We start from the raw sequence: 72,089 nt of genomic DNA, 5'->3' as shown, positions 1-72,089 counted from the left end.
AGCCGTTGGATCTGAATGTTAATTGAATTTGTAATATTAAGGAATTGACGGTATTTTAGGAGTAATGCTGGCACTGTAGTCATACTGAAATATTGTCATGAAGAAGAGACAGGCTTACAGGTCAGCGAGAACACGCCTGGAAAGCATGGGTGGTCGGAGTGCAAGGGCACAGAGCTGTCAGGAGCTGGAGGCTCGGACGCTGGATGAGGGTCTTGGGGAGATTCCTTTTGCTGGTCTCCGTACTTTCACACGGGTCTCAATATTCTGTAATGAATTTTACTGAATTTTAAATTTTAATGAATTCTATTCAGTGAATGGTGTAAAAATCATGATAGTTTTAATGGACAGCTAAGGAGAAATTTAAAAGGAGAAAACAGTTTGAAAGGGTGCAAAAAAAAAAAAAAAAAAAAAAAGTAAAGAACTAAAACACAGAGTCAGAAAGGCCTCAAATAAAAAACGGAGGAAGCATCCAGAAAGATTCTGAGACAGACTTGTGACATTACATCACCACCTTGTGGTCGGCTAGGGTATTGCCGAGAGTCCTCCTACCAGGCCGTTTTCACCTGTAGGTAGCTGTGTTCATATCCTAGACACCCTGAGCTCAGAGCAGGACCTGAGCTTGAGTCTGGGGAGTTATCTGGGGCATAAGCTCCCTTGACTTTCTCAATCACACTTCACTTCTGTGTCTTGTCATGAGCCTCAATATCTACTAACCTTTATGACCCTGTCTCCACTTCATTAGCTCCTAACTTGGCATGTCAGGATTCCATGAGCAAACCCTTGCTCACTTTGTATAGACCTTGATGACACTTTGCTTTTGGTTTCATCACATCCTGGTCAGTGCAAGCCTGGTTAGCCTTCAGCTCTGTTACCTCCTTGAGCATTCCTCTGGGTACTGAAATTTCAAGAGAAAAAGCTGCACCTGTGCCAGACGTCCTGCAAGACAAGGGTTTAAAGAACTCTGCCAGTTGAAAACACTTGGAATGTTGCAAACCTGCAGCCTGTATGGGACATGAGCTATCTTTAGCCCTTCAACAGGCGTTCACTGGCCACCTCTGCATTTGGTCCAATATCGGGTGGAATCCTTTTGGAATATGAAGCAGGCAAACCGACTTCTAGCAACCAAAGACTGAGAATGTCAGTAGATAGCATCTGAGGCCTGTTACGGAGATGTCCTGTTCTTCTGTTAATCACCTACACCAAGGGCTAGGGATGCACCCCAGGGGCCAAATACCTCCCTAACACGTGAAAGGCGAGAGCGAGAGCCACCATGATTCAAGTTCATCAAATTGCTCACATTAAAACAAAAAGTGAAAACGGCAACGTATATGGAGATTTAGATGCAAGAATGTGTGTCACAATCGCAGTGAGATGATTTGAGGAGGCTAAGCATTGAAACCGCAGAGTAGATGCTCCACTGTGAGGTGCGACAATCCAGAGAGGAAATTGGAAGGTGGGAAGACATGGAGCTCAGTGGCCAAGCACCTGCTTAGGGTGTACACAACCCTCACATTCAGTCCCACTGCAAAAAAGGAGTGAAAAAAAGAGGATGGGGAAGGGAAAGGGTGGAAGTGGGGGGGGGCAGATGGAAGGAAAAAGAAGAGTGAAAGATATCTGTCTAAAAAGGAAAAAAATAAGGGCTGGAGAAACGGCTCAGGTTAGGAGCATGTACTGCTCTTGGGTTGTTGACTATTTATTAATTCTGAAGGGCTCTACTAACCCAGCCAGCTCCCAAACAATTGAGGCAGAGACCTACTGATTTATTTAAACAGCTTCAGTATGATAACTGGGCAGGTTACATTTAATTTTCTAAGCTAGTCTGGCTTCCTCCCAGCAGCACTCCCTGAATTATCCGTCCTGTCTGGGCTGGATCTGCTGTGTCAGGCCACGCCCCTCTCCCTCTCTCCATCTTCCATTCCTTCCCCTCCTCCCACCTTGTGGTCTCGACCTGAGACCCCAAGCCTGGGAACCGAAGCCCCGCCCACTTCCCTTCTGCCCAGTTACAGGCTGTCCACCCTTTTAAATTAACCAATCAGAGACAATTGGGGAGCAAAGTTTACACAACAGAGACCAGTACCGGTAAGAATGCAATCATCTAAACTACAGGTAGATCTTGGGGCCCAGAATTTAGCACTTGTACACATACAACCAGACCAACAACCCCCAACACTCTTGCAAAGGAACCAAGTTCTGCTCCCAGCACCCATGTCAGGCAGTTCTAGGGGTACCCTAAGCCTCTGGCCTCCATGGGCACACACACTCACACACAAACACATTCATTCACATACACTCCCACACACATTCTCTCTCACACACACTTAACTTTAAAAAAAAAAAAAAAACTTTAAACAGAAAGGGCCAGTATGAAATAACTGTGGTCCATTTTCTAGTTTGTGTTTATTTCTATTAACTATTGATATGCAGACACACACTAATAAACAGTGCACAGTGAAAACTTGAACTATACGTGATATTTACATAAGCTGTGGCTGTTAATTTAAAAGTATGGCCTAATAATACCACGCTTATAATTATTATGGTGGTATTGTCTAACCCACTATGACAGTCAATAAAGACACGGACACTGATAGATTTTAGAATAGCCTTATATCATCCTAGGGCATGGTGGACATTACCTTCTGAACTACCTTTGCCCCCCAAGCTCCATATACCATGGCATCTGCTCTAATAAATTCTACCTGGGCTACCTCCTATCCATAGTTCTATAAGCATTTACCGTACTTGCCCTGGACTGCTTTCCTCCATCCATGCCGATACGGCCATGTGCTCCTCTCCATCCTCACCCACCTCAGCTATCTCCTCTCTTTCTCCTCCGATACCTGTCTGCTTCTTCCTAAGACCCTTCTCTCCCCAAGCCTGAGAACCTTTGCCATGCCTACCTTCCTCCTGTCCTGCCCAGGTATCAGCTTTGTATTGGTCACACAGGGATAATTTCTGAGGCAAGGTTTGCACAACAAGGACAGGTGTATGTGAGAATGTGCTTATCTGGGCAGCAACTAGATCTTGGGAGCCAGCAACTAGCGTCCGAATACATAGCACCAGACCAACCCCCAACAACAAGACTACAATTTAACCTCTGATTGCTTTGTAGTCACTTATTTTTCTATAGTGACCAGGTACTGTTTTAATAAGGGAGAAAAAAAAAAAAAAATATATATATATATATATATATATATATATATATATATATTTTTTTTTTTTTTTTTTTTTTTTTTTAAAGAAAAGAGATTAGGTCCTAGAGGCCATAAAAGAGAATACAGGAAGCTGGCCTGGGTTTTAAAAGCCCAGCCTCTTAGTGGAAAGGCCAGTGGAGCTGTACAGAGGTTAAACCAATTGGTCATAAGTGTCTGAGTGTCGAGTAGTCAGATCAATGTGTCTCTGAGATCAATTTCTGCGAATGGAAATTGCTTGGAGAGGGGGAGGGGGAGGAAAAGGTGTTGTCTGTGCATATCTTGGGTCAGGCTATTCACATACCCTTTGTTCCTGTACTGCCCAAGAACAGTTGACTGCAGGGACCTAGAGAATTCGGAAGGACGTCCACGCAAAAGCCCAGGGGAATCCATGCTGTGTCCCCCCCACCCCCACCCCCACCCCATCAGCACTTCTGGCCTTTTACCAGGCAGATTTATTTGTAAGGTTAGGTTTCAGCAAAGAGTTCTACTGATTGGTTCACAAGGAAAACTCCTTAATAAAAAAGAATCTCTGGGGGTTGGGGTAATGGCGCAGTCAGTAAATTGCTTCCTTGGAACCCCAACTGGGAGCCAGTTTGCCCCCTTTCCTGGCCCCTTACCAGGAAAGTGCACATTCTGAAAGGTTCTTCCTGGCAATAAACACATGTGCTTCCGAACAGATTCACTCTTTACTTAGTTTTCGTTTCCTCTTCATTTTAATTAATTATCATCTGATACAGGATCCAGGGACCTCAGCCTGACTCACAGTATGGTCAAGAATGGCCTTGAAGATCTTAGTTTTTTTCAGTTTTTAAATATTTATTCAGCATGGAGGTTGGGGGGGGGGGGTGGCGGGGTGTGCCACGATGTACATGTGTCCATCAAAGGGGCAACCAGTTCCTTCTTGCTAGCACGTGGGTTCCAGGGACTGACCTCAGATCCTCAGGCTTGGCAGCCAGCACCTTCACCTGCTGAATCATCTTGCAGCCCAACCTTGAACTTCTGACCCTCTTGGCTTCACTTCAGAGCCTCTAGGATTATAGACATGTGCCACCATAGCCGACACATTCGGTGCTAGGAACTGGACCCAGGGCTTGGCACATGCTAGACAGGCATTCTCTACCAGTTGAAACATATATATATATTCTATAAAAAAAAAACATATATATATTCTATAAAAATTAATCCTTAAAATATCATGCTTAGTAAAAAGAAAATGAGAATGAAATGAACAATATCAGGGAAACTAAAAGGAAAGCGAGGGGGTGAAGAGATCACTCGATTGTTTAAAGAGCACTGGCTGCTGTTGCAGAGGACCTGGGTTCAGCTCCCAGCACCTACATGGTGGCTTGCAAACATCTGAAACTCCTGTTCCTGGGAGCAAACATCCCCTTCTGGCCTCTGGGGGTGCTGCATGCCTTTGGTGTGCAGGCATGCACGTAGGCAAAATATCTATGCACACTGTTTCAGTATTCTATGACCATAAAGTGATTCTGTGACCAGGCAACTCTTATTAGAGAAAGCATTTAATTGGGTACTTGCTTAGCATTTCAGAGGTTTAATCCATTTTCATCACGGTGGGGAAGATGGCAGCACGCAGGCAGACATGGTGCTGGAGAAGGAGCTGAGAGTTCTACATCTGGATCCACAGGCAGAAGGAAGAGAGAGACACTGGGCCTGGCTTGTGCTTTTAAAGCCGCAAAGCCCACCCCCAGTGACACACTTCCTCCAACAAGACCACACCTCCTAATACAGCCACTCTTGGGGATCAAGCATTCAAATATGAGCCTATGGAGGCCCTTCTTGTTCAAAGCACCACACTCCACTCCCTGACCCCCACAAGTTTATAGTCATATTTGATGCAAAATGCACTTAGTGAAACTTCACAAGCCCCCATAGTTGATCACAGTCTCAACACGGTTTGAAAGTCCAAAGCCTCTTCTGAGACTCATGGCACTCTCTTAGCTGTGACCCCTATAAAAGCAAAAGCAAAAGCAAAAAGCACACCACGTGCCTGGCAGGTGTATTACTGTAAGTTCGAGGCCAGCCTGGTCTACAAAGCAAGTCCAGGACAGCCAAGGCTACACAGGGAAACTCTGTCTTCAAAAGAATAAGGAAAAAAAAAAAAAAAAAAGGCAGATAGCCAGACATGGTGGCCCATGCCTTTAATCCAGCATTCGGGAGGCAGAGGAAGACAGATTCTGTGAGTTTGAGGTCAGCCTGGTCTACAAAGAGTGTTCCAGGATAGATAGCCAGGGCTATAATACAGAGAAACCGTGTCTCAAAAAACTAAGAACAAACAAACAAAAACTAGACTGGGTGTAGCTTTAATAAACAGCCCCACCCCCAATTTGGGAGGCAAAGGCATATTCTGTGAATACCAGCTACCCTGGCCTATAGAGCTAGTTACAGGGCACCCAAGGCTACACAAAGAAACATTATCTAGAGGGAAAGGAAAGAAAGAGAGAAAGAAAAGAAAAGAAAGAAAGAAAGAAAACATACAAAAAGCAGACCACATATTTCCAACATACAGTGGCACAGAATGTACATCACCATTCCAATGGAGAGAAAAGAGCAGAGTAGGGAAACCCTGGACCAAAGCAAGGCCTAACAACAGCTGGGCGAACTCCGAACTCTGCATCTCCACATCTGATGTCAAAGCGCTCTTCAGATCTCCAGCTCCTTTCAGCTGGCTCCCCACCCTTTTACCAGCTTTCTTTGGCAAGTACCCCAGAACTTTGGCATCTCCGACATCTTGAGTCTCCAATACAATCCAGGCTCTACCTTCACCGCTCCATGCAGTGGCCTCTCTGTGCCTCCATGCAGGGAGGCTGGCTTTGAGCACAAGGCACCTCAAGACCAAGAGCTTTTGTTTTTTTAGTTTTGTTTTTATTTTGCCCCAGAGGGGGAAAAAGGGCAAAGAATAAGAGACAAAGGCTGGAGTCAGAGAACAAGGAAGAGTGGGAAGGGTACAAGGGAGGGGAGGGGTAAGGATATTTGTCCTGGAGAGAAAAAGCCCTCCCTCTAGTAGAGAGGAGACAGACCTGGCCCATATGGCTTACAAAACTAAAAGGGGGAACCCCTGTGTTAGGAATGATGTGCTTAATTTTAACTGGGCATGTTAATTAGGTGACCCAAAAGGGCGCTTTTGATTTCTAGATTTCAACACTTCGATAGCTGGACCTTGGTAGTCACCCTCAAGGAGGAGAAGTGGTCAAATAAATTACTAGACCTTGGTAGCTAGCCCTGGGAATTTAATCCAATGGCTTTTAGCAAGGCAGAGGGGGTGGAGGGCCTGCCAGAGCCATGTTTGTCATTCTCCGGCCAGCTACACCCTGCAGACACCTGTGGCACACTCACGGCCACAGAGGGAGATTCCGCAAACCCTTTCTTGTATCCTTGGCTCGAAGCTGCCATGTTCCTCTGCTTGCTGGAACATGGCCCCCTTGTGCAAATACATTTCCACCAGCTTCCTGTTCTTGATGTTTCCTTTACTGCTTCAGCTTTTCTGACCTATTTTTCACAAGGTGGAAGCTGAGCTGAGCCGGATGTGAGGTCACGACTTCCTTTTTATTCCATTTAGCTTCAGGCTTGAGCACAGGACTTAGCTCTTCCTCGTGCTCCTTTTCGCCTCAAACCATACATTTTGTGTTGTTCCATGTCCGTTTACTCCTTTTCATTACAGAACTGCATAAGACTGGCCACACCTACTCCAACAAAAGCCACACCTCCTTCTCCTGTTCAAGTAGTGCCACTCCCTGATGACTAAGCATTCAGATATGGGGAGGGGGCATTCTTCTTCAAAAACACCACGCACATAAAATAAACAAATCTTTAGACTGGGCATGGTGATGCACACCTGTAATCCCAGTAAATCAAGGAGGCAGAGGTGGGTGTGTATCTCTGTGAGTTCAAGGCCAGCCTGGTCCACAAAATGAGTCTAGGACAGCCAAGGCTACACAGAGAAGACCTGTCTCAAAAATAAATAAACAAATAAACAAATAAATAAATAAATAAAATAAATAAGAAGTAAAAATAATTAAAAATCTTTAAAGGAGAGGATAAATAACCAGGTTTCTCAGCTACTCAGTTATAGAGTATATGCCTTCCATGAATAAGGCCTTGGTTTTTTGTGTTGTTTTATTTTAAACAGTCACAAAACTATGCATATTATAAAACCACACCAAACACTGTAAAGTGGTTGTTGATGAAGAAGGGAGGAAAAAAAGAGGATAGGGGTGAAAAAAGAATGAGTTGGAGGCCACAGTGGCGCTCATCTGTAATCCTAGCACTCAGGAGGCAGAGGCAATCATATCTCTGGGACTTCCAGGCCAGCCCCGGTCTATAAAATGAGTCCAGGGAAGCCACGGCTATGCAGAGAAACCCTGTCTTAAAAAAGAAAAGAAAAGAAAAGAAAAAGATTGAGTTGGGCTGAGGATAAAGCTTGATGCAGAGCACTTGTTTACCATGTGCTGGCATGTACATGTCCTGGATTTGATGCCCAGCACTGCTCTAAGAGATGACGGCCAAGTATGGCAGCACATGCCTTTAACCCCAGCACTTGGAAGATAAAAGCAGAAAGACTTGAGGCCAGCCTGGTCTACACAGAGAGCTCCAGGACAGCCAAACCTACATAGTGCAACTTTGTCTCAAGAAAAAGAAAACAAGGATGGAAAGAAGAAGAGGAAGAAGAGGAAGAAGAGGAAGAAGAGGAAGAAGAAGAAGAGAGAGGAGGAGGAGGAGGAGGAGGAGGAGGAGGAAGAAGAAGAAGAAGAAGAAGAAGAAGAAGAAGAAGAAAGAAGAAGAAGAAGAAGAAGAAGAAGAAGAAGAAGAAGAAGAAGAAGAAAGAAGAAGAAGACATGTCATTAACATGCCGGGTGCCTACTCAAGAGCAGATGAGAAGATAGACATTGGGCACATCGAAACCTGTTTTCTAGATGGTGGTGAGAGAGAAACATTAGCGAGAGGTCACTTGTTAAAGATGCTGGCAGGAGAGCCCAAGGTGACACATGGGAGTTCAGGATCCCTAGAAAAGGCCAGAAGAGGGAAAGAGAAATAAAGAGCTTGTCGGCATAATGTTCGTGTGGACTGTGCACAGGTTACCCTGGCACATTCAAATGCTCGTTTCTCTACCCCACTATCTGGTTTCAATCCAGACATTGCATTGTGATGTTTATTCTAAGTATCTCCTCTGACACCATTTGTTCTCAGTATTGCCAATAAAAGTGAACTAGCCAAGGCTGAGCAATAACAGAGAAGAGGGTGGGACATCCTGATGAGTGAGGGGAGGAGAAAGAGCAGGAAGGACAGGAGTGATGCACATGGAGAGGACCAGGAAATACCAGGAGGAATGAGCCAGACCTAAGATATGAATAAAAAACAAGTTTTGATGTGGGAAATCTGAATGGGAAGAAACTATACTAGTTTGAAGGTTTAGGAAAGAATAATTATTGTTCAGCATTGTGTTCTAGGCTAATTAAATAGATCCTAGTCTTTGTGGTTATCTGGGCATAAAGCTGGTTAAGGAGTAACTGCTTATTTATTAAAATAATAAACCAATATTAAATATTAATAACTGACAAGAGCTACCTAGTCTGGAGGTCTTAAAAAGAGTAGACAAAAAGAGAATGTGTAGATAAAAACTCCAATAGTGAAATCTTCATATTTTGGAGATTTATGAAACACCCTGCTCTAGAGTTTCATTTTTATTTCAAAAGATAAATGAAATAGTTCTGTCAACACATGGGGCAACTGAAGACAACAAGATTCTGTTGTTCTGGAAAGGAAGGGAGCACTGGCAAGCACTCAGCATTTTCCTTCTCATTATGTTCCGTTAGATTTCAAAGTGGGAACTCACAAATCTTTGAGTAGGATAGCTTTAGGCTCTTGTTAGGGATGTCAACAAGACAGCCTTTTTCAAGGCACCTACACAGCCTTCTGCCGCCGTGCAAAAAGAAATATGCAAGAAGCACAATAACATCTTAAATTCTCTCCTAGTGCTACAAAATGAGGAAACGAGAGCAGTTTGAATTAGCGTCTTCAGTGTGGTGTGAAGACTGAAATAGCATTCATCATCAACTAACTACTAAATATAGTAGTTTTGTAAAAAGAATTTAACTTTTTCAGCTATTAAGATTCACAGTACAAATAGTTGAGAAAATCAACCAGAGAGATCTTAGGAGAGATGAGTGATTTTGATTCATAGATTTATGCTGAATTTAAATAATTAAAAAAAAAAATACCCAGTGTCAAGTTTTAACAGCCTTGTTAGTTAACCTCAATTGTCTACTTTGTGAGATCTAGAATCACCTTTAGGTGTTATCTATGGGGAATTATCTCAATTAGCTTAAGTTGGGAAGACCCAGTCACTGTGGATGGCACCGTTCCGAGATGGAATCCTGGGTATGAAAAGGAAATGAGCTGATCACAAGTATTTATCTCTGCTTCCTGACTCTAGATACAACATGACCAGCCACCTCAGCTGCTACCACTATGACCCATCACTGCCATGAGCCCTTTAACCGTGAGCCAAAATAAACCCATTCTTAAGTTGCTTTTGTCAGGATCCTTTGTCATAGCAACAGAAATAATGAAAAACAGGCTGGCTCCCCATTTTTCTATCAAAGGTGGTATTCCAATGCAAGTGCCAAGTCTTTGGGGGAAAAAAAAGATTCTTGCTTAGTGACAACTACCATTATCTTTAACAAGTAAGAGTTCTAGTGTACGTCATTAATGTCTTCTTTGGGTTATCCTGAAGTTAAAATATTATGACAAAACTGTAGACTTTAGCTGCAACTCCTCTTGCAGGGTGAGAAAAGGTCGTTTTACTGTTTCTTTCCCTAGGCTGAGCCAGGTATGGTGAAACATGCCTTTAATCTGTGTTGAGAGGCAGAGACCGTGGGTTCTCTGTGAGTTGGATGCCAGCGTGGTCTATATAACAACTTCTAGAACAGCCAGGGCTACATAGAGACCCTGTCACAGGACAGGGCAGGATAGCACAGCAGGTTCAGCAGTATGGTACATCTAGCGACTTGAACTTGATCTCTGTAAAGGAAATGCATTAGTTCATCGCTGTGATGAAACACCATGAGCAGACAGCTCACGGAAGAGAACTTGTTTGTGCTCATGGTGCCAGCAGGGAGGCAGGCATGGCTTCTGAAGCAGCAAGCTGAAGACCATGAGCAAAAGCAGAGCTAGCATGGGAATAGAATCTAAGAGCACTGAATTCTGGTCACCATGGAGAAATTAACTGCAGTTAAATATATATATATATGATTTCTCTCAATTGAGGCTTAAATACCAAACCAAACCGAGAGGCAGAAGGAAAGAATATGGTGGAGTTGATTGAACTTCGACTTTAGTTCTCTCCTTGTAGACATCACTGATTCAGACAAGTTATCCTGAACAATTTGGCTGAGATTTAGACTCCCTGCAGTAACAAATCCTGCCTTCCTACTGATTTCTTGGAAAACGTTTCTGTATTTTTTGATACTCTTGTATGGGAAATGAAAGTTCATCGTGTACCTCAGAGCACTATACTGTTTTTAAGACTAGAAAATAATGTTCACCTTGCGAGGGAGCATGGGGGCCACACCAGGCAACAGATCCTTTAAGCAGGGGGCTGTAATGAGGAGTTAAGTACACTGGCAAGAAGTGTTCCTGGGGCATGCCAGTGAGGCCAGGGAAAGGTGACAGAAGGCACAATTGGCTATGCAAAAATGACTTTCTGAAAGCCAAACTTCCCAAGTAGTTTGGGTAGAATATTTTGAAGGCTTTAGTAGAGTACAAATTAACCTGATAGGGATCATGACAAGCACAGATCTAGAGGCTGGGAGGTGTGGCTCAGCTGAAAGAATGAAGATCTTCAAAATGTTTTCACAGCATACTGTAGAGCCAGAATATAGGTGTGGCAGTTTGAATAAACTATGCTCCCACACAGGATCATGTATCTGAAACTTGGTTAACTTAGAGGCTACTAGAGAGGTTATATTATAGAACACTTGGTTAAGTTTGAGACTACTGGAGGTTATAGAACCTTTAGGAAGCAGAGCTTTGCTGGTAGAAGTATGTCACTAAGTGAACTTTGAGAATGCATAGCCCCGCCCCATTTCCTATGCTTTTTCCTGTAAATGATCAGCCTGCTGGAGTGGAGGACATCTTTATACCCAGCACTGGGGAGGCAGAGGCAGGTGGATCTCTGAGTTCAAGGCCAGCCTGATCTACAGAGCGAGTTTCAGGACAACCAGGACTACACAGAAAAAAATCCTGTAAGGTGATCGATTGTGATCAGCCAACCCTCCTGCTTCTATTGTATTTTCATCTATGAACATCTATCCCACAGGAACTGTAAGACAAAATCAATTCTTAGGTTGCTTCTGGCATTATCATAGAAAGAGAACAGTAACTAACACAATGAGAACCTTAAATCACCCAAATATACATTTACATTCCTTCTTACAAATAAAAAGGAGCTGAGCAGTGGTAGTGCACACCTTTAATCCCAGCACTCTGGAGGCAGATGCAGGTGGATCTCTGTGAGTTCAAGGCCAGTCCATCTACAAAGTAAGTTCCAGGAGAGCCAGAGCTACACAGAAAAACCCTGACTTAAAAGGCAAAAACAAAAACTATATATATATATATATATATATATATATATATATATATATATATATATATATATATACACACACACACACACACACACACACATGCACACGTGGGCACGTGTCTACACATGAGCAAGCCAGCGGTATTCTGTGTCCTACCATGCTTCACCCGCTTCTTTTAGACAGTCTTTTAAACCTGGCTCACATTTTCTTGGCTAGGTTGAAAGCCAGCAAGCCCCCGTGTTTGGTGTCCATGTCCCTGGTGCTGGGGTTGCAGGTGTGTGGGGAGCACCTGGCTTGCTATGTGGATGCTGGGATCAAAACAGCAGTGCTCATGACTGCTGGGTGACTCCCCTAAGCAAACAACTCTCCAGCCCTTGTTACTAACTCTGGGAAACCTGTTTCTTTACTCCTTTTATGGATCAAACCTATGACACTTAACTTGCTGGACAAACAGTCCAACCCTTTCACGCCATGTATTTGCATATGTTCTACAAGAGACAGTCTCCAAATTGAGTACATGGACACATTATAGTTAGAACTCAACTTTATTGTTACAACCAATGTTTATTTACAGAATATAAATCTCTTCAAAAAGATACATTCCTTCATTTAATCAATGGTAGAAAGCCTTATTAAACAGAAATAAATCCTAAGCCGTACTTTATCTTAACAGAAACACGGCTTCATTGCAAGTTCATGAACACAGAACACAAATGTACTTCACGTCAGCAGCTACATGAACGAGGCTGTTGATTTTCACTGGCAATGCCATTTTATCCACGGAACAAATTTTACTTAAATTAACAGTAGTAAAAATTAAATCTCAAACATAAAAATATGTAACAACAAAGGAAAAAGCAGGAAGTATCTCCGCTAGCAAACAGTTAATAAGCAAGTTCTCTGGCACTCAGACACTTGCTGAGGAGTGGGAACCTAGGACAAAGGCTGCATTCATCTGCGAGGTATCGATGATCCGTGTTCAGTGCCGAGACTATCCGTAGCACTTACGACAGGCTATATAGAGCAGCATTAGACTACAATTCACATTTGAGAAACACAAATTTAAGATCCTATGCCACAGCTTCCCAATTCAACAGACAGCTAACGCAACGACAATTACTCACTTCAGTTTTCCCCTTGCATTTGGGTAATACCATGTCTTCTTCCTTCAATTAGGACAGTTGACCCTGCTGTACAAAAGCTCCTAAATACAGAAAAGTTCTTACAGGTTCCCTTAGTTTACAGTTACTTTAGTACAGGTAAATACAGAGGACTTCAGATTACTGACAACGAACACTCAGGATGTCGCTACCTACAACAAACAGCAGCATGCCACAGGGCAGGCGTGGAGGGCAGGAGGCACTCTGTCCCCTCCACAGCTCTGCAGGTGTTACTGGGTTTCAACCTAGCTCTCAGCTTCTGGCTAGGAAGCCTGTATTTCCAACTGGCTAGGTTTTCCTGCTCCACTTGGACCAACTAGTTGAAAGACAATGTGATGTTTTCAGTTCTATAAGCATCTAGTGTTTTATTAAAACTTATTAATGGGATCCAAATTACCACAATGGGTAAGATAACTGAAAGATAAAATTATAACTACTTTCAAGAGAGTATTTTTGCAAGTACATACAATGCACAAGGGACAAAGATGTGTTGTGGTACCATAGTGCACAGTCCAGCAGAGGAGAAGCTGCCAACAAAGGAGTTTAAAGTGCTATGAGTCAAGCATCATTGTTTCTAATCTGAATACTTTGGGGGCTCTTCCTATATCAAATTAAGCCAAAAATAAAAATTTTCAGCATAAAAACTATTAAAACAAATCTAACTCATTTTGTAACATGTCACTATATTTAGCCTTCAAGAATTCAATGCAAAACCTCTAGTATTTTCTTTTACAAAAATATGGACTCAAGTTCCAAAAATGGGGATGTTTTGTCTGGAGCAGCTGATAGCATTTGTTATACCCAGACTGAACAGTGCCGTCACTATGGGGAAAGGCGGCTCACCATCTCTACCCTGCTTCTCAGAACAGAAACAGGCTGACGATGCATCTCAGCATCACAGTAAAGGCCATCTTGAAATGGGACAGAGAGGAAAACCCACAGATGGCTTGAAGCCAGACACTCAGGCTGTCCGTTCACTCTCACCTTCCCTGTGAGGTAGCACGTGCTGCTGCAACCAGGACAACCCCAGGACAAAGCAGCCAACTTTGTCAACAGGTGACGGATTAATAGGAAACTGTTTAAGTCTACAGTACTCTGGAATGCAGTAAAAAATGCTTAAAAGCAAGTTAGAGGGGGGAGAAAAAAAATCAACCTGACACCACTGCCCTTTATATGCCTGCTAGTGAGATCATCAAGAGGTACAGGGGCTTCTGTGTGACACGGAAAACAACTATCTGAGTACTGTTCAAGGTTTCTAACTTTTGAGTGTTTGGGGGAAAATTTTCCTTTATGTCTAAACTTAGTAACACATAAAGTTAAAACAAACACTGGGGGTGGGATATTTGTCATTATAAGACTTTTTGTCTCACAACCCCGCTCTGAAGCACTCCAGAGAAGCAAGCCCCTGACACACTGTGAGACGCCATTTGCTTTATGGATGGGATTTACATTCACAATCAATTTCAAGTTTTTTAAAAAGTGTCAACAAACTCTGAAAATAGAAAAGGGGACCACACTTCAGTTTACAAAATCAAATTACATTTTTAGTTTACTTTAGCTTCAGACTGTGACTCAAAGAATGAACTCTATAAATTCACTGCTTCCCAGAATCTAACCCACAAAAAAGTAACAGCCAAGTAAAAAATGGAGAAGTCTTATTAGGCACTGAGAGGCTAAATAAATAAATACCAACATTAACTAAGCCCAATACATCTTCCTTCCAGTTCTTGCTATCTCACTGCACAGCTAGAAGTGTGCACTGTTCCCAGCCAAACACCAACAGGCTGGATCACTTAGCGACAGAAAGACTTCTACAAAGAAGAATGCAAAACTACACACTCTTGTATGCGAGACACAACTCACACTAATTACAGCTGCTTATTTACACTGTCCTATTTACACTCAAGCAGACCTAGTTGATGAGGTTTGTGCTCATGTTGATCTCAAGCGGATCACGTCAACAGTAAGACATGGCCACCACATCTCATTTTCCAGAAATGGCGGTAGCACAGGACTGGGGGTGGGGGTATCAAATATCATTGGTCAGGTTCAAGATCATACAGTGTGCCAGGGAGACAAGATGGAGGGTAGAGAGCAGAAATGTAGAAATTTGCTTGTTAAAGCATCCAGGCCACTACGGTCTAATGATCACACTGAACATCCATGAATGCCACTTCCAACATCCACTTTCATATTTACAAAATGAACTTACTACCAGTTGAGTGATTAGGTAAGGCATTCAAGTTCCTTAGCTTAAGAAAAGAAGGCAACTGATATCCTAGCAAGCCACAGGACACATTTTAGAGGGATGCTTTTCATGCCCTCCTTAGAATCCCTTACATGCTCAATACAAAGGAAAGACATTTTGATTCCTGTTGCTGGTTTTACACCATGATCCCCAAAAGCTGTATGAGAAACAGGTGCAGAAGAGCACCCAAATCTGGCCAAGGAACGAGGACAAGAGTTTGTTTGCATACGCTAGTCTTTTTCCAAGATTGTTTGCCAACAAGACATCTGGTCACTGCATTCAGTGCCACAGGAGTCTGTGTGGCAGTCACCTCTCAGCTGGCGGCTATGCAGTCCACCACTACCAGCAGCAGCAACAGCACCAGTGACCTCCATTCAAAGCAAACTTGAGCAACAGAAATAGACTAGCAAACACTGTCTTCTCCAGTGTTTCCATGTGACACACTCTTGGAATTTAAGAAGCAAAGCAAGAATCAGGAGGCTGGCTCACATCTCTATCATCCTACGACAACGTTCCAACCATAAACGAAAATTCCACTAAGCCAGTTTTTGTAGGTTTGCTTTAGCATTGTAAAGAGATAGTCATTATTTGTTTCCATTCAAGAAAGTCAGCAGAATTGTAATGATCTTACAGTAATGTGGTTCATAAAAACAAAAGTGAACATTACAGCACTGGGGAGGTAGAACCCAAATCCAGGTCTAACACTGTTAGAGACACATACTTACGAGTCTATTTATGTGGCTAGAATTTACCATCTCAAATGGCCTGTAAGTATTTCTACTTACTTTTATTAGGTTTCAATACCTTGAGACAATCCACATTTTTAAAGCACTTGTCTGAGAACATAAGTCATGTGGAACAACACCAGACAGTGTCTTAGGATAGGTCTGCATTGCGTACTTTAAGTATGCAGAGCCATGGAGCCAACTTTGTACATAAGCACTTATGTGACCAAAGTGCAAAGCCTGTCTGACTAATCTAAGTTAGCTGCGACTGTGCAAGCTCACAGAACAGTCTTCGAAGATTAAAGCCTTCTTGTCTACCTCAAAGACCTAACTTCCTTCCATATAGTTGCCTCCCTCTTACATCCACACAAAATAAACTAAACTAACTAAAAACAAGATAAATCAAAACAAGTCCTCCTACCACGACTACTGTTTAATTCACATTTCCTTACTTGTTAGATTTTAAGTATTTAAGCTCAATGACCTACCTAAATGTCTTTACTGGTTCTGTAACTGTTTTTACAACACTACTCTGGAATCACATGTATAAGGAATCAGTGGCTGATTCTACAGACACAAAACCAACCTAAGGAATGAATCCGAACAGAAAGCATCTAAATGATACTCTTTGCTTCCAAGTATGATGGGCTCTGTATGTTTGTTTCAAATACTAACAATGCCAACTATTATTTAATAAACAAAAACAGAGTAGCTCAAAACAAAATTTTTGGTTAGAAACAATTGATATGTAAATTCTAAAAACTGGGACTATTACCTTAAATGACCATATCTAGTATTTGAAAACATGACTTAATACAAATTTTACCATTAAATTGTTATACTTATAGTTCAGGATTATACGGTAAATATATTTTATATTGTCAGGCTATGTAAAGAGATAATTTAACTCTAAGTTGTATTCCTCAAAAAAAAAAAAAAAAAATGATTTCCAATTTCCAATTCAAAAACGTTTACCCCAAAAGACAGTGACTGCCTTGCTCCCCCTCCTCAATGGGCGCTTCTCTAGAGCACCCTGAGTTACTACTCAGGCACTGACTGCCGTTCTGAGAGTAAATGATTCATTTTACAGGTCACACTGAACAAGAATGTTTTTCTAAAATTAACCCTAATAACAAAACTTTTTAAAAAGATCTCCACAACATTCTCATTGCATACTCTGAACCAACAAATGAAAGATCAAAGTAGCCAGTCATGTCAAATCTGTAATAAATAATTCACATGTAACATGGACTGTATTGCCAAAGGCTAAGAAGCTGACTTTTACTCTCTCTGCTGATGGACAGATCTCTAGCCCGCCACATACTGACAGCAGTCGGCATATTCGTAACATCATTCTACTTAAAAATAGATTGGTTGTTTAGAGGCATAATTTGTAAAGCAAGATAACCAAACTAAATGAGTTTTAACAAATATTGGCTTTGAAATTTCTTAGAAACATCCGCAAGCATCGCTCGGCCCCTGGAGAACAACGAGGCTTCTTCTTTACTCGGGCATTTTTAGCGCTGTGACCTCGGGCTTCATTTTGAAGTACTGGTTAAAGCGGACAACTGCGTACCTGGTGAGGAGAGAAAGGAGAGCTCCATCAGAGCCGAGGCCACAGCGGCTTCCTCTCACCCAGAGCTGACTCTTCTGAAGTGTGCAAGTGCCTGCTGAGCCTGCGGTGCCACCTACTGGGCACCCCCTGCTGAGCACCTGCCAGCCTGGAGCTTCCTCACAGCCTTTAAGTACATGTGGCCTTCATAATTCTGGCTCAAACAGCAATGTGACGCTCTTGTCATTTCTACATGCTAGTTCAACCAGGGACAGACAGGACTTCACAGGTGACATCTCCTTACCCAAGGAAGTCGAACTCGATCGTTGAGTACTTAGCTTGTATCAAAGCCCAGAGTCCCCAAAAGAAATGAGAAGCCTTAAAGAGAAGAAAAATGAAGAAATTATGAAAACTTATTTTTGTGCCCATCACAAAATTGCTAAGTCTATGCTTTTCATCAATTACATCACGGTACTTTCTTTTTTCAATACTAATGAATGAACTTGAGTATACTAAGATATACTCTCTAGCCCCAAAACATCCTTTTCCTCCTGTTCACTTTTACACAGCACAGCCAGAACTGAAAACACTGGAGCACACGAGCACTTACTGAGTCACCACTGACGACACCGTCTATACTAAGTGACAAAGTCAGAATAACTTGAAAACTGAACTCAAGTAGTTTCTGTAACCTTTGCCCAAAGCAGAATTCAGCATTCAACACAACACTCAGACACTAGTAGTAGTTCACACTCCTCCATCTTTTTTATTGGTTCCACTATACACACTAATTACAATGATGAACATGTAAACCAGTAAAAACTGGGTCCCAGAACATAAAATTAATGTAATTAAAATGATAACATAACTTTATGTATGCACCACAATTAAGGAGACAGGGCTTCTCTGTGCAGCCTTGGCTGTCATGGAACTCAACCTGAGAGACCAGGCTGGCCTTGAACTCAATGAGATCTGCATGCCTCTGCCCACCAAGTGCTGGGGTTAAAGGTGTGCACTGCCACTGACCAGCCACAAGTAACCATCTCTAAATGATTAATATTTTTATTTTACATATCTATGTATACACATGTATGCCCAGTGCCCAGAGCCCAGAAAGGCATTTTCTATCACCTGAAACAGGAGCTACAGATGGTTGTGTGCGACCCTGTGGGTGCTAGGCTCCAACTCCAGGTCCTTCTGGAAAAGCTCTTACCCAATGAGCCATCTTTCCAGCCCCCAGGTTTCTTTTTGAATTACATTTATTCGTGTATGTGTGTGTGTGTGTGTGTGTGTGTGTGTGTGTGTGTGTTGTAAATATATATGTGCAAGAGAGAGGATTCAGTTTTCTCCTTCCACCATACAAATTTCTAGACTTTTGCTCTGGCCACTAAGCCATCTCACTGTCCCACAATTAATTTTCACTTAGACATGACATTTTAAAATTTGGTTAATACAAGTCAGCAGCAAGATACTATAACAAGGGGGCTGGAGAGATGGCTCACAGGTTAAGAGCACTGTATGTTCTTCCAAAGGTCCTGAGTTCAATTCCCAGCAATCACATGGTGGCTCACAACCATCTATAATGAGATCTGGTGCCCTCTTCTGGCCTGCAGGCACACATGCAGGCAGAATACTGTACAAATAATAAATAAATAAATCTTTTTTAAAAAGATACCTTAGCAAGGAAAAGAATTCTCAGAAACTGGAATAAAGAGCCCACCCCCAAAAGTTGTCCTGCTTCCAATGCACACACAACACGCACACACACACACAAATAATAAATTAAATTTTTAAAGTTTCGGCCAAAATGGCACCGAAAGTGAAGAAGGAAACTCCTGCTCCTAAAGCTGAAGCCAAAGTGAAGGCCCTGAAAATTAAGAAGGCAGTATTGAAAGGTGGCCACAGCCACACAAAGATCTGCATGTCACCCACCTTCCAGTGGCCCAAGACCTTGCAGCTCCGGAGGCAGCCCAAATATCCTTGAAAGAGCGCACCCGGGAGAAACAGGCTGGATCACTACCAAGTCAGCCATGAAGAAGACAGAGGACACCACCACACTGGTGTTCATAGTGGATGTCAATGCTAATAAGCACTAAAGCAAACAGGCCGTGAAGAAACTCTACGACACTGATGTGGCCAAAGCCAACAGCCTGATAAGGCCTGGCAGAGAGAAGGTGCATGCTCGGCTGCCTCCTGGTTACGATGCTGCATGCTGCCAGCAAGACTGGGAACATCTAGACTGAGTCCAGCTGGCTAATTCTAAATAAACACTTTTTCATCATTAAAAACAAATTTTGTTTCTTTTTAATGTGCATTGGTGTTTTGTCTGCATGTATCATGTCTGTGTGGGGGTGTCAGATCTTGGGAGTTACAGACAGGTGTCAGCTGCCATGTGGGTGCTGGGATTTAAACCCTGGTCCTCTGGAAGAACAGTCAGTTCTTAACCACTGAGCCATCTCTCCAGCCCTTAAGGAGTTTTTTTAAACTGGTAACATTGGGCTGCTCTTCCAGAGGACCCAGATAAGATTCCCAGCACTTTTATGGCACCCACACAGCAGCTCCCGGCCATCTCTAACTCCAGTCCCAGGGGATCTGATGGCTTCGCCCTGCCTCTGTGGGAACCAGGCAGTCAAGTAATATGCAACACACATACAGGCAAAATACTCATATGTATTTTTTTTTAATGTTGGTAAAAGAAAATGAAACTTCAATTCCCCAGAAACACTCTACTTTTACTAGAGAAGCTCTAGAAAAACACTGATATTAAGACCCGAATTTATTTCTGGAATATCCTCTAAGGTAAAACAAGAAAAACGGCAGTGAGATTGCTCAGGGGGCAAAGTGGCTTGCCACCAATCAAGCCTGACAATCTTCAAATCTCCAAGACCCACGTGGCAGAAGGAGAAAAGTAATTCTAGTAGGTCATCCTCTGACTCCATGTATGCTATGGCATGAGCATGCTCACACCTACACAAAGTAAATAAATACATGTAACAACTGTTTTAGTGTTCAATGTTAGTCAGGCATGTGGTAATGGCAACGGAGGTCTCCCCCAGATTTCATCAACATCATACAGCCATACAGCAATGCAAATTAATACAACAGAGATTCTCACCTAAGTCAGCATGCAGTTACCAACACCAGATGACAGGGAATGCTGGTGAGCACGCAGACAGATGAGATCCCTTCTGTATACTGATGGGACTATAAATGATCCAGTCAGTGTGGAAGCCAAGATGGAGATTTCTCAAAAAGCTGCACGTCGCTCTACCGTTATGACCCAGCTACGCACACTACCTCACTCTGCACCCTGAAGTCCCATGCTCTGGACAACAAGGACCATGTTTAGTGTTTCTTGCTGCACTGCTCACAGCAGCCAACTATGGAACCAACTACCGAACCAGCTAGGTGACCAGCAGAAGAGGAGTCAACAAAGAAGCTGTCAATGCACTTATGTGATCAGATGTGACGAAGTCACTTAAATAACAACTTATTTAAATAACTTAAAAAGGTAAGTCTATGATACATTACAGCTTCTGTGACAAGATTTTTTTGTCTATTTGTTTTATTTTACTGGGGGGAGGAGAGGGATTTTGGTGCATGACATGTAAATCATAGACATGCAATAAAAGTTTTTTAAAAAGTTAAGTTTAAATTTATTTTTTTTAAAGATTTATTTATTATTATGTAGACAGTGCTCTGCCTGCATATACACCTGTAGGCCAGAAGAGGGCATCAGATCACATTACAAATGGTTGTGAACCACCATGTGGTTGCTGGGACTTGAACTCAGGACCTTTGGAAGAGCAGGTGGCACTCTTAACCCCTGAGCCATCTCTCCAGCCCTTAAATTTAAATTCGATAGGCTGACGCAGGAGGATTACTACAAATTCCAAGTGAGCCTGGTCAATTTCCAGGATAGCCTGAGACAGAGAGTTAAGACCCTGCCTCAATAAGCAAACAAACAACAACAACAACAATTTAAAGTCCTATCAGGCCCGCAAGTGAAGACCTGGTGTGAACTCCACTTCCTTTACCCTCAGGATAAGGAACACCTTACTAAACTCTACAGGTGCGTTGTTAGCTGCAAGTATAGTAATTCAAAAGTACACACACAATCTCAGGAGCCTAGCGCCTCTAGTGCATGCTCTGTATGGAGAGCAAGACCCAGTGCAACAAGAAGACATTTCCAGAAATGAAAGTGAAAGAGTCACATAACAGAGGTCAGGAGAACTTTGATAAGACTAGAGAGCACCTATCTATGTGGTCATGTGTGTGGAAGCCTTCCCTGATCTCTCTCCACCTTATCCATTGAACCAGGGTCTCTCGTTGAACCCAGAGCTCACCATGAGCTGGTCTAGCTGGCCAGACTGACCCAGGAATCCCACGCACGGAGATTACAGGAGGGCTCTCATACCGACCCCGCTTTTACACTGGGTGCTGTGGATCCAAGCTTACACAGTGAGCACTTGCTGAGCTATTTCTTGAGGCAGGAGCTAACTGCTGGCTAGCTGGCCAGAAGGCCCCAGAGATTCATCTGTCTAGCCCTCTCCCTAGCCCTGAGATTACAGGTCTCTATCATGCCCACTTTCACATGGGTGCTCACTGAGCCATTTCTGCTGTCCTTGTAGAAATGACATTTTGTGACTGTTACAGCCATCATGGCCAACTATACCTGTAACCCAACACCAGGGGCCTGGACGACAAAGTCAGATGACGTATGGAGCCAAGTAAATATATTTAAAGCACAGGACGCTTCTTGTTAATTTTGCCTTGGTTTGGTTTTCTGAGACAAGGTCTCATACAGTCCAGGCTGGTCTTCCTTGCTGAGTAGCCAGGCTGGTGTTAAATTCTAGACCCTGTTTCGTCTGCTTCCCAAGAGCTGGTACTGCCGGCATGCACCACCATGTTTTCCCCTTAAATCACATTTAAGTTTATTCTTAGGTATACTCTGCTAAGAATTTTAAATAGATATGGATATTAAGTTTCACAAGAGATTGCATCTTGTTATTCTAAATTATAAATGTTTTGGGAGACTTTAATAGTACACGTCTAATATTCCTAAACTAGAACAACAGTAGGATGGTCTGTGCACAGATACCATCCTAGAGCCTAAGAAGCCTGTGAGCATTGCAGGGTTCCACTTGGCCTTCTTAAAGTGAGCACTGCTATGCAGACATGAAGGACTACAGCAGCAGCAGTCTCCATGGCTGCCCAGCAGCTCAGCTACGTGAGCATCAGACAGCAGTTATCACATATGAGCGATGTGCTCTCGGCATCTCGGGGGTATCATATAGCCTAAGACTATCAAAGTCTAGCTGTGGCCATCACTACAGTCTACATGAAAAGACAAGACAGCCAATGCTTCCAAAACCAACTTTACAAAATCGTATTAAAAATTATAAAGTACTTGAAGAAACTGAGAAAATATTCAGTTATGTCTAAACACGTCAGTTGCAAGCTGTGCTAGAAGATAACTAAATGTTTTCTAACTAAACTCAGGTTAAGATATATAAGTGGACAAAACAACAAATATGTCCTTAAAGCAAGGTAATGGATGAGGCAAGCTGTAAACAATTACATCTTTCATTATTTTAGACAACAAAATTTGCAAAATTTTTTATAAGATGATGAAAATTTATTTAATTGCATTAAGAATTTTTCACTGATTCAATTTAAACTTACCAATGCAAACTGATTGACTTGAATGAAGAGTGTTTCTACTTCCTTTTCAGTGACTTCACAGCCAAAACCCTTAAACTCCTTGTAGGCTTCCAGGTAGGAGCGCAGCCACTGGCCCTGGAGCTCTCTATCTGGATAGAGACTATAGTCTACATCACTGACACCTGAGGAGACAAGACCACTGAGAAACACTGCTCACCATGCCGAGGTACTGCAACCACGCTTTTCACTGAAAAGTAATGCAGCCTTTCACTTCTGCTGGTGACTCCTCATCACTAAATGATGGAGCATCTGAATCCCAGCTTAAATCTAGGGCGCATAGCTGCTGCTCATCCTAGGACACTGAAGTCACTGCTTTCTCCTGAGCCATCCTCAGCAGAAGCCCCAATCTGCATTTGGACAAGCCACCCCTGAGTGTTTTTAAGCACTCAGGGACAGCAGAGCTTCAAGCCCGGCCTCCTGACAGCTTTTGGTCACACTCAGGGTAAACATTTTTCATCCAACATAATATCCCTATTGATTATTTAGAAATTTCACAGGATGTACCCTATCACACTCGCTTCCCAGTCCTCCCAGGTCTACCCCCGAGCCCCACCCCTCCCAGCCAAACACACTAAATCCAATTTGTTTGCCATATACTCACTGGAGCATGGTCAAACTCCCAGTGGCCACCTCTTCCCCACCCTCACACAGAGCCAGAAGCCGTCAACTGGGGAGCTGCACTTCCACGCCCCACAACAAGAGTCTTTACTGAAGCCTTTATCCCCATGCTCAACTGTTTTAAAGTTTCAGGAAACAATATATTTACTCCCATTTATTATACTACGTTGGTATTTTCCATTTCTATCTCTTCCATTTCTTTTGAATGGAGTTGGAAGAAGGTAGGGAGAGATGAAGGGAATAAAGAGAGAAAGGTGGGCCATCACCACAGTCTGAAGGTACACTCTACAAGTTTCTACTACTCTTGCCTGGCATTTGGGATTCTTCATAAATAGTCTAAGTCCGACTCTCTAATGTAACTTGCACTTCTCCCTCATGAGCTTTCTATCCCACAGACTCATCTTAACACCGCCTCCCTCCTTCTGTTCCAAGTACTACCTAACACTCAGGCTTTAGCTCAGCTTTTCCACACAGAAGTTCTAAGACTGTTATGGCTTCCTCCTTCATAGCTAGAACAGCCTGTGCATCACAAAATGGTGAACTTCACCATACAGACGCACTGCTGCCTATGGGAGAACATGTGACAATGTGTGCAGCACGAACATGGGGCTGTAGTTTATGTATGGTAAATTCGGTGGAACTAAGTAACTAGAAACAAAATGTTCACCAATTTTATTTACCAGCCTCCTCACTTGAAATATACAAAAAGACAGCAATCTGCTACAAGTTCAGTGATATGATATCCTCACTAGGAAAAAAAACACCCAAAGGACTCTCTATCTTTATATTTAGGAAAATTCTAAATACAGGAATGTTAATTATATATCTACTTACATAAAGAAAAACCTAAAGTTTTATAAGTAATTATAAAATAAAATTCAAGAAGGAAAAATGCCCAACCTTTTAATAGCAATAAAATTTAAACTGGTGATAACTCCAAGGCAGGAATAAGTCTGTAGGATAGAGGTCGACTGTTCTAGCTATGAAGGAAGAAGCCACAACGGTCTTAGAACTTCTGTGGGAAAAAACTAAGTTAAAACCTGAATGTTAGGGAGCATTTGAATGTGCAAATGGCACAGGAGGGAGGGAGGCAGCGTTAGGATGAGGCTGCTATCTGCAGCAATCAAAACAAAAACAGAACACATTTCAATGTTTTGTTAAAAAAGCATTTCAAGAGCCATGTTTGTTATGCTGAGAACGGAAGCCAAGGCCTTTCATGTGTAATAGGGATGTGGAGCTAACACCAGCCCCAGCAAAGGTCTGCTTATGATCAAAACCTGGCTCCTTCCTCAGTTTTAGTGAGCTCTATTCACACAAGCCATGACCTCCCTCTTGTATTTTCTGATGGCAAGCAAAGGAAAAGCTCCTTTCTCCAGGAACAAGTAAACAAAGCCAGCAGCAGGTCAAGTGGTAAGAGGGACATGCTGCTCCTGACCAGGATTTCATCCTTTAAATGTCACTATTGGTAGATGACCCCAACTGTGAAGCATGGGTCTTACCTGCAAACTCATTGAAATGATTTCCAATATCATATGCCAGGTAGTTGTATCCAGAATACTCATAATCAATGAACTGTACATCACCTATGTGAGACACAAAAACAAAGCAAATAAGAAATCATAGACATGATCAGAAAACCCCTATGCTATCTGTAATTCAATCCTTCTCATACTTTGTCTCAATGTATGTGCTTGGTTACATGCACTTCTGAGACAACACAGGGTAAGGCTGTGAATTTTATGGCAATGAGCTTTACAAAATTCAAATTATGTCTCTTGATCAACAGCAGTTCAAGAAAACTACTATTCCCTTTTGTTAAAATATAGTCATTTCCAAGTTCTAACAGAAGACAGATACGTTTTTCACCACATGGGGGCATCAGTAACTTAAAAATTCATGTTTATTTAGAAATAACTATCTGTGGAAATTGTAACAGCCTATCTTAACAAAACATCTATAACACACCATATACTAGCAAGCTTATCTACATAGGAAACAAACCCTGGAAACGTGCACTCTGTGGCTCTGACAGTGTGCCAGTATGTGGAAACGTGCACTCTGTGGCTCTGACAGTGTGCCAGTATGTGGAAACGTGCACTCTGTGGCTCTGACAGTGTGCCAGTATGTGGAAACGTGCACTCTGTGGCTCTGACAGTGTGCCAGTATGTGGTGACCAATTTGGTGTTCTCACCAGCTTATCAGCCTCTTATGTGTGTTGTAACTATACAGCTGAGTTTCCATGTCTTAGGGGCATTACATAAGTTAAAATTAAAATTTCATTCATGTGCTTGTGCATGTGTGCAGACAATCCTGCCCACCTTTCACAAGTGAATATACTACTTAGGAATTTTTAATTTTTAAGTATTCATTATGGGGGGATTACATGTAATTACACAAGTTAAAGGTGGAAAAAATAAGGAGGTATTAATTGTTTAAAAAAATCTAATGTTTGTCACTGTCTACACCAAAGACCTATGTACAGCATGGAGCTAAGCCACAGTGGACACAAGAATGACCCCAACTGTGAGAGCCACGTCCAGGATGCTCAGGCTGAGAAAACACTTGTAACAATAATGTGGTCACCTGATCTTGTAACCAGTGAGCTGAGGTGACAAAGATGACACACTGGCATTTCTCAAAGAAAACATCTGAATTTTAATGTCTTAGTAGAGATTTGTATAGTTAATCCGAGTAAGTATACTGAGTATATTAAATCACCAAGAAAAACAAAAACTTATGACCAAAAGATGTGATAAATGTAAATTTTCAGAAAGCAACTGTATTTATTTCTAAAACTGTGTAAGAATGGCCAGGGGCTGGGGAGTAGCTTGGTGGTGGGGTGCTTGTCCAGCAGGCACTAGGCTTGGGGGTGACCCCCCAACACTAGGGAGGGTGAAAGCACTATTGGGAAAAGTCACAGTCATCAAATAAATTTGTTTGCAAAACTGGATACATCTTGTTACAATAAATACTAAGGTTTCTCAAATGTTAATGAAGATAAATCACACTGCAACTCAGCCACAAGTGTGAACTGCTGCAAGCCCAAGACGACTTGACAAGCACCACGCCCACAGCTCAAGAACTTCACTGAGCAACAGAAAGGAAGTGGGACAAGGATGGCAACAAGAAGCTGCAGACAAGTACCATGGCAAGTCCTTGACTGAGACAAAGCCACTAAACAGCTTTCAAAATATATAGTCTACAATATAGTTATGAAAAAGATTCTGATCAGCTCACACACTATGATGCAGTTTGTTAAAATATGTCTAACAAAAGAGAGCATACTGAACACAGGGCAAAGATGAACTGAAATAAATCTAAAGTGCTCAGCTCCTTTTATTACAGGTGATAGACAGGTGACTTTGCCTTTAACTTCTTTTTCTTTTCGTTTCGTTTCTTTTCTTTTTCTTTTCCTTTTTTAACTTTACAATGAACATTTCTGAAGAAAAAATATTCTCAAAATACTACGGATATTTTATATGGAAACTGACAACAGGCAAAACTAAACAGAATGGTAGGTCCAGAGCATAGCTAAACCCTCCTGAGCCGCCTAAGAACAGAATAGCACCTTCACCAGGCTCATGAAGGAGCCGAGCAGACTCTGAGCACAGACCCCTTGAGTGCAGCTGTTGATGACTTGGCTCTGTAAGCACACCCTCTTTTAGAGCTCATGTTAACAGTTAAATGCCAATAAAACACACAGCCCAGTCCTGAAGCTTTCTTTTGCCACATAAATAAAAGCTTCGATTTTCAAAATTACACTTAGAATTTGGCAAATACAGTTAAAATGGCAGGTAAAAACAGACCTGCTTATACACATAACTGAATTAAAACAAATCATTTTAAGAACAGTTAGAATCTGTCTCAGCATGAAAAGTTTTAGCAGTGACTCTGTAGTAGCGTTAACTCACACTAGCCTTTATGCAAAATGCTATGCTGCGTCTATAATGAAATCTAAAGATAAGAAAACGAAGCTAACAAAATACAGATGGGGCTGTTACCAGGCTCCGTGCATGTGAACAAGTGAGGCGACAAAGCTCCAGTCAGTGCGTTTAAGAAGCACGGTGCGCCGCCACATGGCAGCAGCAATGGCATACCTAATCTGTAGCAGATGAAGAAAATTTGGCAAACTCACATTGTACAAGACACAAAGCTTTAAAGGAAAGAAAGTTTTAAAAATCTGCATTAACTATTCTTTTTCAAATTATTACAAAGTGGAACTCAACCTTAAATTTAAGATTCTGCAGCAATGTAAAATTATAAGGCCTATCTTAAGGGTGCCAGAAAAATCAAATTACGGTATTGGAAAATGTTTTCCTACCAAGAGAAACATGTCTTTATCCAGTTAAATTTAATTTTTTATTTCTAGTATTTCCCCAAATTAAAAATTTTCATCACTATTAATAAATAATTCTTTAAGACAAGGATTTCTTCTTGAGGTCTCAAAGGTGAACAGATAATGAAAATACTCCCCAGAATTTTATGTGCATGCTCCCTTCTCAAGGAGGGCTTCCAACCATCCAGTCTCAAGCATCCTTGAGCTTTACAGACAACGATTAGCTTAAGGGTCATTGATTTTTATTATTCTTATAAGTAATTGTAGCACTGACACACAACACATATAGCAAATGATGGATGAATTTGAATTTTTAAAATATTTTTTATTTTTATTATAGATTGAAGGGAAAAAAATCTGTAGTTAAACTGTTCTAATCTCAATATGAGAAAAATAGTTTTCTAATTATAAAAGCACTTTAAAGCAAAAAAAAAAAAAAAAAAAAAAAAAAGATTTATTACCCAGGCTATGTAATTTTTAACAAGACACGTGTCTTGACTTTATCATGTTAAAAATGAAAAGTAGTGTTACCAATATGAGAAGCTGAACTCTTTCCAGCCCTCTACCTGCTCTGCTGTTAGACACATAAAAACAGCGATGAGAAGAGTACCAAAGAAAAGTCACGGGAATTCTGCAAAATGTGGCAGGCTTTATACAGAGCATGGCAGGGGGTCTGGGCAGGGAAATGTCCAGTCCTGCTGTGAACCACCTCCATCACAGCACAAACCTCTCTACACTTGAGAGCGAGGGAGTGGCGACTGCTATATGACAAACAGTCTGGAGGATGGGACAGAAAGGGCCTCCTGGCACATGGGAAGGACTCAGACGCTGTGAGAGAAATGGAGGCTCTACTATACAGAGCACTGAAACCCAGTAACATGTGAGGAGGGGTTGTAAAAGAGAATTTTTTTAAAAAGAAAAAAAAAAAACATGGAATGTCTAACATTCTCATTCAAGTGTAACTTAAATACAGTGGGCCTCAATACATGGGTCTTAAAAGGCGCTAACCCCCCGGACTGTGCTCATGCAAACAACGCGAACTAAACTCAGTGGGACGCACAGAGAGACACACAGAAAGGAGGGGAGGCTGTGGGGAAGAAAGGGTCCAGCAGGACCAGGAGGAGAATGAGAGAATAACCGAGAGAGAAATACCAAAGTACATTAGAAACATCTATAAAATTGTCAGCGTAAAAATAAACAGAAAGCAAAGATCTAGCAGTATCTTAGTCATTGTTCCTTAATAATTCAGGAATGAGGAGGGTTGTCTGGTTGGTTTTTAAAACAGGGTCTTGCTATGCAGCCTGGCTAGTCTGGAACTCAATCTTCAAGGCTCAACCTCCTAAGAGCGAGGCTTCTACACAAGCGTCACCACGCCTGGCTAGGGCTCAGCTTTACACACGTGGCTCCACGATGTTTTGTTTTCTTACACAGTAGTGTAGAACAATCAATACAAGGCTAGCATTCCTCTTCACAAGAACATGAGGCTCTCTCCAGGATGAGGGAAATGTTCCACACCTGTAAGGTGCAGACACCTGCCAAAGTCGCCAGCAGCATGCTTCATAAGCCTCTCTGTCTGCTAAGGCAGGCTTCCACTATGTTGCCTCTGCTGGCCTTGAACTTCCCAGGCTCCAGACATCCTGCCCTCCAGTTTCCCAAATGGCTACAGTTCTGCTACACATCATCACACCCAGCCTGACATGCTAAGCCTGACACAGTGCACGGCAGGGAAACGCTCAGCTCTAGAGAGGCTATGCTGCTAAAGAGCTTGAGCATGGAAGCCACTCATATCTACAACTGTGAAATATACATAAAACAAAGTAAGATGGGCTGATGGATGGACAGGTGACGTGGGTGATAAAGCACAAACTTGTCATTCCTAGACTCGAGGCCCCAGGGGCATGTACATGGGGAGCCACTGTACATCAGGCATGCAGCAGCAACTTTTTTTTCTTTTTGCTACACAATTCCTAAGCAAAATGTATGCATTCCTGTAACATTTATACAGAAGAATGCCAATAAATGTATGGTACACTGTGTATGAACACTTAAACACTTAAAAAACTGAATTTTCATCTCACACACACAGGCCACTAAGGGTGCTAAAGGGTGTTGAAAACTATCCTTCATTCTTTTGATCAGATACATTTTATAAAATGCATACTACAAATATACATTAATATAAGGGCTGGCAAATGATGTTAATGCCAAAGCCAGGTCATCCCATTTTTATTTTAAAATGTGTGCAGGCTCTGCTAGATGATACTGAAGAAATGTATCATGTTCGCTCCAAATTTACACTCTGCAGAAATTAAAAATACAAAGACAGCTTGATGATAACAAGGCCAGTCTCTGCACTTCATTATTTTTATCTACTTTTACCTCATAAGATAAGCAGAAGGTAGTGAGGCCTGCACTAAAGCCACATGCACGACTTCAGGGTAACAGATCAAATGTCTATGTGAATAAACGGGAATCTTCACCCATTATTCCAGGAGCAAGTTAACTTCCCTTCAAAAATCTCAGCTTCTATGCGCCACAGTAAAGGAGGTGGCTGGGCTAAGACCTACCTAGTCCACGTTGCCTTCTTTTGTTGTTATGAGTCTACCTTTAATGGCTGAGTCACCTCTACAGCCCTTTTTTGTGGTTTCTCTCACCCTACCTGAGATGGGGTCTCACTATGTAGCTCTAGCTGTCCTGGAACTAAAGTAGACCAGATGTGCCTGCCTCTGCCAGCCAATGCTGGGGTAAACGGTGTATGCTCCACATTGCCCTTTCGAAGGTTATCTCTGGAGCGTTGAAGGAATGCACCAAGCTTACCAAATTGTTGGAATAAGGCATGGTATCTTCTATTTATAACTATAGATTCAAATAGGTTATATGGTTTCATTATGTCAAAGCTACCTGCTCCCTGCCTGAAACACCACCGAAGGACAGCAATAGTACAGCTTCTGGTCGGATGTTCTAGAATTTCAGGCTTTACGTGAACATTCTAACCACAGTGTCTTAGTGCTTCTGCATCAGCTACTAACACAGAACCCTTGTTACAAAAGGATGCCACAAGATCCAACTAGTGTTCTAGTAGACATGAAACTCCCGACTGCCATGGAGAACACAGACACAGCCTTTGCTTCCTAAGACTCAAACACCCACAAAGACAAGGAGCAAGCAGTACAACATGGACTCCTACTGGAAGGACAGGGACAGAGAGACATGGGGAGGGCACCTTGACCTCTAATGCCAAATTAAAATCTAATTGTTCTCTTTGAAATACAAGTACTTTACATGTAAATTATCAACAGCTGATATTGACAACTGTTTAAATACAAAATACCTATGACAAAATAATCTGATTTTTTTGGTCCCTTATGTTTTAGTTTTATAAACAAGTTTGTTCTATGAAATGAATATGCAAAAGAAACATGAAAATTAAAATATGACAAATTAAAATTAATATTCCAAAGGAAGTAACAAATTCCCTTTGACTTGCAGTTAAAAATAAAGCTGAGTGTCCACTTCCAATGTAAGATGAAATCCCTTACTTGAAACTCCATTACACACGTGTTATTAAGTCTTGCACTGAACTTACAACTAGCACACTCTTCAGGCATAGCTAACACTCCTGTTTCATACAGCAGTGAGATCTGGTCACCACTCATTTACTGTAACAATTATCTATACTCAATGGATAGTAACTCATTAAAGAACATTGTCAAAGACTAATGCTTTAGGATATACCCAAGGTTTATAACAAAAAATGATCCCACACAAGAATTAACATGACTCAAAACAAAGTCTTTAGTAGTCTTTAAACAATCTCTCATCCACATTAAAATATCAAATACGAAAGATAAGTGTTTTTGAAAACACAGCTTAAGGCTGCCATCCTTGGCAGCGTCCCTTCAGTGGGGCTCGGGTTAAAGTCAGCCATAACTGCTACCAATTCTTTTATTTGAACACTCTCAGCTGGATGTAAGGTCACTGGTAGTAAATTTAATGTATCTGTGGCTATGATAGTAACTGTTTGGCCTTAGTGTACCCACAGAAGAAGCATTGTTAGTTTAAAATATGGCCTTCTGGATACAGCCTCTCTCAACCAGGCCTCTCTGAGAGCAGCAGCTCCACAGCTGCACGCACTTCCCAAACATTGACTCTAACACAATTATACTCTTACATTTCAATTTGGTATTTGAAGGTGTTTATTGTTTAGCAACCAAACCTCAAAAACCACTTTACCCAGTGATGTAATAATGCAACCAGTGACCCTTAGCTCTGAACACAAAGCATCAAGGTATGAGCAGTCACACAAAAGTTACCGCAGAAGTATCAACGTTTGCCTCAGAGTAGTCTAAGTCTGTTTACTAAGGCTATTTTCTTTATCGTCAGTTCATTTGCTATAAATATGAGCAAAGATAGTATTTTCTACCCTGAGTCTCAGCCTAACATGTCATCATACACAACGGAGTTGGAAGGCCCGGAGATGTAAGTGCAGTCACAGCACTGAGAGGGCGCCACAGAAACCCAGCAGTGCAGCAGCGGCCTGCTGCCTTCCCACACTTCCCATTACAGCAGATATGCTTTCAAAATCACAAACATCCAAACAGCTCTCAGAAATATATATTTATATGTAAATATTTATAAATATATATGCATATACATACACAGTCATTTCATCATTTTACACTTAGAAAGCCAACAAGAACCACCAACTATTTCTAATAACACAACTTTTAAAGGCATTTATCCATATATATATGATACATATCATATATATATATATTAATTCCTAACAGCAATTACCATGATTTTTATAACCTCGAGAGAAAATAAAATCTTTGTGTGTATTTAATTCTTGTTTACTGATACAGCGACAAGGGACCATTAAGAGCATCTGAGCAATCAGTCACATCACTGCTAAGGTCAAACACCTACCTTGTTTCTCGTTGTAGATTATATTCTTACACAATAGGTCATTATGGCAAAGCACCACAGGCGAGCCCAGGTTGGAGAGAATCTCCTTCATCCAAGTCATCTCCTCCTGAAGAAGCTGAGGGCTTGGGATATCACTTAGGAACCTTTCCATTTTAAAAAGAAAATTAGAGCTTGTTTATTTGATTTACACTTCTTTCAAGTTTAAACTTAAAAATCTACTTCAAATGTCTTCCACTGAATAAGCACATAATCCTGAATTCCTGAATTCCAAAACTGGAGTAAAGAAAACTTTTATAACCAACCTACACATGATACTTAAAATATAGAGCAGAAACTAAAAACTCTTGATGCTTCAAAACTGGGAGAGGGACAGTGTAAGCAGCTGCCAGCTGTGACGTTTACTGCCACTTCATGCAGGTGAGGGGCTGAGACACAGGAATTCATTAAGAGGTGTAAGTGTGTTATTTAAAGTTACAGACTAAAAGAAAATATTTATTTTAAACTAGGAAAGATGAATACAACAAAACAGTTAAATTTTCAGAAAATCCTAGACCACTGCCTGAAAAGGAGATGACACACTCTTATCTCAACAGCAAAGCTATATAGTTTGCCTCAGCTCAACCGCAGATACAGTTTCTTAAAAGTCATGTTTAACACAGATTTTCAGGACAAGGGTTAATAGAAAGGTGTCTGGAAAAAGGAGGAAACCAAAAGTATGGGTGTGGGTAACATTACTTAATAGAAAAAAAAGTGATACAAAATAGGCTACCTCCCCCAGCTTGCCAAGAATACCAGCAAACACGGGCTGCTCAGTAGTCACAGTCCTCCCCAGCGAACACAACTGCTCGGTAGTCACACAGTCCTCCCCACATCGCTGCCTGTTCCCTTGGTTCTGCACCCCAAGCCTATCACAGTCCTCCTGACACCCACACAGATGTGCTACATAGAGAGGCCGTCACCAAACCCAGCTAATTACCCTCACTCTTCCTCTCACACTGGCCAAAGGGACATTAACTGGTAACCAGGCCAGTCTGCACCCACAGTCTGCTGCTTCGCACCCCACTTACAATTATTCTTTGTGTGTTTGAGTGCATGTGAGTGCACACTATGAACTTAGGGATCCTGTGTGCAAACGTACATGCAGTGAGTGTGCTGCAACACTTACACATCCTGCAGCTTTAACACACTTTGAATATAGAACATAATAAAAATTTCAGTTTTTATATTAGTAATAACAGCATTATTCCTGATTTAGATTCTAAAGACTAATCTATAAAAACCCCATATACAAAAAGTGAAACACTAAATAAGATTCCAGAAACCGAATTTTCAACCTGACAATCTGTCATTTTAAATAAACACAGTAAAGTAAGATGACCTAAATTTCTGCACTTCCAATGTACACCTCTAGATGTTTATACACAGAAACATTTAAAAGGTCTCTATGACCAACCATAATTGGTATCACTGTACCATTTCATAGTATTCTTTATGTAATTATTTGTAAATAAGTACTCTGTATTTGTCTCATCTCTTCCTCCCTTTATTATTGCAAGGACTTTTTGTCAATGCCAGGGGCCTTCAAAGGGTAGGGAAGCTATTCTAGTAGTGTCATCTGAGAGCAACAGAGTCAATTATTTTGTTCACTTTAATACAGAGGAAGCAAGCCAGATTTTATACAAGCAAAGTAATGCAAATATCAAAGTAATTTACCTTTTATTAATGTCTTCATCAGCAAATCCTGTGGGAATGAGAGAGAAGTATTTCCCCATCTTTAGCCATAGGTTAGATTTGGGGATCCAGCCATTGTGTGCATGGATAGCATGGATTTTAGCAAGCTGACGAGCTATTAGCCTGTTTAAAAACAAAATAGCACAAAAATTTTTAATTAACTATAATAAAGTTATCTGTTTAGAAAAGATTCTCACCTGATCACCTCTAGTCAGATTTCTCAACTGTCTTCCAAACATTTCTGAGGCGTTTCCTTCTCAGCTCCCATTTTAACAGTACTCAGCCAGCTCAGGTTAAGTCAGGCTAAGTCTGTTTCTTGTGTGCCTAGCTGGACTCTTCCACTGCGCCCTGCTGCAGCACCTCTCACAGCTGGTTGCTATGGCTACAACATCCTTGACTCCTGATGCACCCATACAGGAACTTTTGACCCATTAACATCACATCCTGTTCCTTGACTACAAACTCCCACTGGCCCAGCTCTATTTACCCTAAGGCCAGTTTCTCCTCTCCATCTGAAAAATCACACTACTACAGCTTCTACTTAATTATGATCCCCAGAAGTAAAAGCTATCCCCATCAAAGCTATTGCTGAAAAAAATTTACTATCCACCTAAAATCTGATTTAATGGGTTTGGTTGGGATCTGGCTAATGAATGAGAATATTTAAAAAGCTTCCCTGATAATCATAACATACAAAAATATTTGAGAACAACTCAAACTAAGAGAGAGAACCAAGTGTCATCAGCTTGGTTCTAGAAGCCTCTATGACATTTATTGTTCTTGTCTGATTTGCTTTCTTTCTTTCTTTCTTTTTTTTTTTTTAATTGAGATGACGTATCTTGTGTCCTAGGCTAGCCTTCAACTATGTAGCAAAGGGTGACTTTTATTCATGTAGCTTACATAATACTAATCTTAGTCCTAAAACTATGATCCCTTTGCATCACCAAATTTAGGAGCACACAGACTGACTCAAGCCTGTATGAGGAGCAAGGCTCAGTGGTCCTGTACTTGCCCAGGATGTGTGAAGGAACAGAAAGCAAGTGTATCAATCACAGTATACTTTTTAAAGCAATGATGTATAAACCTCTTTTGTTGCTATTTTTTAACTTATTCTATGCTGGTGATCAAATCCAGGCAAGCACTCCTATACCCTCAACCTTTTCTATTTGTGTGACAGGTCCACACACTGTTATACAAGCTGACTCATGAGGGACCAGGGAACCATGTGAACAGGGGAGCTGAGCTTCCCTCCCTCCGGTCCAGCTCTATGCACTATGAGCCTGGATACCCAAGAAGGAAACAGACACAGGACCAGACTTAGAACTCAACTGTTGTGGAGGAATGCAGGTGGAGCTGATGGCCTAACTCTGCCAAGACAGGGTAGGCAAGTCCTCAATAGTCCCTGCTTCACAAACATGTCTGTCAGATAAAGTGGGCCAGAAGGCTGAAGGAGATGCTCCAAGGTGTTAAAAGAGTTTCAAGTGACTGTGCAGGTAACAAAAGTGTCTCTGTCATTTTTTTTTTTTTTTTTTTCATTTTGGAAGCTGCTAACCTACACTTCCTATTTGCTCAGCTAATTAATTTCATTCCTTCTCAAGTCTCTGACGGGGCTGAAGACATAGAAGCATTAAGAGCACAGGATAAGTAATGACTGTTCTGTGGTTCTGGTGTATACATCATATGCTGGTGTAATGATATAAATGCATAGGTAAAAGGTTTTTTTTTTAATTAGACTAAAAGGGGGAATTGTGGAGGAATGCTGAGTGAATTTATCAACTGTCAATAAAGCACTGTTTAGCCAATCAGCTGGGCAGAAGGACAGAAAGTGGAAGGCGGGACTTCCTGGAGAGGAGGAGGAGGAGTGGACAAGGACGAGGAGAGAAACTGCCTAGCACCACCATAGTGACAAGTGCTTGGAGTATATGTATGTTACGAGGTTTTGAGTAGTTTGTTTATCTTACAGGTAGATTTGTTTTGGTTAGATTCTGCCCAGCACGTAGTGCTGACAGTTTAAAAATGTGCTTCAGACTCCTTGTCATTATTTAGCCTTCTCAGACCATACTGACACAAATTTATTGTAACAAACTGTAAATCAGGTTGCCCTTGAACTTGCTACAACCCTATCTCTGCCTCCAGAAGGCTGGCAAAACAGCCGTGAACCACTCCCACCTCAGTTTTCTTTAATTTATTTTATTTTTAATTTTATGAGTATATGTATGTATAACTATATGCACCTGAGACATTGTATCCCCTGGGGCTGGAGTTACAGGCAGTTTTGAGCTGCCTGACATAGGTGTTGGGGACCAAACTCAGGTCCCTCTGTTCTTAACCACTGACTGAATCGTCTCCAGCCCCAATCAACTTTAAAAAAATAAAAATTCTTGTTGGTGGTGTCCTTGTGTGTGGCATTTGAAGTAGAAGACGACGTACAGGCAGGCAACTTCCTATACAGCTGAGGATGACCTTGAACTCCTGACCTACTGGCTCTACCTCTGAAGCACAGGTGAGCTCCATGCCAACAAAGGCTCATTCCTATACTAGTCTTCTCTTGCTGGGTGAGGAGCTCAGGTTCGTCCTCTTGTCCTGCGTTTTGCTCTGTTGGCTTATCCTTTATTTCTTTCAAGATCCTCGTAAATATGAGCAGAACTTCCTACCCATAATCCTTTCAAAATAATTTATGATTCAGACATATTGACTCAAACTTGCCTTTCCTGTTTCTTGTAGTTTCTGTTTTCTAGTAGTAATAAAAACCTGCTAAGCACTTTAAAATGCCATGAAAGAGTTACAACACAATCAGAAATAAACTTAAAAAAAAAAAAAAAAAAAAAAAAGCAAATATACTCCTTGAAACACAAACTAACTTGATTCCTATCAGTTTCTTCTTTTGCTTTTTAAGCCTCTTAAAAAAAAAAAAAAAACAGTAAATCAGTTCAGTACATCGTTTATTGCAAACCAGACGCTATACAATATACCTAGAGCCAGTGCCTGGTTTATAATAGTACATATTCTTTCTACATAGTGAATATATGACCACTTTGGTATTATCAGATGTAAGCTAAGTGAGTAGATCTAACTAAAAATACAAGTATGACCATTTACTCAAACATGATTATAAATACTAAAGCCAACAAACCTTTACTAAACTGTCATTAGGCCACTATGTATGTGGGTCATATACCCATGGATTCAACCAAGCACAACCAAAATGATTAAGAAAAAAATAAATCCACAGAGTTACACACCAAATACTACATAATTTCCATACTGTTCTCCTTCTCTCTCCTCTCCTCTCTCTGTCTCTATCTCTGTCTCTCTCTCTCTCTCCACCCCACCCCCAACCCCTGTGGCACTGCCTGCCTGATGTCATTGTCACATAGTATGTGCTGGACCTCTCTGCAATGGCTCATCTGTCCCGGAACACATAGATATCTCATACTCAGAAGCTGAACAGTAATCCCTAGAGAGCATTCACACTGCATGTGGGAATAAGTAATGCAGAGACAACTGGTGATGGGGGGACACGTGCTCCCCATGTGTCACAAAGGACTCCATTGCACACCTTTGAAATTAGTCACTCAGGTACATCAACAAACAAGTATGAAAAAATTCTACTCTTTCCACTTGAGGTTACTCACAAGATTATAAAGTTTCCTTGGTAAAAAGAAATTCTATGGCAGGCTTAAATACTATGTAATTATAAATACTAAGAGCAATAAAATGTCCTGCATTCATTTGGTTTTTCACTTTTAAGTCTAACAATATCACCATTTTCTACTTAGTACAACAAAGCCCTATCTTCTTTTATATTCTACTTAATACATAAGGACTTGGTCACCCATCAATGGTATCCTTTCAGCATCTACTTGTATATGGCATGTGGATCAAAAGTTAATGACTGAAATGTCTTTATCTTAGTTTCCTCATTTACTTAAGCAAGCTTATTAATATCTACCTCTTAGGGTTGTTTTGCATCAATTTTGTTAAATTAGATTTAGGCACTACGAAGCTCCTGCTCAACGCTCCATCAGGGTTCGCCATCACCATCACTTGACCATGTCCCCAACTTTAATAAGTGAGTTCTAACATCTCTAAAATCGTAATATACCTATTAAACAAATTTTTATACTATAACTAATTAAAATTTAAATAAGTTAAATCTAATAGTATCAGAAAAGGCACAGCTGGGCACAGTGACTACAACTGTAGTCTTCCCATGTGGGTGCTCAGGGGCTGAGGGAGGAGAATCGTTGTGCATTTAAAGTCAGCCTGAGCTGCCATGAGCCTCTATCCACCATCACCAAAAAAAGAAAAAGAAAAAGAAAAAGAAAGAAAGAAAAAGAAAGAGAAAAGAGTAAAACTAGTCTTTGGTGACCCCGCGCCTCAAGCATAGAGGTTGTATATGGATTTCCCAGTTAAAAGCTAAGAAGGTGCAGCAGGACAGTGAAGGCACACGCCTTTGACCCCAGCACTCCTGAGGCAGAGGCAGGCACGCCTCAGAGTTCCAGGCAGCCGGTTCTATGCAGCAAGCTCCAGGACAGCCAGGGCTACACAGAGAAACCCTATCTTGAAAAACAAAACAAAAAAATTTAACAGGCCATGAGTTTAACCCCTGGTACCACTAAGAATGAATGAATGAATGAATGAACGAACAAATGAAGGAACAAACAAACAAATGAACCAACCAACCAAAATAAAAAGGAAGGATGTATAAAGTTCCACTTAAAAAGGGGGGGTGGGGCTCCCCCTCAAGGAAGATCTTTGATCTGAAGATCTCGTGTCCTCACAGGCCTGGCTTTGCAGGCTTGGTCTCTACATGAGTGTGCTACTTGGAGGTGGTGGAGCCTTTAGAAGGTAGGGCCTTGGACACGGACCCCTTTATACGCCTCTCAGCTCCACCATGTGACCGCAGCCGTGCTGCACTTCTCACACCACATTCCCACCAAAACCAAACAAACAGAGCCAAATAACTTCATATTCTAACTCTTCAAATCCCAAGTGAAACTAAACCCTTCCTATTTTAAGTTAGTTTTAGTTTTGTCAGTAATTTCGTTAAAGCAATGCAAACCTGGCTCTCCACTGGGAAACATTCTGACATCTCACACAGGCTCGGGAGCACAGCTCACGGAGTTGTGACAGTGCTGGCTGTCATAACCAGAGAAGGGATTAGTGCCCAGTGTCTGCCTGGCCACATCCACATACAGCTCCCATACACTGCAGCAAACACTGTGTGTGGAAAGGAGTGTAAATTTTGCCACAGGTGAAAGCAGTCTTGGCGGGCTTTGCCCTTGGACACACCACAGATACTCCCTGAGATTAACCTTAAGATAGACTGTGTGGAGCCATCCTGGGTTTGGAATTCAGGAAGCAGATCTGGGAACTCCACCTGGATTATTGTGTTTCTAATCGACCCTCGATGGGAGGAGACTGGCCCTTGCATGAGAGACAGGCAGAGGGGAGGACGGGAGGGGCAGCAGGTTCAGAAGGGGCTTGGGCGCACGTGGATCATGTGGATGGGGAAGAGGACCAGCGCGCAGGCCAGACACACCTAGGGACCCATCCCATGGAATGGATACCATAAGATTCACTCTTTTTTTTCCCTTTAACCTTTTTTCCCTCTTGTATGAACTAGTTGGGTTATATAATAATGTTTAATTGTTAAGAAACAGAGCCAACAACTGTCCAATGTGTCACCATCAATAGTTCCTAAAAGAAAAGTTTTGCAATGGGACCTTGCTCTTTTTGACCCCTCCAAGCCTCAAATTCCTAGGCTCAAGTAATCCTCCTCCTTCAGGCTTCTAAGCAGCTAGGATTGCAAGGCATGCAATTCTCAAAGTTAGGCATGAATGCTAAATTTCTCTGTGTATGTGTGGTAAGTACATGTGGGGGCATGTGCCTACCATGGATGCAGAGGCCAGAGAGAGGCACAGGGATGTCATCTTTGATTACTTTTTTTTTTAAAGACTAAACCTGAAGTTCCCCACTTCTGCTTGACTGGACAAGAAGCCCCTAAAGATCTACCTGTTTCCACCCTGTATCCACCAGCAGTGGCGTTGCAAGTATATACAGAGTCCCTGGCTTTTATGTGGGTTCTGGGAGTGCAAACTCCAGTCCTCAGGCTCGGCTGCAACACTTTACTCCCTGAGCCCACTCCCAGTCACTCACTCTTGTTTGGAGGAAACAAACAAACAAACAAACAAAAATCTCACATACCCAAGGCTAGCCTCCTGCCTCCACTTCCAAAGTGGAACTACACTTATGTTCCACACTCAGCTAAAAACGTAAAAGGAGCATGCTTTCAAACACATAGGTAACCTATTAGCATCATCTGTGACAGTTGGCCAACACAGTATTAATTATTTCTTAGCATCCAAGTTGTTATAACTGCAAAAGTTTGGGCAACATCTAAGAAAAAAAAATTACAGAAGTTAGCACAGTACTTAGCACTGTTCTAAACTTCCTAAATGTACAAGCTTAGAACATATGTCCTTAGAAAGCAGACACAAATAAAAAATGTCACAGGTGACTTTATATGACAGGTCAATCAAGTCAGACATCCTCAAACCCCTGTACACAACTGCCTTTGGGCTCTGTGCTGCAAGCATATACCTCAACACATGCATGGATTCTGTGTTTAGAGTTGGCCCCACACGAAAGACAGCACACTTCGAATGTGCAAATACTCCAAAGCCAAAAATACCTAAAACGGTATTTCTGGCTCAAAGCACTGTAGATAAAAGAAATGTGACCTTTACAATAGTCATGGAACTAGGTAGGAGTATTGCTATTTCTTAGACTGAGATAGCAAATCCCCATACCTCAATGAAGGTGAGGTGGCCTGCCTACACTCCCGTGGCTCAAAAAGGTGGCAAGATGGCTTTACAGCATACTCTGAATGAGAACGACACGATGCTTCATTTATCATTTCTGCACGGCCCCTCACTGCACAACGCCCCAGCATTAATTATCCAAAGAGGAGAAAGCATGTCAGGTTCCCACCATCACATATGGACAGAAAAACTCTCCTGGATCTAAACTGCTGACTTAGCTACTTACCCAGTTTCAACTTGACGTACTTAAGACAACAGTCTGTGCATAATAAAGTGTGGAATCTGCCAAGCGAACTAAGACACCCGTGGAGAAATGAAGGAGTACTATGCAGGGGCTCTAGACACTGGGGCTGAGAACTAACCTGGTCTATATAGCCAGTTCCAGGCCATCCAGGACTACTTTGTGAGGCATGGGAGCACACGCCTGCATCCCAGCACCTGGAGATGAAAGCAGGAGGATCAGCAGTCCCGGGTCACCTCAGCTACACAGGAAGCTTGAAGTCAGCCTGCCTCATTAGAGTAAATGTTTGTATATACTGTTTAACAGAATTTCAGTACAGGCAGTACAGGCACATTTTATTTCTAATTAGTTTTCATTCAGATTTTTTTAAAGTACAACCCAGGACTCCTTTCAGGAAGGTTCCATGGGAAAACTCTCTGAGGAGACACTATTTACCACACTCACTCTTGTTCTCTCAAGCACAGCTGTCCACGTGTGTACTAGACCGGCCCCTGGAGCACGATGTCCACTTGATATGCTTCGTATTCTAAGAAGTGTTTCACCTTCTAACACAGTACATACTGGTAAACACGGATTAAACACTAAACAAAAGTCTGGTGGATGTTCAAATACTTTCTTTCTTGGAGGGACACAGGGTCTCATGCAGCCCAGGCTGGCTTCAAACTCTCTTTGGCTGAGGCTAAGCTTGGACAGATCCTCCTGGGACTGCAGGTGTGAATGACCTCACTGAGCTGATAAAAAGCATCTAAGAAGCAGCTAAATGTCACAGCAGGTAAACACACTTGTTAGCAACTCTGATGGCCTAAATTTGATTCCAGAAACCTACAGTGAGGGGAAAAACCCACTCTACCAGGGCACCCTCTGCCCACCAAACAACTGAGCTCATGCATCTACACACTGTCCTCTCCCCCTCTTCCTCTCCCCCTCACCCCCTCCTTCCACCCCCCCCCCACATAAAACAGTCTCTCATACACATATACTAATAAATAAAATCTTTAAAAACTTAAATATATTTCCTTAGTGCACATAGCACTTTTAAAGGGAAGAATTTAGTACAGGAAATTACCTGAAAATGGCTGGGTTGCAGACATGCTGCGGATCCAAAGCTTCACCCTGTATAAACTCATAGCACAGCCCGTTATTAAAGGTACAGTAGAGCTGAGGTGCACAGCCATGAGCCTGCAGCACACGGAAGCTTTTCACTTCTTCGTCTCGGTCGACTAACAGTTCAGTTTTGTTGCCATAAATTCTCACCAGAACTACATCTTCCATGGTGTCACCCACATAGCAGGCAATGAGCTTATTTGTGATCCCATCTGTGAATAGCTGCCAGAGAGAGGAAGACAGAGAAATGCAATTGGACATTCACAAGGATGGCACTAAAGATAACACGTGAGTAAAATGGTAATTGGAAACCACAAGTTTGAGTATAGCTTAGTGTACATGCTTAGCATACACCAGACGCTGGGCAAAATCTCCAAAACCCAAGGAAAACACCTACTTGTAGCTGAGCGTGGTACCATACACCTTTAATCCTAGCACTGGGGAGGCAGAGGCAGGAGGATCTCTGTGAGTTGGAGGCCAGCCTGGTCTATAAACCAAGTCCAGGACAGCCAGGGTTGTTATACAGAGAAACCCTGTCTTGAAAAACCAAAAACGCAAAAACCAAAACAAACCCACCTACTTTTTACATCAAAGACCCTCCTGGAGAACTGGGACCCGCAGCTCAGAGTACAGTGCTTCCTTAGCCCACAAGCCCTTGTTCGGTCCCCAGCACCACCAGGGAAGGACGCTGCGGAGTAGCAGTGAGTGGGCCTCCTGGGGAAGTCAGCCAGCTGGATATGCATGTATGGCAGGTAAGACACGGGAGGGGAGAGGATACTGTGCTTAGAAACGTGTAGAACTGATTTTTAAAATGGTATGGCGCTAGTCAGCGAGACAACTCCAAGTATGAAAGCACTTAACAGCACCTGACACTGGAGCCAGCTGAGAAAGAGACCACTCACTGACAGCTGTCCCTGCCTCCGCCCATGGGTCACAGCATGTGCACACATATACAGAAAAGAAAAATAATAGAGATATCCAAGAAAGGCCAGGTATGAGGACTCACACTGTAATATCAGCACTCAGAAGGAACCTGAGTTCAAGGACAGCCTGGGCTACCTACTGAGCTCCACGCCAGAGTGAAAAACTGTCTCAAGCTCTACCACCTACTCTACTAACCCCCTGCAGAACAAAGCACAGTTTGAGAGGAGTGTGTGTGTGTGTGAGAGAGAGAGATTGAATAATACAATAATTCAATTAAAACACTGAGTGTGGGGAAAACTAGTACTTGCTGTGATAACAGAAAGCTGGGGCAGCCACCCTGTCAGGGAGCAGCACATCTTTACGAAATATTGCTCAGACTGGCCATTAGGATCTTAGTTCACCAAGATTTAGCATCTAAGTCTGCAGGTACCAATACCTTCAAATCCAGAAAGAACCAACACTTGTATTAATAGTTGAGAATGAGCAGACCACGCAAGTCCTGATTTTCAAAAAGTAGAGAAAAATAATTACATGTAAGCAGGCAAGGACTCTCAGAACACACACCACGCCCAGCTGGACACACCTCCTCCTCCTCTCTGAAGCTACATGAACTCACAGAGTGACTGACTTGATTATAAAGAAGGCCTCAGTGATGCCAAACACTTACGATTCAAAAGCACTTTCTCAAACAGTTGGATCTGAGCTACACAGCAACAAAGTACATAATACACCTCCAAGTAATAAACTGTGAGAGTGAATTGGTATTTTTATCACAATGCTTAACTCTTTTAGAAATGACAAGTCCATTAGAAATTAAATCAAGGGAGCTGGGCGTTGTGGCACATGACTTTAATCATAGCACCCAGGGAGGCTGAGGCAGGTAGATTACTGTGACTTTGAGGCCAGCCTGGTCTACAAAGTAAGGCCAGGACAGCCAAGGCTACACAGAGAAACTGTCTGGAAAAAAGAAAGAAAAGAGAAGAGAAGAGAAGAAAAGGGATCACACACACACCTAACTTGTCTGAGGCAGACCGAAGTTGGATAGAAATTAAGAAACATGCCAGGCTGGACATGCAGCACTAAGTTTGAAGCCAGCCTGGTCTACAAAGTTAGTTCCAGGACAGGCAGAGCTACAGAAAAAAACCCTGTCTCAAAAACAAAAAACAAACAAAACAAAACAAAAGAAAGAAAGAATGGAAGGAAGAAGTCTGACTGAGCAGTAATAAATACATCGTCAGAGGCAGTGAGTGCTGGCCCACTGTAGCTGCGTTGGTGTCACCACAGCAGGCACAATGAGCAGTCAGGCACGCAGGAACAATACTTCGTTCCGAGAAGAGACCGCAGTACAAGCTTCCAGTGACCGTCACCCTCCACACTGAGCAGGTCCCCTGAGCAGCAGCCGCAGATAGTACACTTGCACACTTCCCTGTGCTCAACAGAAGCACCTGTCACCTCCTAACACAAGACAGACTTACAAGGTATATCTATCCCCTACAAGTTGGCAAGGTGATATATGACACACACACTCAACAGAACAACGGAGTACAGACTGATTCTGAACGGCAAGATTGCCACATGCAGTGACAAGTTCAGCACAGGCTGTGCAGCCTGTGTAAGGGAGTATGCCAGGCCCAGCACCAGTTCTTATACAATGAGAACAGGCAAGAAGACTGCAGGCCTTTGCCAATACATAGAAAGGACATATAAGCCAGCCCCACATATTAAGATAGGACAAGTAACTACAGGTAAGGGGCACAAGTTAATGGTATACTATACGTCTAACATGCAGATAGGGCCTGGATTCAACCCTCCAGACCTGTGTTCTCTCTCTCTCTCTCTCTCTCTCTCTCACACACACACACACACACACACACACACACACACACACACACAGTGATCTAGCCTTCCAACTCAACAAGCTAAGACAGTAAGCTGCGCACGGTAGCCGTGGTGACCTGTACATTTCAGCATACCAGGGGCTAAGGTAGGAGGGATCCCAAAGCTCAAGAAAGCCCAGGCTAGTGGTGAATGAAAAAGACAGAAAGAGAAACCCAGAAGCTAAAAAACGAAAAGAGAAAGAAAAAGGGAAGGAGAAGAAGAGAACAATAAGGAGAAGAAAGCCTCTGCAGAGGGCTGCACAGGCCTCATACTTCTATCACGAGGACCAGCACCTCCAAACAGTAACAGCTTCCAGGCTGATGCTAAAGCTCAGCGAGCACCACAAAGGGAGCACAGCACTACAAGGGCGCTAATGAACACAGTCATAAGATGGGTGTGACAGCACAAGACTGTAATCGCAACAGGCAGGAAGTTGAGCAAGAGGAATTGAGACCAACCTGTGCTGAGCTTATCTCAAAAGTAAAAATCTTAAATTATTAACAATAAATACAGACACATAAAGACAATATGGCATCTAAACTATGTCTGACTTACTCCAGAAATGCAAAGGTGATTGAATGCTTAAATTCTTAAAACCAGTGCCTACCTCAATAACAAAACATGAACGCACCAACTGTATTGTTCTTTGTCTGTACAGGGTCGAATGTCGCTCAGGTTGGCCTCGCACTACCATGCTGAAGATGACCGTGAATCAATCATGCCGCCTCCACTTCTTAGTGCTGAGGTTACAGACACACCAGCTCTCTCTGGTTTTCTTATTTTTAGCTATTTTGTATGTGCTGGTGCTCTATCTACATGTATGCCTGTGCACCATGCCTAGTGCCTGCTGGGCCAGAAGAGGACAGCTATCTCCTGGAACTGCAGTTACAGATGATTGTGAGCTAACATGTGGGTACTGGGAACTCAACCCAGGTCCTCTAGAAGAGCAGCCAGACGTCTTATCCACTGAACCATCATCTCTCCTGCCACGTTACTATTTTAAAGAGGGAAAACACACATGTACACAAACATATATATTTTTATATAATATATACACAGAGAATGAGCCATTTGCATCTATGGGTCACGTCACGTATCTGTGGCCTCAAACGACCTTGGATCAAAAATATCTGAGGAAAAGAAAGCACTGCGCAGACAACAGAGACTTTGCAGGGCATCATTCCCGCCAGCCTACGCCGTACGAACCCTGAGTAACCAGGTCACTGAAAGGCAGGAGAGGGCGTACACAGGTTAGTTACATGCAAGATCTTTAGCCGTCTACAAGGAGCCCTGAAATATCCACACAGACATCAGAGGATGCATCAAAGGAGTAAAGCTTCACTCCTGAGGGGCAGAAAATTTTTACTATTTCAATGGTTTGTGGTTCTGAAGGCAACCTTGGAAGTTATCACTTTTTAGGAGGAGAAAACAATGTCATAGGTTAAAATGTCGTATATATCTAAAGGCACAGAATAATAGAATCAACACTTGATGCTATGAGTCAAATTTTCAGGTCAGCAACACAAGCCCAGTCATTCATACCGAGTGAGACAGAAAGCACTGATTTCCTGAGCACTAAGGATTGCTCTGTTGGAGCTGGAGAGATGGCTCAGCGGTTAAGAGCTCTGACTGCTCTTCCAGAGGTCCTGAGTTCAAGTCCCAGCAACCACATGGTGGCTCACAACCATCTATAATGAGATCTGATGCCCTCTTCTGGCCTGCAGGTGCAGATGCAGACAGAGCACTACATACATAATAATAAATAAATAAACTTAAAAAAAAAAACGGATTGTTCTGTCAAAATACTGCCAACTGCTAGCAGGACACTGTGATGAACAGAATCCAGCAGAGTGGGGCTGCTGTATCTATAATAATGTGTAAGCCACTGACAAAGTGCTTGACTCCCTGCTGTTAAGACATAACACAATAAATAAATAAATAAATACAATGGTAGAGCAGGAATGGATGTAGACTCAGCCAAACAAAACCCATCACAAAGGAGAAATCTCAGAGCCATCACAAAGGAGAAAAACTCCACCTGCTTTCCATGACTACAACAACTCAGGGCAGGCAGGAAGTCAGCCAACTGGAGACCAGGCAACTATGGGTAGAGGGCCTCTTTTCCAAATCAGTTACGACAAGTGGCATGAGTCTGAAGCAGTCTAAGCTACATAGTGGGTTATAGGCAAGCCTGGACTGCAATTAAGACTAAAGAATAAAATAACGTGTGTGTGTGTGTGTGTGTGTGCGCGCGCGCGCGCATATTTATTTTGTAGGCCAAATTTCAGGGCATTTTTCATACAAGCCAATTATGGCTGAGATAACAAGAAGACTAGAACTCACTACTGAAAAATCCTTGATAGCTGTGGCACATGCCAACCTGTTGCAATCTCATGCCAAGGACTGCTAGCTGGTAAAATGAATACAACTGGCTAGATTTTGGAAAAGGATCTACCTGTCCTTGCTCTCCTGTGCATTAAAAATAGAACCCCCTGTCTAAGTGAGGTAGCTGAGCTGTGTATACAGGTATCGGCCTGGCTTCATAAAGACCAAAGCTCAGTTGTTTATTACGACTCACATCTTGGTTCAGAACAATCAAATACCATCCATCTTTTAAGTGCCACTGTGAAAAACACTGTTCATGGCTTATTTATTATTCTATATATCTATGGATGATCTCATCTAATTAGCTGAAGATTCAAAACAAAAATAGGCATTCCTGAAGAATTCTGCCTCGAGACTGTACTATCAAGCCACAGCTGAGTTCCACGATGCCGTCTTAGGAATTACAGACTGACCTACCCGCTGTTATATAAACGACTCCTTTCTCCAGAGCACCCTGATACAGTTTATTTTTTTTCCATTCCAGTAAGAACTTACCCTATGAAAATACTCAGAAAATTAATCTAAATCAAACAAACATATATACAAGTAGTCTGCTAGGATAGTTTTAACTACCAAAAACCTGAAACAGCTTCAATGACGTTAAAGGACAAATGAAGAAATGCAAGGTCAAGCCATGCATCAAATGCGTGCAACCCCAGTGCTTGGGAGGCAGAGGCAAGGGGATCTTATATTCAAGAGCAGCCTAGGCTGCAAATGACTGGTCACAAGAAAACATAAAATTACACAGTCATCACGCCCACACCCGGCTTTTTGAGACAGATTCTTTTTACATAGTCCTGCTTGTCCTAGAACTCACTATACAGACCAGGCTGGCCTCCAACTCCTGGCCTCTGCTTCAGGTGTGTTGGGATTAAAGACATGCACCACCACGCCTGGCAGATAATGCTTCCTTTACGTGATCAAATGTTTACAGCTACCATACATGAAAAGGCAAAGGACTGGCAAGATGGCTGTGCAGATCCTGTGGTCACCACTAGAGGGAGGGAGAGAGGAGGTGCTGCTCCTGTGGTCACCACTACAGGGAGGGTATGGTGAAGACCAGAAAGTAAGTTCAGTCGCTGGAACTATTTCTTGCTGGGGCTTGGGGCTACACAAGTACAACTGTTTCAAGAATTCCTCTCAAACTAATTTTTGATAAGGAATCTTGCTGTGTTGCCAAGGCAGGCTTTGGACTCCTGAACTCAAAACACCCTCCCATCTTCCTGGGGAGCTAACCCTACAGGGAAGCGTCACCATGTGCTAAGCTTATTTTTAATGGCATGAAGGGAGGCAGGCACAACCTGATACAACATATACTTTTATGTAAATCTAGAACAAGCCTCACAGGGTAATGCCTTAGTATTGTGTGACATTTCCTGATGCACCTTTCTTTGTACATGTGTGAGTATTCACACGGATGAGGGTACACAAAGAGGCTCAAGTTCAACGGTGCGCCTCGATCACTCCTCCCTCTTACGGTGTTCCTCAAGCTCTCCTCCCTCTTATTAACGGTGCTCCTTGAGCACTCCTCCCTCTTATTTACAATGCTCCTTGAGCACTCCTCCCTCTTACTAATGGGGCTCCTCGAGCTCTCCCCTCTTATTAACAGTGTTCCTCGAGCATTCCTCCCTCTTATAAACGGTGTTCCTCGAGCACTCCTCCCTCTTATTAACAATGTTCCTCGAGCACTCCTCCCTCTTATTCACTGACTCTTTCTCTCAACTGAGCTGGCCATACAGGTGGTCTAGCTGGCTTCTTGCCCCAGGAACTCATCTCTAACCTTCTGATTGATGGGATTACAAGCATGTGCACTCAACATCTCTATAAGAACTGGGGTCAAAACTCCAGTGCCCAGTTACACAGCCAATGCTTTACCCAAGAGTGTTACCTGCTGAGCCATCTCCCCAGCAATGATGCATCTTATTCTCTCTTCTTAATTTGTTTTTTAAAAAATGTGGATAGGTGTTGTGCCTGCTTTTTTTAAGTCTGCACACATGTGTGCCTTGTGCTCCTGTGAGGCCAGAAGACAAGTGTCAGATCCCCTGGGACTAGAGCTACAAACTGCTGTGAGGTGCAAGTATAGGTAGGTGCTGGGAGCCCAGGACTCTGAAAAACCAACAAGTGCTCATAACAGCCAAGCCATCTATCTAACCCCTCTAATCCTATCTCACCGTAACTCATCTTCTCAAAAGCTGTCCCTATAATTATCTGTGTGTGCGCATATAAAAGTCACAGACCAGTTTGCAGGAGTCAGGACTCAAACTCAGTGCACGAGGCCTGACAGCAGGTGACTTCTTCACCAGCTGCAGAGCTCAGCAGTTAAGAGCTGCCCTTCAGGGAACTAGAGTTTTATTCCCAGAACCTGCACACAGCCTCAGGAGATCCAATACCATCTTCTGCCCTCCATGGGTGACTGTACACACGGCATACACACGCAACATGCACACATGAGTAAAATAAAGCTTGCTTAGCCCACAGTATCTACTTGACATTCTATTAGTGTACAGTCACCGTCGGGTTCAAACCCACCCGTGGTAGTTGTTTATTCCCCAGTTCACATTTACCCTAAAAGAGTCACAGTGTGGAGGAGGTACGGAGGCCCCTGTGCTCACAGCTAAGTAGCGGAACATGGAATGCTGACCACAGAGGTTGTTCCTTCAAAAGCAGAGCTGCGAAACCGTTATCCGCCCAGAGGGCTGGGAGCTGACAGGTTAACAGCCTGGTGGCCTTGGCTATATATGGCCAGAGAGCACACCAGGTCCTCCCTGACACTTACTGTAAGCTTGCTCTTGTCAATCTTTACAAAGGGTGTCACATGTTGTCAGTCACCTATACAACCCATCTTTATGAAAGGCATCACATGTACTTTACAGAGTCTCGGTACAGTGACATCTGATCTTTGCTTAGCTCACTTTCTACTTTAGTGTGCACATAGGATTGAGTTAATTATCACCAGGACATTTTTCTCCAATTTGTGCTGTGCTTAAATATGCCAAACATAAGCCACCCAGGGCGAGACTCCCAGAGTTTCACAACTCTTAGATACAATCCATCTATCGTCATGCATGGTAAGACTTTGGGGATCACAGTGCCATGAAGCCTCAAACGGTAGCATGTGATCTGAGAGACACCTTCACTAGGATGGACAAAGGCGATACCAGCTTCACAAGGAATAAGGAAAAACCTACCAACACTCAGACAGTTTTCTATTAAGCTAAAACTCTCAAGATTTAGGCAGAGTAACATGCTAGTCTGGTGATAAATGCTTCACATACACACAGAGGTGTGCATGCTACTAGGGACATAGTTAACCCAGGGGCACACCCAGCTCCTGTGTTTTACTTTGGAACAGTGGTGTTTTTCCACAAAGGGTTTCTCTCTGTAGCCCTGGCTGTCCTTGAGCTTGCTCTGTAGACCAGCTAGCCTTGAACTCAAACCTACTTGCCTCCACTCCCCACTGGATTAAAGATGTGAGCCTGCAGGCCCAGCTGGTATTTTACTTTAAAACCATAAAAACTTCTCAACCACTGTTTCTTTGCATTGTAACGTGACATTCTCTTAACGACAAAGTATTCCAACTGCTTGCAAACACCCACTGCTTTCCTGCCATGCCTTTATTAAACAGGAGACTACCTCCCTAGCGACCTCGAGTTCCTCAATGCCCAAAACCACCACTACCACTACTCTGCCCAAAGTACTTTCAGCCTAGCTTAACTGTCTGTGTAAAATCCTTCTTCCTTGTCTAGAGTCAAAAGAGCTGAGGAGTTCGGGGTAGCTCAAAGCAGTGTTTGTCTAGCACACAAGAATATATGACTCAGTCTCTAACACCCAGCCCTCTACAGCCACAAACCCCACAAGGGCTTCTACTTCTATGAATCTTCTCCCCTTGGGCTCCAGTTCACAGCACAAAAGAACCCAGCTGAAAACTAATATTATCCCTAATTTAAAGATACATATCAAGTACTGAATTTTAGGCACTTAGGCCTTTAATCTTTTCATGGTACCCGGGGGCTAACCCCTGGGCAGCACTTACTGGGCAAGTACTCTCCTCCTAAGCTACATCCTGGGCCCTGAAACATGATTCTGTTCGCCCTCCCATTTACCAGTGACAGTAGTGGGAGATGAGACAGTCTTCACTAATTGTAGGAATTCTGTTTTCATTTCCCTGAGCACTTCCTCAGATACACAGCACTGCCTATGCTGTTGTCTTCTGGGTTTCTTTTTGGGGTTTTGGGTTATTTGTTTGTTTGTTTTATGTGTGTGTGGGGGGGGGGGTGTCTTATCCTGCAATCCAAATCAACATGGAAGTCAAAATCCTACCACCTAGAACTCCTATTCGCTCTCCAAACATTTTATTTTTATAAAGATTAAAATATTTGCCAATGGCCAGCATGGTGGTGCACACCATTCATCCCCATACTAGGGAGACTGAGGCAATCTGATCAAGGCCATCCGAAGTCTAGGAGAGCCAGGGACACACAGAAAAAGCCTGCCCATTATTACAAAGCCACTTCTCTCCACCACAGCAGTGATGGCCCCCAGAAGAGGAAATTCGTTAAGCCAAATCACAGGTGCTAATATTTGAAAAGTAACTAGCAATTAAGGCCCCTAACCACAGTTAAATCACAATAAGACACATGGATGGTTATTTTTTTAAAAATCAATTAAAATATGAGATCTATCAAACATTTCGTGGGTTTGTTAGCAGTTAAATACCACATAACCTCGCCCACTTGTGTGAATTTTTTCCTAAGACATCAAAATCAGAAGACCAGGAAATAGACAACTGCACTTAAGTGAAGGTAGAAAAATGAGCAAGGAAAAAGATGAGTAAATGGAAAAAAAAATACAATGAAACCACAATTTTGTATGGTGGAATTACAAACCTGGCTTATGCTTAAAAACCAAAGCGATTTCAAACACATGCAGAGCTATGAACAGGCTGGGGTGGAGCTGGCGCGCTGCACAAGGCTGGGGTGGAGCTGGCACTCTGCACTTGCCTGGTGCGCGGCACGGGGAATGCAGGCGTGTGCGTGTGCTATAGGAGCAGTACACACCTAATGGTTTGTGCTATCTTTGCATGAGAAAAAAATCTGAATACTCATCCAGAAGCCATTACACTACATTTTCCGATTTGTCTCCGGCTGGGAAGTTCAAAGAGCAGACGTTTTGGATTCAGGTCCTGTACTGCGTGTGCTCAGTGGCCCACTGTCAGGAGCAAGCACTTATTTCACCCTCACAGGCCTCAGGGGTAAGTAACTGTTTATTGGATCCATTTTACAGCTAAGGATAATGAAGTGTAGAAAGATTAAGAGATTTGACCAGAGCTGGGCAGTAGTGCCACACACCTTTAATCCCAGCACATGGAAGGCAGAAGCAGGTGGATCGCTGTGAGTCTGAAGACAGCGTGGTCCACAGAACTAGCTCTAGGACAGGCAAAGCTACACAAAGAAACCTTGTCTCAAAAAAGAAAGAAAAGGCAAGAGAGGGGGAGGGAGAGCAGAGAGGGGGGGTTAATTTGGGCAGAAGGCAGGCTTTGTAGCTCACACCTGCAATACCAACATTTGGATGGCTAAGGGAGGGACTGGCTGTCAGTTCTGGTCTAGCCCAAGCTACAATGAGGGAGACTGTCTCAAAAACAGAACAGAGCTTGAGCAGTAAAACAAAGCTAATAAAGTGCGGAGCACAGACCCAAATCCCACTCCACTCTCCACCTTCAGTAATGGTCAGCTACCGCAAACACTGAATGGACTCAAGGTACCAATATCCAAGCAAGTTTCCTGAGACCCTACAACACACACCGATGTTTGGTGTCGGGGCTGGAGGGTGGGGAGGTTAAAGAGGGGCACACACAACTACATTCTTTTTTTCTTTTTCCTCTTTTTTCTGTTTTTTTTTTTTTTTTTTTTTTTTTTTGAGGCAGGGTTTCTCTGTGTAATAGCCTTGGCTGTCCTGGACTTGCTGTGTAGATCAAGCTGGCCTAGAACTCACTAACATCGCCCACCTCTGCCTCCTGACGGTACCACCACATGTCACAATTACATTCTCATGTGTAAGGGCACATACATGTGCAGGCATAATGCAAATGTGCGCCTATGGAGGCCCAGAGTTGCCTATCCCAAGCTCCATTATATACTAAAACAGGGTCTCTCTCTGAACCCTGAGCTGCATGACTCTTGCTTGCTCCAGGTACCGAACCCCCTGTTCTTCTGGAAGAGATGTTAATTTTGTAACTTCTGTAACAAAGATGGTCTTCCTAGCCCATTAAGCCTTTGCCATCACATCCTTATCTACTGTGGACCCCAAGCTAAGGAAGAATTTACAGAGTAGCATGGTAACACTGACGCACAGACAAAGTCTTAAGGCAACTGAACCAGCCTTTTCAAAGGGAAAAAGAAAATTTAGGCTGGGCATGGTTACTTGTGATCCCATTGGTGGGGAGGCTGACAGGAAGAGCTAAGAAAATGACAACAGAGGAAAAATAAGTCTCTTTGATCCTTTACACCTAACTATCCCCCCAAACATAGATACATCAAAAATCCACATTCAAATGAGGGGGAAGCTACCTAAGAAAAGGAGTTACGAAAATGCAAATGTGGCCGAGAGAGCTCAATGCAGTCTTTTTCTGAGCCACAGCAGTTTTTTCAGACATTAATCTTGCACAGGCCCGGCCTCCCTGCCTCAATCATAACACACGCACGGGGCCTTTCTAGGTCAAGGGGCAATAATTCCTAAGATAAGTCCCTCCCAGACCTGCCACTTACACAGGCTCAGCCTCACTCACTGGGACACCCATTTGCAATTCCTGTGTGTCTCCCTCACAGGACAGTTGGAGAACATGGGGTAGAGGGGTTTTTTAGAACAAGGCAGTATGAGACAAAAAACCATGTGGTTAAGTCTCCAAACTTTTCTACCTATCCAGAAATCTAATTTTAAAAACCTCGTAAAACCCTTCCTTCTCAAGTTTTTTTTTTTTGCTTCCATCCAAAACAAAAACCAAGCTTCAAACTTTAAGTCACTGCTAAAAAAACACGGATGGGATGTCAGCACTGAAACTTACCAGGAAACTGCACTGCTTTTAATTAGTAAGATATTTTCCAGAAATAAATTTTAAAAACCCTCTCAAACAAGCAAGTTACTACATATTACAGTAACATGAGGGCTACAGACGTAGTAGCTCAGTGGTAGAGTACTTGCCTAGGATTCAAAACAGCCTTTCTCAGCACTGCAAAAAAAAAAAAAATACACAAATAAACATGTTTCCATTTGAAAAGCATATCCTTGAAGAAAATGTAAATTTTTTCCAAATCATACATAAAAATCATTTTGAACCATTTTCTATATATTTAGCCAACAGGCATACCTTACATTTGAAAGCCTTTTGTCTAACAAGTTTCTTCCCCAAAACATATGGGTTCCTTTAATCTGCTCAGAACACTTCTAGCAAGAACCGAAACTAAAATTCATGAAAGCCCCAAGTGTCAGGAACTTCTCTGGGACCTAGACACTACTCTTGTTTTAATAATATTTTTAAAAAATATAACAACAAAAAACAATTAATAAACCTTGCATAAATCCCACAACGTACTGGAGTCATCAAAATGAGGCAGAAGACTTGGATTGCCCAAATAAATGTTCCTCCATGACTGTTCAAATCTAAAACAAGCCCCACCCGTTAAAAGAAAAAAAAAAAAATACTAATTTGTTTTGTTTGTTTGTGCAAGGAAAAAAGAAGTTCATCTCAGTAGTTCCTAAAGGTGTGCGCTACAAAAACTAAAACCAATCACAAGTCAATACTGGGTATGCTTGCAAGTGCTTTTTTTTTTTTTTTTTTTTTTTAATCCTACATTTTCGGGGTTTTTCTCCTCCTGAGAATTTCTGTCTTTAAATACACTGACTGATTCACGAAAATATTCCCAGGCCACTGCTCACTCTAACCTAGGGCATTAATTCTTCTAGGGCTTTACAATTTTAGAAACACCAACTCAAGCTTTCAAAAAACGCACAGCGTTCCCTAGCATCCTGGAGTGGGCAGCAGGTCCCTCAGTTATTCCGCTCTGGAATGGAGTTCTCCCGGGGCTCAGAGGATGTGGGAAGATCCCAGGCTGGATAAGACGGGGATGGGAGGGAAGCGCTGGGGAGGGAGGGCTAAGCCGTGGGGACCGCGGGAGGCGGATGGGCTGCGGGGGTCTGGGGAGGAGAGGAAGGAGCCCTCGAGCATGACAAGGGCCGCGGCAGCCATCCTCCCGGAGCCTCTCTCGGGGGGCCGGGCAGGCATCGCTGGCGCGGCGGCTTCTGGAAGGAAACGCGCCGTCCGCCCGGCCTCACCTGCAGGGTCACCTCGCGGGGGTCCCAGTGCGGCCGCAGGTGCCGCAGCAGGCTCAGGGCGCCGTCGCGGCAGCGCTGCTCCTCCTGGTCCTGCACCGTCACGTCGAGCTTCGGCACCTCGGGCGAGCCGGGCGGGACGTGGATGTAGTTGGCCATGGCCCAGGCGACGGCGGACACGACCACGACGACCACGGCGACGGCGACCACGAGCGCGGCGGGCGCCGGCAGGCTGCTGGACCCTTCCGTCCCGGGGCGCCCTCGGCGGAGGGCTGCGGCCGCTCGGACGCACGGGCGAGCGGCGGGGGCGACGGGGCGACGGGACCGGGTGCGCAGTGCAGCGACGCGGAGGCTCGGCCGCTCTCGGGAAGATACCTCTGTGCGCTCGACCACCGGCAGCCGCGGAGCATGCCGGGACTGGCCTGACGCTGGCGTCACGCTGTGGGTGGAGCCTCGGCTGCGTCAGGCGGCCAGCGGGGTGGCGAACCCCGCGGCACAATGGGCGGGCCGCGGGGCTCTCGGGGATTGGGGTCGAGGGAGAGCGCACCGCTAGGCGCTCGGATACTGTGAGGCCGGCTGGGCTCCTGCTCCCGAAGGAGTCCGAGTGGTGCCGAGCCCTGCCGGGGCTGTAACGAGCCTTGCCGAACTCTGCCGAGTCCAGCTGAGCACTGTCGAGCTTTGCCGAGCCCTGCCGGAGCTCTAACGAGCCTTGCCCGAACCCTACCGGAGACCTACGGAATTCTGCCGAGCTTTGCCGAGCCCTTTTGAACCGTACTGACGCGCTCTGGAGGGCTGTCTAGCGCTGTCATGCGTTAATAAAGCGTCACCTTTCTGGATTATTAGGGTCGTGGGCTCTGCTCACTTAGGGCTGAGGTTCTTAGGGGACGCAGAAGGCACGTCCTGAAATAACCCTAAACTGGGCCACCATGCGGCTAAACTTGATTAATTTAGTGGTCTTTTTCCTGAAGCTGTGTACATGGAACCCACATTCTGGCTTCAGCAACCAAATTACCTGTGGCGCTACATAGAGATCACACTATTTGGGACAACTGTAGGTAAAATAAGAGTAACGACGACAATGGTGTGATAATATACACCTGTTATCCTAACTCTAAGGCGACTAACCCTGGAGGGCTGCCTTGAGCTCAAAGCCAGCCTAGACTACACAGTGAGCTCCAGGTCTGCCAGAGCTACTTAGTCGTCAACCGATGGCTAATAGGGTAAGACGACTACAAAACTTATTTTAACGGTCAGATAATTGACCGTTGCTGAGAATTATTCTAAGCCTGTAAAAACAAAGTAGAGACTAAGAGGGAGATGGAGAGGAAAGAAAAACAGACTGCAGTCGGGCGAAGCCACAGTGGGCCCTGGGACTCGCGGGGCTGCGTGAAACCTCCAGTATCTGTCAAAAGGGCTCTGCTCTCTGCCTGTTAGAAGAGTATTGGAAATTGGATCATCTACAAGTATCTGGTCTGCCCTATTGCTTTCCTTTTGTGACGGAGACAATGGAAGTTTGACCTTGGCTTCTGGCCTCCCTGGGGCTGAGGACAAATTGAACACATTTGTTAATGAATGGCTAAAATGTGTTATTACCTATTAGCATACATTTATATTTTAATTGTTCTGAATGAGCCTACTTACCTTTGTTAAGTCACCAATAATAATAACGATAAGCTGCCAAAACTAAAAAGGGGAGAGGTGTCCCATTTTTGCAACATAGTAAGTTTATTGAACATTTTTCAGACTTAGGTTTTGGTTCCACCCAGGCTGGTCTACAGACTGAGTTCCAAGACAACCAAGGCTACACAGGGAAAAGAAAAAAGAAAGAAAGAAAGAAAGAGAGAAAGAAAGAAAGAAAGAAAGAAAGAAAGAAAGACAAAGAAAAAAAAGTAACAGAGTAGGAAATCTATGCATGTCTGAGAATTAGGATTAACAGTGACTTTTTAGCTGCAAAAAATCAAAAGGAGGACCCATGGGGGGAAATATTAATCAAAAGCACAATTTATGAAAAAATCTGTTAAGTTGTTCTTCATTACAACTGAAAAAATCTTACTCTACAAATCTCATTAAGAATAAAAAGGCAAAAATTTTAAAAAATAAAATAAAAAATGAAAAGACAAGCCTCAGAATAAGAGGAAAGATGTACAAAACGTACATCTAGTGAAAGACATCACCAAATACACTGTGCACTCATAAGACTTCATAGATGACCGAGAGCAGGCTGCAGTGATAGAACGTTTACTTAGCATATGTGGGGCCATGGGTTCAATTCTCAATGTCCCAGCCAACGCCAGGAAAACAAACCCATTCCCCCAATTGATCTCTCTCTCTCTCTCTCTCTCTCTCTCTCTCTCTCTCTCTCTCTCTCTCTCTCTCTCTCTCTCTCTCTCTCTCTAGTCCCTCCCTCCCTCCTTCCCTCTCTCAATCTGAAGAAGAATTCTCACAACGCAGCTCTAACTGGCCTGGAATTCATTAGGTAGACCAAGCTAGCATGGAACTCAGGTGCCTTTGGCTCCTGAGTGCTGAGATAAAAACCGTGTGACACCACACCCAGGAAAACCTCATTCTTTAGAGTGTGCAGAGGATCATAGCAAACACCTACCAAGAGGATCCACAGACTGCAAGCAACACAGGCAACATCCTAAGTCACTAAGGACTTTAAACAACAGTGAGATATGGCTAAAATTCAAGACTGAAACCACCAAATGCTGGTGGGACGGGAGCATGTGTCCGGGAACAGCAGGGTTGCCATCGGCTATGTTCTTTGATACTTTACCTAGATGAGTCGGAAAGTTATGTCCACATAACCAGATTCTGAATGTTTCCAGAGCCTATATGCTTAAGTTGCAAAGCAACCAAGACACCCTTCAGTAGTGAACTTTTAAAAACTGGGCTACCACCATGAAATAAAACTGGATTTGCAAACTGTTCATGTCACTGTCTTTTCATTCTAGTCTGCTTGGTTTGGGGTTTGGTTTTTTTTTCCCCTCACAGTTTCTGCCTACTTGTCTCTTGGTTGCACGTTCTCCGCTCATCAGGAGGGTCTTACATAAAGCTTGTTCCCAGAGGCTGCTCCGGTTGCTTCCACACTCCTGAAACCTGTGAAGGTTGGTTGGTTCTGTTTGTTGGAGACATAGTCTAAGGATGTGGCCCTAGCTGAGAGGGCTGATCTTTGACTTGCAGCTAGCTTCCTGCCTCTGCTTCCCATCAGACTTGGTTTGTTCTGGGTTTTTACTATCTGCACACCTGAACACTTTTGCGAATGATCCCGGAGTCCGTGTGTTCACCTCTTCTGGCTTTATCTTTTGTATTAGAAGGTTGGCCCCGGGAGAAAGAAGGTACAGCTTATCCATTGCCACATTTCCATGGCTTAAAATAGTAGCTGTGACATAAAAGATGCTAATCAGCTGTAAGCCACGCTAGTAAGTTCTTGACACTCTGCCAGCCCTCTGCAAGAACAGCCTCTGCCAGGGCTTGCATCGGCAAATCCCCATAGATTACTGAGAATGTTGTCAGTGGCTAGCTCATCTTTGGGCTAGTCTTAGTTCCAGTGTGTCAGTAAAACTATGTAGCACCTTGTGACAAATACCTAAAGGACATAAGACAGTTGTCAAGACACATGTTATTAGGAAGCATCCACTGTGAGGGGTATGTATGGTGGTGGTGGTGGTGGTGGTGGTGGTGGTGGTGGTGGTGATGGTGATGGTGGTGGTGGTGGTGATGGTGGTGGTGGTGGTGATGGTGATGGTGGATGGTGGTGCTGGTAGTGGTGGTAGTGGTGGTGGTGATGGTGGTGGTGTTTTGGTAGCGGTATCCAGAGCAAACTCAGGAACATCCTAGGCATCTTGGCCTTATCTCTTACTTTAAATTGTTTTACTACATTATATTTATTTTTTTGAGGGAAGAGTGATTGGAGCAAAGATGCCTGCCCTCTTCTCCCTTGTGGATTCTGGGAATTAAATGCCCTTTACAAAGGCTGCTGCCAGTGCCTTTCACTGCTGAACCATATTGCTGGCCTCCATTTCTTTCTTTTTCACACGTTAAAACATCTTTAAAAATCTGCTTTGTGACACCCACATTGTGCTGTTAAGTCATAACAATTATGCCACAGACAAAAGATGAAGGAGAGCATTTATAGCTTGTTATGTAATGAGCATTCTGTATGAGGGCACAAATGGATGACCGAGCACAAACCCAGAGGTTCAAGTGATAAATATTTTAATTATGATGGAGTTCAATTTCATTCCCAGAGTAACAACATAAAGCACCTACTGAAGAATATATTCTGCAAAATCAAATTATACAGGCACGCCTAACAGCTGGATCATCTACCCAATTGAAAACATGTTTAATTGGTTATTACCCAGAGGACTCCAAATCAACATGCCACAGAGGTGCTCGCACAGCCATGTTTACTGCTGAGCTCACCTCAGTACTAAGGGTGAGCCAGCCCAGATGGGCATCAAAAGTGGAGGACGTCTGTGAGCTCAAGAAAGAGCCTGGTGACACTGTGTGTTCCAGGGCAGCCAGCGCTGCACAGTGAGACCCTGTCTCAAAAGAACTAAGGAGGGGGAAAATGTAAAAGTCACACGGATGAGGAAAATGTGGTGATATACACAACCTATATTGTTTAACTCCAGTGAAAAAGTGAAATTGTAATATATGTAAGGAAATAGAACTGGAAGTCATTGTGTTAAGCAAAATAAGCCAGAATGATAAAGACATAGTCTCCGTGTGTGTGTGTGTGTGTGTGTGTGTGTGTGTGTTAAAACTACAAAAGAGATCATAAAAGGGAAAAAAAGGTAAGGGGAGGAAAAGGAGAGAGAGTAATGGGATTCATATGACATCAAAGCAAAAGTGGGGCCATGACCACAGGATGGGGAGTGGAGGAGTGGAACAAAGTAGAACAAGGAAATTTAAAGGAACAGAAAACATTCTCAAAATAAAAACATTCCCGTGCGCCTAAGAGAAAATTAAAGTAACTCAAAAACATCCTGCAATACCAAGCGTTCAGTGAGAAACAAAAGCAAAAGAAATGAAGAAGCCTTAGGGAAACAAAGGCTGCACCTGCCCTGCTAAAGGAAGAGCGTCTGAGGCAGCTGGAAGCCCAACCTAAACAGACCCTGCGACTGACTGGCTGCTGGGCGTCCACAGTGAGAGGAGCTAATGACGCTTCGCTGTAGGGCAGGTCGCGCAGGTCTCAGCTTCAGGGGATGAGTCTACTCCTTATCGGATCGACCTCTAAGAGAAGGGCGTCTGCCATCTTTCACAATCCACTCTGTGTTTCACAAGTTACAATTGTGGGCTTGACAGAACCGAGAGGGATAAACTGTGCCCGACTTCATCATGTAAAATCCGCGGGGCACTACGCATGCCTGTATCTGCCAGCAATCCCAGCACTTGCGAACATGCAGCAGAAGAAAGCTTTGTCTGCATTAGACTCAACAAACAATGATAAATAATAATAATCAATGTAAGGGGGTAAACCTTCTGGGTTTGTTTTTAAGATTTATTCATTTTTAATGTATGTGTATAAGCATTTGCTTATATGTATGTCTGTGCATCGTGTGTGTGTGCCTGGTGGCCATGACAGTCAGAAGTGGGCATGGGATCTGGAACTGAACTTGCCGTTGGTTGTGAACTGCATTGTGGGGGCTGACAATCAGCAGGTCCCCAAAAGAGCAGCAAGTGCGCTTCACTGATGAGCCCTCTCTCCAGCCCCTTGTTTTTGTCATTTGTAGCCATGTATCACATGCTGCTGAGTTATGAAACAACACTAGAAGAAAAAACTTAGAAATATCTTGTATTTTTATCTCTCTTCTCTTTTCCTTAACCGGAACATCCCACACAGAGCAGGTAAGTGATCTAGTGCTGAACTACATCCCCAGCCCAAAGATCATTACATGGATAATAAAAACAGGATCACCATATCATATTTAGAAGCCATAAACTATAAGGCTGACAAAGGAAGTAACAGCATTTTTTTTTTTGAACAGACCTAATACATAGAGGTATTTCACCAATGATACAGGCGATGCTCGTGTTGGTCTTTTGCTGGTTAGTTGGCTTGAAGCTCAACTCCACTATTCTCCTGCCTCGGCCTCCTATTAGGGGCATCTTTATACTTGGCTCAATAAAGATAATACTTTAAGTCAGAGAAATGGTGTGTATTAGTCAAGAATAATGTTATAGAATGTTTTTCAGAGAATTTGATAAATTTAGTTTGGCAGTCAGTCCTTATTGTTGCTTAAATGGCAGTGATGATTTGGTCATGGTGACACAAACGTGTAATCTCAGAACTCAGGGTCGAGAATTTGAAGCCGTTCTCAGCAACATAGTAAGTTCAGGGTTGGGTTCTCTATCAGACATGATACCTCAATTTAAATAAAAAGCAATTAAAAAATTAAAATCCAACAAACAAAAAATAAAGTGATTAAAAGTTCAAGTGTGAACCAATTTCTGTCTCAGTTCTGTATATAACAGTGGCAAATGTATCACTTCAAGCTTTAAAAGTCTCTATTTTTATGCCTACTTGGTTCTTCAAAATAAGTGCTTGAATAACATTTTGATATTTTGAGGAGAAAAAAAAAAAAGGATTTCGGAAAGTCCTTGTATGCACGCCCCTGCTACTGTCAGTGAGTGGTCGCTACCTCTGTGGGAGCCAAGATGCAAAGCACACGACCCGGGCTGCGTTCTCAAGCTCCATGCCCTGCCGGCTCTGCCTTGACCGAGAAGGCGCCATGTTGCTCTTCTGCTCTTTGAGGACCTTTGTTGTTGTGCTACCATAGAACCGAGTTTACTTCATCTGTTCCTCAGGGGCCTGGTCAGCAGCGCAAAGACAAGGTGAAGTTGCCTAGGCAACTATAGCTGTCCTTACTCAGGAGGTAGGATGTTTGCTTAGTTACTATGTAGAAAGTTGCAGTTTAACTTCAAAACACACACTCACATAGTCTGTCTGTCTGTCTGTCTGTCTGTCTGTCTCTCTCTCTCTCTCTCTCTCTCTCACACACACACACACACACACACACACACACACACACACACAGAGTTGATTGTCAAGTCTTTAGGATCATGGCTAGGCTAGATAACTTCGGGGCTGGTTTTTGTTAGGCTTTGGTTTGATTTGAGTTTTGTGGTTTTGTTGTCTGTTCTGAGACGAAGTCTTGCTATGTGGCCCTGGCTGACCTGGTACTTGCAGTATAGCCCAGGTTGGCCTGAAAATCGTGCTTATCCACCTGCCTTAGCCTCAGGATTCGCCACACCTGGCTCACACATTTGTTCGTTTTGAGACCAGCTCTCATGTATCCCACGCTGATCGTCCCTCATACCTCCCGAGAACTGGAATTACAAGAGTGAACCGCCACACAAGGTTTACGTGGTGCTAAAAATTAAATCCTGGTTTCCAGCCGTGCTAGAAAAGCAGCCTCCAACGGAGGCACGCCCCCCAGCTCTCCAAGCTGTTTTAAATTCACAGAGTTAGCGTTTCTGTGTGTGCTGTCACTGCTTTTGTGGGGGGGGGGGGGCAGATTCGTATCAGTCGGCCCAAGGGGACCATTGCAATGTCTAAATCAAAGGCCAAACCTGAGTTCTAGCTTTCATCAGCCACTCTCAGGATAGACAACAGGGAAGATGCCACAGGCAGAAGGGCAGATGGGTAAGGACACGGAAAATGATGACACCACAGGCAGAGAAAGGTGAGGACGACATCGAGCGCCTACTTTCTCTGGCCCTTTGCAATGGACTAAATCTACTCGGGTTACTCTTCTTTTACTCCCATTGTACTTTAGAGCCACGGGTAACACGACCCCGGAGCATTTGGACAGCAAAGACTGCGGAGTGACAAGGAGCCTGGTGGTTTATCAGCGAGCCTGCAGAGTCGCCGGTAAGCAGAGAAGGTGCGGGGCGACCCTTTGTGGGGCTGAAGAGTCCACGGACACACACGGAAACTCTGAGGATTACTAAAGAGTTCAAGGAACTCCGAGGGTGCCAGTTTTTAATTAAGATGAGCCAGTGTGGCCCTACTAATCGTAGACTTTGCAAGATAAACTGTCGCCGTGCCTAGACAACCACTAGTCAACAGACTGTCAAGTGCTCCGATAATAAGAGCTCACAAGAGCTTAACGAACAGCTAGAAAAGTCCCGGTGGCACAAGGCCTACCGTGCTAATTAATTCAGTTTTGTGACGGTGTTAGGCCATTAGCCGTAATGAGGAAACACGGGGTTCCATCCCCTTGGACTTTGGTAAGACCGCTGTTCTTTCCTTGTGTCAGCGCACTAAGCACCATGGCCCAATATCCGGTGTTATTAATTAGAAGACCGGCTACAGATCTTGTCCAAGTATAACAGACCACTGCTGACGACACCAATTCAGGGGATTTTTTTTTTTTTTAAACAAATACATAGTGAGGATGAGTTATTTTACAAAAACTGTTTCTACCCATTCTGGTGTCTCTGGGACTGGGATCAGAAAGACTGTACACGTTCCAGACCCAAAACCATATATATTGGAAACAATGTTCAGATCTGCGGGTAGAAAAAAAAAAGTGAAAAGATTCAAGAGATAGGAGAACACTACAGAGGAGCAGAAAAGGCCCAATAACGTAGCTTCCTGATTTACTGTCAAACGAAGAAAAAAACATATGTCTCGGGACAGACAAAAGCTAGCTTTGTTTTGTTTGGGGACACTGATTTGAATCCCAGCCTTCCCTTGCCTTGGCCCGGCGGCGCGCTGGGCTTGCAGGATCCAGGGGGAACTCCTGAAAGCAGGTGCAGCTGCACAGTTGGGAGAGCAACCTGAGCCATGCTGCTGTGCAGGGGATGGAATGTTGCAGGCCCAGAACCCGGCTACAGTGTCTCCTGGGTTTGTTAGCCTGATGAATAAATAGCCTTTCCTTATTCCCTTCCATGCTGGGTCTAACACCCTGTGGCTAACATAAAGCTGGACTTAACATACTGATAAACATATGAACAACAACAACAAAAAAAAATCTTTTGGATGTTTGCATTAACGCAACAAGAGTTTTCTACCAACCTAAGGGCTGAGTGTTGCCTGATAGCACATCCAAGACCAATAGCAAAGCTGTCGCCTTTTCCCTTATCTGACCCTCCTCCATGACACACCCACCAATGTACTTGAAACGTGGCTTTCTTTGTTCTGTTACTATAAAGAGTTCTTTTTTTTTTTTTTAATTTTTCTACTTCTTAATAAGTTTGTGTGTGTGTGTGTGTGTGAGAGAGAGAGAGAGAGAGAGAGAGAGAGAGAGAGAGAGAGAGTATGTAAGACATATGAATGTGGTTGTACATGTACCATGGCATGCTTGTGTAGAAGTCAGAGGGCGGGGCCTGCACAAACTGTTGCACCAACCAAGGACAATGGATGCAGTAAACCCAAACCCTCGTTCAGATCTAGCCAATGGACAGCACATTCTCCATGGTTGTCGGGGAATTGCCTCTGATGTGAACTCTGGTGCCCCCTGATTTGATCACTTCCCCTTGGTGGGGAGGCTGGGCAGGCACACAGAGGAAAGGGAAGGAGGCTATGTCGATGAGACCTAATAGGCTGTGGTCATGTGGTGGGGAGGGGGGTCCCCTTCTGTCAGAGGTGTAGGGGAGGAGAATAGGGCAGAAGAGGGAGGGAAAGTGGGGATGAGAAGATATAGGCAAGGGGATAACCATCAGGATGTAATCTGAGTAAGTTATAATAAAACGTTTTAAAAGGGAGTCAGAAGGCAACTTTCAGGAGTCAGTTCTCTGCTCTACCAAGGGTTCCTGGGATTTGAACTCAGGTCACCAGGCTTGCACAAGTGCCTTTACCTAGTAAGCAAACTCAATGGCCATTTTGTTTCTAGATTATTTATTTATTTATTTACTTGTGTGTGCGTGCGTGCGTGCATGTGATATGCTTGGGTGCTAGAGGTTGTGAGCTACCAGATGTGGATGCTAGGAAGCCAGCTCGGGTCCCCTGAGAGAGCAGTATGTGCTTTTAACCACTGAGCCAGCCCCTCAGCCTCTGTTTCATTCACAGCTGCTCAGATCGTTGTTGTTTGCTTCTTTCTTTTCAGTCTGACCTCAATTTGTTCTTTTCTAGTTCCTTTAAGTGTAACATAGCAGGTTACCAAGAAGAGACTTGATACCCTATGAGCATATAGAAGGGGAGGAGGTCCCCCTCAGTCACAGTCATTGGGGAGGGGAGTAAGGGGAAAATGGGAGGGAGGGAAGAATGGGAAGATACACGGGATGGGATAACCATTGAGATGTAACAAGAATAAATTAATAAAATATATTTTTTTTAAAGTGTAACATTAGCTTACTAATTCAAGCCCTAGTACTGAAACGAACCTCTTGGACATTTGAGATCTTTTCTCTCTCTGCTTGACACAGGCACTGCGATCATGAATCAATCCGTCTGCTGGGTCCCCTACATTTCGTAGACTATGGTTCTGTTCTTTATTTCTCCTTTGTTTTCTCCTCTGGCTGTTTGCTCCTTGGCACATTAGGCAATTTGCAAACATTTGTGAATTTTCAGGAGTCCTCCAGTCCCATGCCGCAGTGATGAGAGGGCTCCCTGACACAGTTTTTCGAGACAAGGTTTCTCTCTGTGTAGCCTTGGCTGTCCTGGACCCACTTTGTAGACCAGGCTGGCCTCGAACTCACAGGGATCCGCCTGCCTTTGCCTCCCGAGTGCTGGGATTAAAGGAGTACGCCACCACGCCCGGCCTTTGAGAAATTTTGACTCCAGGTTTACAGGGCTCACTGCGTAGCCTTGAGTTTCTGAAGCTCCCGCTGCTACCTCCCCAGTGCTGGCATCAGGCCCAGCTTCTCCTAACCACTTTGTAAATGAACATGAGTATTATGGGCTACATGCACACCGTGGCTCTGAGCCTCCAGCTGGGACTCTCAGTGGCGTTCTGAAGCAGAACAGGAGACCAGCTCAGCAGGGACGTACAGTGGAGCCACGGTGGGACCGTCTGCATGGCCAGCTCCTTCAGCAGAGAGGATAACACCTACAGTAAGTAGGGTGAGCAACTCCAGTAATGGGACCTCAATAACAACCAGTCCCTACTCAGTACATGTTTGCTGCTTGGTTGTTTTTCCGTCAATAAAAAAGAAAACACTGTTTGTGCTGCCCTGTCATGTTTGAACTCTAAACAATAAGGTCAGCTGGAAGGAGCTCTTACCTGGAGTTGGAGCTGTGTAAGGAGATTGTCTGAACCCAGAAGCTCAAGGTTGTCTTGGGCAACATAGTGAGGCCCCACTCCAGAATTTTAAAAGCACCATAGCCAAATGAAGCCTACGTTTTTGATACATTTGTTTATTTACTCATTTGGTGTACACACTTTTTAAAAATGGATTTATTTATTTGTTGTGTGTGAGCATGCATGTGAGTGTGTGTGCGTGTGTGTGTGTGTGTGTGTGTGTGAGAAAGAGAGAGAGAGAGAGAGAGAGCACGCGCACATATGCCATATTGTGCGTGTGGCTATCAGAGGACAACCTGCAGGACTAAGTTCTCACCTCCTACCATGTGGGCCCTGGAAACTGAACTCAGGTCACCAGGCCTTTAACTCAGTGCCACGTGCCTTTAAAACGCATCAGTTTGACTAATACAGTGCAACGTGCGACGCAGCCTGAGCAATCCGTAAGTCCCTTTAACTTTGTTGTATCTGTGCTCAGGATTGATTCCTGGACCTCGTATGGTAAGTATACAGTCTGCCCTGAGCCACACCTTTGGCCCCTACGTATATTTTAATGACTAATGTTATAGGGCTATAAACAGGCTGCCACTTGCTACACATGGCGAAATGTTTATTCTTAGTGCACTCAGGAGGTGTGCCGCTGAGAGTTTGGCTGACAAAGACGGATTATGAAATCTTAATGACTTCCTGGAGATTGGTGAAGGATCCACAGTCAACAACATCAGATTCTCCTCCTCCACCCGAAGACCTTGTGGCACTGGTACATCTCTGGCAAGATCTCTGGCCCTGGGGGGAAGGAGCTCTTTGCAGTCCCTGGGACCACAAGCTCTCTAACATCCTGTGGGGGAGGCATACTTGTACGGGCAGAGAAGTAGGTCAAAGTAGGCTAAATTCTAAATAACTCAGTTATGATTGCAAATCCATGGGATTTGCCCAAGATGCTCTTAAGCAGTGGCCCAGGGTGATTAGGTAGAACAGAATTTGAGTTAGGAAAATAGACATTTTCTGTTTCTGTCCCATTGCGAAAAGGCTGCTTATGAACCAGTTCTGATTGCTTTCCTGGCAAAAATATTCTGAGCCCTTCTTTTTGTTTCTTTTTTATTTTTCTTTTTTTTTTTTTAAGTTTCAGGCCTGATAGCTACAGGCTGATGCTAGTCCTGTCGCCCAGGCTGTTTGGGAGACTGTGGCAGGATGAAGGGGTCAATTCCGTTCTAGGCAACAGAGTGAGTTCCAGGCCAGACAGGGCCATTTAGTGAGTGAGGCTTGCAGCGAGGGCTGCTGGTGTAGTGCTGTGGCCAAGCTCTGCTCAGAGGCAAAGAAGCTTTGGCTTCAATTGTCAGTGCTGTAGAAAGATGAGTAAACAAACAGAAATAGACAGACGAGGCATCTGAGTATAATCCCTACCAAAGGGAGCAGGATCGTACTTAGGAATAATACTTAGCTGGACGCTGTGTCACATGCCTGGGACGCTGTGCCATCCCAGCACAGGGAGGCAGAGGCAGGTGGATTTCTGTGAGTTTAAGGCCAGTCTGGTCTATATGTCAAGTTCAGGACAGTCAGGGCTTCATATAGAAACTCTGCCTTGAAAAGCAAAAACAAAAAGAAAAAAAAGAAGAATTTTCGTGTGTGTGTGTGTGTGTGTGTGTGTGTGTGTGTGTGTGTGTGTTGATGTCTACTGCTGTCTTTTCATCCCCCTGCCTAACAAGATGCCCAACACACAGCACGCATGTTAAGTATGATGGGAATGGGCTGGGGGTGTAGGTGTGGTTCAGCAGTAGACCGAGTATCCAAAAACAAAGGAGTCTTGAATTCAAGACATGAGTACAGTTCTCCTAATGGAAAAGCTGAAAGTCCATGTAGATTGGCTCGGGTCCTCCAGCAGTCACTGACGTTGGTAAAGCCGGTGACAGAGACCCATTTGGGTAGGATGATGGAGTTTCATTGTCCACCAAACTACTTCCACAAACACAGGTCGTAAATTATAAAGCGTAATGCTTCTTCCTAGAACTCGTTCTGTTGGCAACAGGCTTTGACGCGTTTATTGCTGAGGAGTCCAGTGGAGAACAGTTGCAAGCCGACCTTTACTTCCTGGCTGCGTCAAGCTGAGCTGGAAGGTGGAACGTGACCAGAGGCTGGCCATTCTACACGGGTGTTTAGCTTCTTGTAGTAACACATTAACTACTAGTCTTCCTGAAGTCACGATCCTCTGCACGTGTGAGGCATCTGAAATAAGGACATAGACCCAAAAGGAAGATGAGAAGGGCTCTCTCGCCCTCTCAGTCCAGGAGATGCCGCCCTGCTGGTGAGCTGCCTTATATGCGTTGAGAGGACACCTCCAGTGCCTGCATTGGCACGCAAACTTTAGACTTCAAATTTGTGCAAGGCTTTCAGCTGAACTCTGCCTCGTGGTTCATTTCTCATAACAACTTGGCAGCCACTCAAAAATGCACATGGAAACGGTGTGGTGCTGAATTCTAAAAGTCTATTTAAAAAGCAAGTGGTATGTGTGTGTGTGTGTGTGTGTGTGTGTGATGTGTGTGGTGTGTGTGTGTGTCTCTGTGTCTGTGGCTCTAAAGAACAGTGACATTGGCCTCGGAGTGACAACTTTGTTGACTTGAGTACAGTGTCTAATGTTTAGAAACAATTTCTTCAAAGAAACACAGGATATTTTCATAAGCTCTTTCCCACAGAAAGTTTGAGCCATGCCTCCTAGCTCAAGCACTTAAGATGGTGAAGGTAGGAGGATCAGGAGTTCAAGGCCAGTCCAGGCTCAGGTCAATCCTGTCTCAGAAACAAAACAACAAAAAGGGGGCGGGGCAGGGAAGACAGAAAAAAACAACCCACTAGACAACAATCCACGTTCGTTCCAGTCTTGTTGCTCTTTTGCTCACCAGTGTCACCTGAGTGTCCCAGAAGCTACCATAGTAAGTTAACAACTAGTATACAATTAACATTACTTTAAAACTACTTGCTACCAAAAACCATGCCGTGGTACATGGTTCTAAAAAAGCCATTTTGGCCCGTCTGAGCAGTATCAAGCAATATTATGTGTCCATTCCCAAAGGATGTATCTCTTTGATACAGTGCCAACATAATACACAAGTGTTTTCAGTTGTATGTGTCCAGATGACGCATACTGCTGCTCCCTGAAATGTGGTCACTTCTGGGAGTGAACAGAAGGTGCTCTGAGAAGCCAGCGACTTAGTGGAAGATGTCACCGGGGTAGCACTAGCGTCACTGTGAGCCTGGACCCGAGAGCTTTCCAGGGCATTTGACATAGAGCAGATTAGAGCTTAGTTTTGCATCCCTGAGTTCTCTGAATCGTGAGACACAATCAAGGTTATCACTGCCAGAAGAGGGCTTGTTTTTCTTCTTGTTTCAAAGTTTTCCAAAATAAGTATGAAACATTTTAACCAAAAGAAACAGACAAAGAGAGAGGACAGCCAAGAAGCAGGAAGGCAGGCCTGCCAAGCTGGCAGGCAGGCAGGAAGGAAGGAAGGAAGCGGGAAGAAAAGGTTAAGGAAAATGAGATAATTTAATAAAGATTTCTTTAACGGGTAAATGCAATTTAATCTGGCAGTCTCGAGTTTCTCGTGAGGAGAGGAGAGTTTATCCAGTGTGTGATTGGCAAGCATGTCAGAAGTTCTCGCAGTGACCCTGGAGCCACACTCTGAGAGAACAAGGAGCCCAGAGCTTTGTTTTATCCTGTTCTGGTTTAAAAACAAACAAACAAACAAAAGCAAAACAAAACAGAGTCAGGCCAGGTAATCGAGGTTGCACTGGCCTTGCCACGTAGACCAGGCTAGCCTCCATACCCAGGCTCAGTGTGGATTAAGGTATATACAACAAGTCTTCATGTGGATTTCTAGTGGGAGCTGTGTATACGTTCATACGTTCAAGCCAAAATGGTACATTAATTAAATAGAAAATTATGTTATTATCTAAAAGATTTTTAAACGTAATTTATTTTCACTTGATGTGCATTGGCGTTTTGCCTGCATGTATACCTATGAGGGGGTGTCGGGTCTTGGAGTCACAGTTGTGAGCTGCCATAGCAGGTGCTGGGAATTGAACCCAGGACCTCTGGAAGAACAGTCAGTGCTCTTAACCACTGAGTCATCTCTCCAGCCCCCAAAAAGATAGTTTCAAAGAATGGACGTGCTTGTGGCTTGTTTTCTTTCTTTGTGTTACCCTGACTGCTGTCTGTACTCAAACTAACAGAGATCTGTCTCTCTCTGCTTCTTGAGTACTAGAATTAAAGGCGTGCAACTGCCAAGCAACAAAATTAATTACAACAACAACAACAACAATAATAAATTTATTATCATTATTTTTGTTTTGTTTTTTGAGACAGGGTTTCTCTGTGTAGCCTTGGCTGTCCTGGACTCGC

General features: G+C 43.3%; 1 protein-coding gene across 1 annotated transcript; it reads right to left on the bottom strand.

The window, feature by feature from the left end:
• Nucleotides 1-16,872: 16,872 nt before the first annotated feature.
• Nucleotides 16,873-56,772, bottom strand: Etnk1 (ethanolamine kinase 1). The gene is made up of 8 exons (XM_051155569.1): nucleotides 56,511-56,772; nucleotides 42,958-43,217; nucleotides 34,806-34,946; nucleotides 33,093-33,235; nucleotides 25,327-25,410; nucleotides 23,171-23,331; nucleotides 17,790-17,863; nucleotides 16,873-17,509 (listed from the first exon to the last, which is right to left on the bottom strand). The coding sequence occupies exons 1-8, from the start codon at nucleotides 56,664-56,666 to the stop codon at nucleotides 17,437-17,439; spliced, it is 1,092 nt and encodes a 363-aa protein (XP_051011526.1). The 5' UTR covers nucleotides 56,667-56,772; the 3' UTR covers nucleotides 16,873-17,436.
• Nucleotides 56,773-72,089: the final 15,317 nt, after the last annotated feature.

The sequence above is a fragment of the Acomys russatus genome, chromosome 13 (assembly GCF_903995435.1).
Source record: "Acomys russatus chromosome 13, mAcoRus1.1, whole genome shotgun sequence".
NCBI lineage: Eukaryota > Metazoa > Chordata > Mammalia > Rodentia > Muridae > Acomys > Acomys russatus.
The sequence above is the reverse complement of the archived record's forward strand: the minus strand, read 5'-3'. Positions and strand labels throughout refer to the sequence as shown.

Bases quoted from the DNA above. Each gene is read 5' to 3' on its own strand.
- Etnk1 (XM_051155569.1), bottom strand. From the start codon at position 56,666: ATGGCCAACTACATCCACGTCCCGCCCGGCTCGCCCGAGGTGCCGAAG. The intron at 33,236-34,805 runs GTAAATTACTTT...TAAAATGGAAAG, and splicing joins GATGAAGACATTAATAAAAG to GTTCCTAAGTGATATCCCAA. The intron at 17,864-23,170 runs GTAAGTTTAAAT...CTTCTCTTTAAG, and splicing joins AAGTCAATCAGTTTGCATTG to GCTTCTCATTTCTTTTGGGG.